Genomic DNA, 72,089 nt, shown 5'->3' with positions numbered 1-72,089 from the left:
GGTGGGGTAAAAACATTTAAAAAGGCTGTCTAAAAAGCTACACATCTACCTCTCAACAAAAACAGAAAATATCATATTTAAAATTTGTTTGCTAAGATAATATTTTAGTTAAATTTGTTTTAATGCGGATCCAGAATATGCGACAGTTTGATGCTATGTCTATCTAACATTCACATTGCATGATTAAATTATACCACTTGATAGCTAAATAATCAAAGAAATCACTACGTAGTGTGAAGATTGTTAAATATTGGATTAATACCGGGGAGGACCCTTTTTGTTAGATATTAGATATATATTATATTATAGAGTAGTGGGTAGCTTACACTTTTATCAAAAGTCTTATCGTGAATGTATGCTAATTTACCTTTTATTTCTACTATCACAGACTTCAGAGAGATCAAAGTTATAACATATAACTCTAATATTCGTTTTATTATATTTCTAACCCTTAAAATAGAAAATGTTGCGATCAGGAATCAAATATAAAATCTTAGCTTAAAATATAATTATGTCACATATATAATACGCTCTTCAAAACATAATTAATTAACTTCTAATTTTGTGTATATATCGGTATGTAAGTTGTGTGGACATCACAGTTTCAGCTTTTATTTCTATCGTTAGTGTAGTACGTATCAATTGGGAGATAGTGCAATTCCAATACATGGACGCATTGAGGCCCTTCGACTACAACTCGTGCCTACAAACTGCAGCTAAGTTAGGAATGGCTTATGTTCTCTTCTTGGTGAACAATTGACTAAATATTACTAAATGGCCCATGTACGTAAGTAACAATTATTTAAAAAAGCGAAATACTAACGGAATAGCCTAGCTATTCAATACAGAGAGTATTTATGGTACATTTCCTATAAGCATTGTGATGTTATGAATACTAAAGGTAAAAATGCATGAGTTTAGGTAGACCTTTGTTTGAAATTAATTTCATTTTTACATCATTACTTTTATCCTTGTTTATAAATATATTTTTTTAATTTAGTCACATTCAATTTTGATGGTTCAGGCTTAGCTATTTCATGACTATTACTTTATATACCTTTAAGAAGTTCCAGTGGCAATTGCAGCTATCATCAAATGTGAATTCTATTTTGTGATGCAGACTCTTTAGTCGGCAACTTCAACATGTCCGTGTCGTGAATATAAATTCGGAATGTTGCATTTTGAAAGTTGGAAAAAAAAAGTTCTTTTTTTTACTTTTGAATCTCTATATTTTCAATAATTTATACTTTAGATAGAGCCATGTTATACTCGCGATTTGTGCGACACTTTGTGTTAGTGTTCGTGCATTACTCCAAATAGAAGTTAACTATCAACCTCAATTTTTACGACGTTTTCACAGCTGTCATAGTCTAGCTAGACGTATAAATGATCTAAGCTTTATATTTATAAAATAAGGGAGTGTTTAGTATCAGTAAAATATCGTACCTACCAACATTTTGAGTGCCTTGCCTCTAGGTAGCATTAAGATTTCCAGGAAAGAATTATGTAGAGGATATAAATGGAAACCGCGGAAGTAGAATAATTTAATTGCTTTTGCTATTATTGTATACATTTGCTATTTTAACATGGATTTGCAAAAGTTTAAATTGGAATAAGTATCTCGGCAAGACTGTTTCGACACAGAACGAGATTACAGTGATAATATTATCTCGCGGCATGCACTTGTTTTTGTTAAGAACTCAGTAAATTAATTTATGACTCATCACATCATCTTAAGGAGTTGTTTTTCTAATTTGAAGCTAGTTATTTAAAAAAATTCTTTTAAACCAAATTTAGATTTTTTTTAATTCTACCAAAATTTATGGACGACGTTACTTGGGATACGCCCCAGCGCTCTAACCAACTCAACCAAAGATACGAATAACGCATGATACGTGGATCTTGGTATGTCTGTTCAACTCTCTAGTAGTGGCGACATCTACAGGATGTACTTACAGTTGATAAGCTTTCTAACCGATTATAGAATATTAAGAAATTCACTGGAGATGTCGCTCTTTTAAATTTGTTTTCTGACATTAAATTTACAAAAAAAATGTTTCAATATTTATGGACGGACCATAGCAATCTTCCTCGAAATACGATTCATATAACATGTTGGGAACGGAAGCAAAAACGGAACTGGAATAGAACATTAGCTAATCTTCAATTCCAAACTTGCTTATTATTTTTAAAACTCCTTTATCTACGTGGACGAAAACGCGGGCATCAGATAGTAATATATAGATTTTATAATATGATTATAAAATTGACGTTAGTAGGGCATGGATACTTTTATACCAAGCTCTGTAGTACCGATCGGTGGCAGATCACAGCCCTGGATCGATGAGTCAGTTAAAGCAGCATCTGACTGCAAAAAACAGGCGTATCGAACTTGGGTTGCGGCGCTGGGCTCAAAGGATCCGAACTGCAAAGTTCTAAAGAGGAAATATAACCGTGCCTCTAGATTTTTTAAGCGGCAAATCGCCCGTGCGAAATCAAAGCACGTCGTCAAAATTGGCGAGCGGCTTTCCAGTTACCCGACCGGAACACGCAAGTTCTGGTCGTTGTCGAAAGCTGCTCTTGGTAACTTCAACCAGCCGTCCATGCTGCCGTTGCAAACATGAGGAATGACACCCTGGCCCATACGGCAAAAGAGAAAGCCGATCTCCTGTCCACTTTTTTTGCTTCCAACTCGAATCTTGACGACAACGGAAAAACACCGCCGACTATCCCGCGGTGTCAGAGCTCCATGCCTGAAGTACAGAAAACTGTTAGGCGAGCTCTGTTTTCGTTGGACGTCAGGAAGTCGAGCGGGCCGGATGGCTTTCTCCAATCGTGCTTAGAACGTGTGCCCCTGAGTTGACGCCGGTGCTAAAGCGTTTATTCCGGCACTCTTATTCAAAAGGCGTAGTCCCTGATTCATGGAAATCAGCCCTTGTCCATACGATCCCAAAAAAAGGAGACTGTTCGGATCCGGCAAACTACAGGCCTATTGCTATTACCTCCCTACTCTCCAAAATCATGGAGAGCATAATTAACCGCCAGCTCTGGGTATACCTTGAGGGTCGCCAGTTGATCAACGAACGGCAGTAGGGCTTTCGCCATGGTCGGTCGACTGGCGATCTTCTGGTATACCTAACACATAGATGGGCGGCAGCTATTGAAAGCAAGGGGGAAGGCCTGGCAGTTAGCCTGGATATAGCGAAGGCCTTTGATCGTGTATGGCACAAAGCGCTCCTCGCAAAACTTCCATCATTTGGGCTTCCCGAGAGCTTGTGCAAGTGGACCTCCAGCTTCCTCACTGGGCGCAGCGTACAGATCGTTGTCGACGATTATTGCTCGAATCCCAAGCCCGTGAACGCTGGAGTGCCCCAAGGCTGTGTGCTATCTCCCACGCTATTTCTTCTGCATATCAATGATATGTTGGACACCGCTAACATGCATTGCTATGCAGACGACAGCACTGGTGATGCCGTAAACACGGTCCATGCAGGTCTCTCTCGGGAAAACGTCGACCAGTGCCGGCAGAAACTTGTGTCTTCTATCGAGTACTCTCTCGAGAAGGTCGCGGAATGGGGTAAGTTGAACCTTGTCAAATCCAAGAAGACTCAAGTTTGCGCGTTTACCACTAAAAAAACCCCATTTGCCGTATCACCGCTCTTCGTGAACACTTTCCTTAAAGCCTCGCTTAGTATCGGAATGCTGGGTCTCGATATCTCGAGCGTTACGTGGCCATCTGGAGGGCAAAGCCAAATTGGCTTCGAAGAAACTGGGCGTCATAAATAGAGCACGGCAATACTTCAAGCCGGCCCACATTCTAGCGCTCTACAAAGCGCAGGTCCGGCCTCACATGGAGTATTGCTGTCATCTCTGGTCTGGCGCACCCCAGTATCAGCTCGATTCATTTGACCGCGTGCAACGCAGAGCAGCTCGAATTGTCGGGGGCCTAGCGCTCTGTGAACGGCTGGATCATTTGGCGTTGCGTAGAGACGTCGCTTCACTTTGTGTCTTCTACCGCATTTATCACGGGGAGTGTTCCGAAGAGCTGTTCAACCTGATTCCTGCCGCCGAATTTCACCTTCGCGCGTCCCCACCATCTGGATGTGTGGCAGTCCTCCACAGTGCGGTTTTCAAGTAGCTTTCTTAGCTATGGAATGAGCTTCCTTGTGCGGTGTTTCCGGGACGATACGACATGGGTTCCTTTAGAAAAAGAGCGTACACCTTCCTTAAAGGCCGACAACGATCCTGTGATCCCTCTGGTGTTGCAAGAGTTTTCCTCCTATTCCATAAAAAAAATATATAATGTATACAGCCTTTGTCAACCATGAAGGTCCTACTCGTAACATAATATATATTAGTACGATACGTTTAATATTTTAAAAATATTTCTTGAACAACAAACATCAAATTTACTCATAAAACGTAACATTCATTAATCACTTAAATATACCAGCTGCTTTTAAAAGAAACTCAATATTTCATTTGGATTTTGTAAGCTAGAATTAGATTTAATATTTTCAAAAAGTACCAACTTTACTAATTTCACGACAAGCTATGAAACGCAAGAGTGTAATAACATTAACTAAAATCAGTCTCAATGGAAATAATTTCGTGTGGTAATTGTTGTGCTTCCACTTGTTTATGTCAACAAATACTTTTAATATTACTAAAAAATATTGTGTTTTGGACTGAAGGACGCCTTAGCTAGTGTAATAATTCGGCAAATAAGACTTAACATGTTATGTCTTTTGTTGACGAGTGGAATTGTAGTGCCGCTCAGAATTTTGTGTTTTTGAATAATCCTGAGTGGCATTGCATAGTAATGAGCAGGGCGTATCTATTACTATCAGCTGAACGTCCTGCTCGTCTCGTTCCTTATTGTCATAAAAAAACGTGACTTTTTATACAAGAGCAGGCAAGCATTACATTGAGACAAGTAGGTATCGATTGATTTTCCTAATCAAATTCAAATATTCTTATTCAAAGGGGGAGTTAATATGTCTTATAAAACGACACTAATATAGTAGGAAGACTTAAACGAACAAAATCATTTGAGTTTGTGTAATGCTAGTGAATGAATGTAAAACAGTATAAAAATATTGACCTCTTAAAAACCCACGAACAAAGTGCTTTCCCCTTAATTTCCTCTTAGATTAGTCTATCTAGCAGTTAAGTAACAGAAGAATTATTAATTTATTATTAAATATTATTCTAATGTACTATATAACAACTGAATCTTATTTACCTATATTTATAATTACAACATATTTATAAAAAACAACATTATCAATACAAATATAAAAAATAGAGTCCAACCGGCGTTAATTCACGACAATCCGCCGGTGCGTGGTTAGGGCGACAGACTGAGGAACTTCCGCCAGATAATTGCCGTTTCCAAAATTATACCTTATGTATCTGACATTGAATCCAGTTATAAAGCGAGAGCCTCTGGTCGATGCTCTGTGTTATAAGACCGTTTATGGAAACAACTATCGGGACAATTATTGTTGTGTCAACATCCACATGTCAGTAACCTCGTGTGGTAGGTCTTTAATTATTAGAATTATTGTTATGAATTATTACTTATTAGTAGCCTAAGTTAAGGCTAGATTGTAGTACAAGTGAGGCAACATTATAAAAATCATTGTATCATGTACCTACTCTAAGAGGAACAAAAACTTATAGGTAAGAAATCTACCACCCATTAGAAAATAACTCAGCGCTACTTTTTATGAAATTTCTTCGTTATATTAATATAAATACCAATAAGAAGCAATCATTACTTATCTGTTTACAGAATAAATAATATTATATATTTTATCTACAAATTATAATTATATCGGATAGAATCGAAATTCAAAACAGATTTTTCACAGATACGATCGCATGAGATCGCGTTCGTATCCGTGCGTGTATTGTATGCGAAATATTAATATTTAAAGAAAGTCGTACTGAATTAAAGCTGTCCAATAATAAGCTTCCTAGATATATGATATTATTATGTAATATTTGATTTTGTACTCTTCAAGTTTCATAACTTATACAATCATAATATTGTAGAACCTGATACAGACTTGAGAGAGTTTTATGTTGACATGTCAACATAAGACTGCAATATGTCTTTTATTAAATATTTTTCTTATAATAACATTGTTTGTGTACTTGTTAATTTAAATAGCTTCTTACTTAATAGGAGCAAGATTATTAGAATATGAAACAATGTCTTATACAGGACATGTTCACAGACCTTGACCGCTAAGGTAGGGGATTCGGGTTCAAATTTCGGTACTTGCAATCTTCCTTTTTGTAGGTTTGTTCATTATATTGTATGGGCTAAGAGAGCAGCAGATAAGGTTCTTTGCACATCCTTGCTACAGCATTTTACCTTTGGATAATTTATACATCTAGATAGAGTTTCTTGCTGTTAGACAACCGATGAAAGGAATGGAATATTAGTTTAGCGTGCATGACAAGCTACAACTTACACTCGCGATTTGTATGACACTTTGTGTTAGTGTGGGTGCATTGCTCAAAATAGAGGTTGGTTCTAAACTCCATTTTTTTCGACGGTTTGACAATCGTCTAAGATTTTACCACACCACTTCTATGGAACAGATGTGACTTGTAGAGGAGAGCCTAAGGGATTGTATAATAAATGTGAATTTTTGGTTTCAATTCATCGATTGTTTTTCATATTCTCGAGCCTCGTTCCAGAATTCGGCTATACCACATTTCCTGAAGATGCCTCGTATAAAGGCGAAACACAACATTGAATTGGTGAAAGACAAATCTTAGCAGAGTTAAAACTCAAGAAAACTCAACATTTGCATATGAATTAAACAAATAAATTTATCAATGCTAGTAGCTGCTATTGAGTTGAGTTTTTTTTTAAAGAAGGACAAACTAGCGTATGGGTCACCATATTTTAAGTTGTCACCACCGCTCCCATTTTCTTGCTACACCAGAGGAATTACAGGAGATGTACGTGCTTTTTTTGAAGGTACCCATGTCGTATCGTCCCGGAAACACCGCCACGTGGAAGAAAGCCCCTTGAAAACCACAATGTGGAGGACACACATCGCGATGGTGAGGATGATATTCTAATTTGTGGCATGTCGTGTAAAGATGGAAGTCGGCGGCAGGAATGAGTTTATATAAGAGTTGCCATAACGGAGAACAATGACTTTTTGCACAATGAATTTGGATAATTATGGATTTCCACAAAATATTGCCTTATTCAATAAACTTTCTATTCACTTCTTTTAAAATTCTACAAAGTTAAAACATTACGAAAAAATCAAAGTACGAAAGCTAAAACAGAAAGAAACGGGAAGAAATGCGAATTGAAGTGCAGTTTAAATTAAAGTTTAAGGCTATTTCTTTACGGAAAAACAGGTGATGGATGCGTCAGCTGTAGTAAAATTTATTCTTCATTTATGATCTCTCAATAGAAGTTCAGTGGGGTTAAATTTTCTTTGGACTGGTTTTTGGAGTTAAGTATTATATTATGATAGTTCACACGTCATATTATACTTAGACGAACAAAGCGTACAAGAGAGAGGAACATTTCTAACGGAGATTCAGCAAGATAGAAAAGGTGAGTGAATGATATTGTCACGAGAGTGGAGCAGGAAGTTGAGCTGATGGTAATTAATATGCCCTGCCCAATACATTGTGCAGTGCCACTCAGGATTATTGAAAAATCCGAAAATTCTGAGCGGCACTACGACTGCGCTCGTCATCTTGAGACATAAGATGTTAAGTCTCATTTGCCTAGTAATTTCACTAGCTACGGCGCTCTCCAGATTGAAATACAGTAATGCTTACACACACAGAAGAGTTTAAAGAGATCTTACACATTACTGCTTTATGGCAGAAAAATGCGCTGTTGTGGTACCTATAATCTAGCCGGCATCCTGTGCAAAGGAGCCTCCCACAGGTAAATCATCTTAAAGGAACAAGACTTTATTTGCGTTCATTTCCACGAACTTGCACTTCGCCGGTCCACCGCTGTTACTCTTCAGAAGGCGGTTCCTTCAGCAGATCACACCGCACAGACCACTCGTTCTCTTCTATCTTGCCACTGTTCATACTTTTCACTACTTCTTCTTCTCTTCCTTCTTTTCCCTTTCACTTTCGAGTCTGAACTTGAACTGCCGTAGGCCATGCTTAATACGGCTTATATACCCCGGGTCAGATGTGTTGATGATTCTCTTCCATCTTTAAATTTAAATTCTACTAGAAATTTAAATTATTTTGAAATTATCCATTCCTTGATTTTAAAAACTCTCATCATGTACGTCGAAGCGTTGCTTCGCTACAATATTTATCTTTTGTTATTGTAACTGATATTGACAGTCAGCTACGTTTGACATTAGTTACAAAGTATTTTGAATAGAAAACCACTAGATAATGCACACACTGACAAACCAAAATTGGTCATCGGTTATCTAGCTGTCAGGTGAGGTCAGCTAGTATATTCTAAGTCTATGGTTGGGCATGAATTCTAAATTTCAATAAATCCAAAATACTTTTATGTAGTTGAATTGAAATATATATTTGAAGCATAGCTTTAGCTTATGAGGAAGCTCATTGTCGCTCAGCGGGCAGTGGAGAGGGCTATGCTTGGAGAGATTTAAACAGAAATGAGGAGATCCGTAAGAGAACCAAAGTCACCGACATAGCCTGCGTGGTCGCGAAACTGAAGTGGCAGTGGCACATAGCTCGACGGACAGATGGTCGTTGGGGCAGTTAATTCCTCAAATGGCGACCACGTGGATACCAACATATTTGCGATGCTTGCTGACTTCGGCAGGCGAAGAACAGAAACAACTGACGTAACTTGGACATGTGAAGGAGCCAGAGTGTCGACGCATGTCACGTCCCACACCAGCGCCCTTCCCCGTACTCAATATATTATATTATTTGGGCAAAATTTACACCTATTAGAATTCATACTAGAATCCTTTAAATTAAAACAATTGTGTAAATGCTTATTATGTTAGTTTGAACAGCTGTAGTGCCAACAAATTTACACGAATAATATTAAAGTTACTTTAACTGAAGATCTTAATATTATGTCCTAATAAATTATTGATAATCATTTCTTCACAATAATATATTTACATTGTTATTTCCTTATAACTAAAATCGGGTCATTAGCAGAATATACAGAAATTATAAGTCGTCGTTATAATTATGATCTTAATTGATTCTTGGTACTGTCATGGAAATCTATTGTTCATTGTCATGTTCTTAATACTAAAGCGACTATTATATATAAAAGAATTACTAACACAGTAATAAATAACAGCAGTGCATATTCAATTAGTTGGGATATCTTATGGCTCTACCGAAACAGTGAAACGAAAACTATTTGCATGAATATATCATTGATTCAATAAAATAAATTAGTCTAATATTATGTCCAATGTAAGACGTTATACGTTACGCAGTAAAATTAATTGAAAAATATAATTTTGTTAATTTGTGGAAGGTATTCGTGTAAGATTTTATCATTACATAATTATGTAATTCAATTATTGTGATTACAAACAAGGTCCTTGAAATGATAAGAAATCACGATGTATTAAGAGAAGCGATTATATCTCGGAAAGAATGTTAAATAATAAAAGTTATTTATTGGTTTGATTTGATGCCATAAGAATCATTTAAATAGGGGCGAATTCTGTGATATTAACCAAATTGTAGGTAAGTAAAAATTTCGTAAACAAATGACAGGCACTTTAGCGAGCTGCTTTAATTCAACATAAAGTTTGGTCTATGGCAAATTAAGCACTATTCTCCATTCCATTCCATAGAGTCATAACAAGTATTTATGAATGCGACGATGATTTATACCCATTTGTAGTTCCTACTCTTTGCCAAAGCACCTACTACATAAGAGAAGTTCGATAAAATTCAGTTATTGCGATTCAGATATTTTTTGATTTATAGATGATTTTCTATGTCTTATTAATTATAGTGTATACAACAGACCTTTTGGACTAAGGTTGCGTAAATATAGATTTATGTTTAATTAAATTTTTAGATGCTCTTTACAGGCTATTTATCTCGGTCGTATAACTTGATATGATTGTTAAATTATTTGTTACAAGCGTGGCGTGACTACTCTTCGGTTTTCAGCTTTAGAAAACAAGGTGTTAAATAATTACTATTAATAGTTAATATCTCCTAAAAATAGAAAATCAATATGTAAATAATAGTAACGTATTAATATAGTTTTCACGCTATCATTTTCTTATATAGTGTCAAGAGTCATTGATCCAAATTGTTTGGTTATTCAATTATAAATTGTTAGCAAGACTACACAGTATTTGTCCTGTTCTGGTAAGTTCTAGATAATCCTTTCCTGAAATAGACCATCTCTTTATTTGTAGTATAGATTCTACTATTGTTTAAAAGTTTTCAAATACAAAACACCTTTGACAAACAGTTGTAGAAAAAACTAAACACGCTATAGATAAATATATAGATACCTAAAAAAATTAAGGAGTTGACTCAATTACTCCAGTATACCATATTCAGTTTTTTTAAAAGGAGCTAAGAACAACGCCAGTCTGTTATTATATTTTTCACGTTAACGTTAATAAGAATAGACACGATAACCTTTCATTGAAGTCGGTTGAAAATTGTAAGAAGAAATGCTTGTAGCATAACCTTATGATGGATAATATTCTTTTGTAAAAATTACGAATCATTGTAATTTCAAATTTAGCAGTAAATATCACCTTTCCTTTATCTTGAGCTCCAAAAAACGGGCTTTATCTTTGAGGTCAATTCGTAAAAAGCGTTCAGGCTTTCTTTACGCAATTAATAACAAGTTAATCGTACTTTTTTCTACCAATATTCTTTTAAATTATACACAAAATTATTTAATAACATCGTACCTAAAATGTGAAGCATGACAAATCATCTAATATGACTGTAATATGTAGCATTACCCCCAAAAAATTTACAAGAAATCTAATGGGTTGCAATTGAAATGCTTCTACAATGTTTAAATTAATAATTTACAACATCATAGTTATTACACGAAGCAATTCATATGTTATCTGCTTTCAAGCTTTCAACCGCATTGCACCGTTGCAATAGTTTAATTAATCCTAATATTTTATAACAAAACTTGAGCTGCAAGTAGGAAATATAATTAATATCCGAGAGATACGCGTTAGTGATACAAGAAGGTCGGATTGGAACAGGTTTTTTGAAAGGGCTAACTTACAAAGAAGCAGTAATAATATTGTATGATAATTTTAATTCTGATAACCATTCATAATCATAATACAAGTGAAAAATAATATAAAATGTAAATATAGTTATAAGATTTGTTTTGTTCGAATAAATGATAATATTTTTATACAAGTTTTACTTGGAGCGCTAATCTGTAAAGATATTCGAATTGTTTTATAATAACACAAATTTTGTATGGTGCCAGTGGAAGAAATTTTTGCATAGGACTCCAGGTACGAACAAAATTGGCACTTTTTTCTGCCGTGAATAAATTAATGTGCCAGCATTGAGATAAATTAAAAATACTATTTACAGCGTTACTTTGTTCTGTTTTACTCATGTTCTACTTAGTTTTCTCAAACTTAGGGCATTCAAACAAAAGAAATAACGGGTGGCACTCCGGGAGTATCGGCAGAAGAAAAATTTACGTTGTTTTTGAATATTTTGGAATGGTTAGGGAATGATTTCGCATTAATTGCTTTATTTATCAGTACACAATATTCATTTTTTGGGCTGTCGTACACAAAAATTACAATTATGTGTTTAAAAAAAATTGAACACTTCAGAACTACTACAATCATTTTACATAAAAACGTTTATCACTCAGAAAAACCAACTTTCATCCATATTTTAACGGCAGTCTTACGAATATTCGATCACGTGTCCTGACGCGAGCTTAACATTTTATACCAATAGCAGGAAAAGTGCTCAACACCACTAAAGAAGTCTTTACTTCAAAAACTACTTATTGCATCAAATTCCAATTATTTGATTTCACAGTATCATTTACATTTGCATTTTGAAAGGAGTCAATGAATTACTTTTCTTTGACAATTTTTCATACATAATTTTAAAAACATTGTTTAGTAGGAGACGAGGTAAATAAGATATTTTATGTGTACTTTATGGATGAAGATGAGTGGAAGTAGAGCACGTTCACTGTTCGTGAAGCAATGCCATTTTGTTTGTATTATATTATGTGAATAAGCAATGTTACACAAACGGCGTTAAAATACACGTTATTATGCAAATGTTACAATAACTTTTCGCTGCAAAATGAAAATAACTTATCATTTGGCATTGAATTTTCCTCTTTACTCAATTCATTTTATTTATTTATTGGGATATGCTGCTCGAATTGTCAGGGATTCAGTGCTATGTGAACGGTTTAATCATTTGGTGTTGCGTATAGACGTCGCCTCATTACATTTTCTGCTGCATTTATCACGGGGTGTGTTCTGAAGAGCTGTTTGACCAGACCTGCCGCCCAATTCCACCTTTTGTTATGAAAATAAGAGACGAGACGAGCAGGATGTTCAGCTGATGGTAATTGATACGTCCTACCCATTTCAATGCAGTGCCGCTCGAGATTATTTATAAACCCAAAAATTCTGAGCGGCACTACAAATGCGCTCGTCACCATGAGACATAAGATATAAAGTCTCATTTGCTCAGTATTTTTTTTTTTTATGGAATAGGAGGACAAACGAGCGTACGGGTCACCTGTTGTTAAGTGATCACCGCCGCCCATACTCTCTTGCAACACCAGAGGAATCACAGGAGCGTTGCCGGCCTTTAAGGAAGGTGTACGCGCTTTAATTTCACTAGCTACGTCGCCCTTCAGACCGAATCACAGTAATGCTTAAACATTACTGCTTCACCGCAAAAATAGGCGCCGTTGTGGTATCCATAACCTAGCCGGCATCCGGTGCAAAGGAGCCTCCCACTGGTATACCTTCGCAAGGCTCGCCACAAATTAGGATATCATACCTATCCTATGGATATGTGGAGGTCCTCTATAGTGCAGTTTTCAAGGAACTTTCTTCACGTATAGCCAAACTGTGGAATTAGCTTCCTAGTGCGGTGTTTCCGGGTTGATACGAAAAAGGTAACTTCAAAAAAAGCGCGATAGACGGTTCTAAAAGGCTGGCAACGCTCCATTGATTCCTCTGGTATTGCTAGATAATTTGGGCGGCGGTTATTGCTTACACCGCACACTAATTTGTCCTCCTGTTCCATGAAAATTGTCTTTTAATATTTCAGATATTTTTGTACGCTATTTCCAACCAGCCTAAAATTTAAAGCTAGCTGTACCATGTTATTATTAGAAATAAATACCACCATCATTTTAAGTACGTACTCCATAATTCTTCTAATCATACATTCTTTGTACACACCAATTTTCATCAAGAACGATCAAGCTGTTCTTTGTTATCAAAGTATACTATTAATACAACAGACCAAACCCACTTATTTATGTAGTGGCTACATTAATGGATACAATATTTTAAAAGACAAATTGCATAAAGATATCAGAATTTAAAGGATATCTAAGTAGATAGTAAGTACTAAAAATAAGTGTGTGTGTACTTATGTATGCACTCAAGAAGTTATACTTCTTTGGCCTATCGAAGCAAAAATCATTAAATGATTTATTCCTCGTGCTATTCTACGTTTTTAGAAAGAACAATTTAGTAAAAATCTTGCAAAGATGGCTTTGACAATTGCTTATTAAATATTGAATAGGACTGTATGGGATTGAACGCTTTGCCTATCCTAACAATGGACGAAGAAACAAAAAAAACGAATGTCGCAAACGTCTGAAAATTTTAGGAACCAACTTCAACCTATTACTTTTGTGTTACAGTGATCCGCGCGCATCTTAAAATTTCGCTCTCATAATTTTTTCATTCAACGCGGCTAAAGAAGTATATCTTCAAAAATATTTACTATAGCTAATAACATATTGGTTATCTGAATAATCTATTTCCTTATAAACGTCAATGAAAACTTGTCAATTAAAATATGATTACACTCATTCGTTTTGGGAACTTAAGAGTAAAATTATTTGAATTTGAGCAAAATCACACTAATCTGTTGATATTAATTAGATAACATCTGTTGCTCTCTAATAGCCAATATTTCAAATAAAAATGAGAATATATTTTAAATTCAATGACACAAATATGAAGGAAATACAGGGTGGTCCAAAAGTCCGTTAACATTTGAATCGGTTGCCACGTCTAGCAGTGGCGGCGGAGGGGAGTGGAAGGGTTACGCGTTGCAAGAGCGGCCAATGGGAATTTAGTACCATGGCGTCGTTTAGCGGTAGTCAACGTGCGGTTTGTTTACGCGAGTACTATCGAAACAACAATTTTGCGACCTTAGCTCAACGAAAGTTTTGCAATCATTACAAGATACGACACAAAAATCAAGCTCCATCAGCTGTGTTAATTAAAAAATGGGTGCAAGCTCAAGAAGACGGGTTCAACAATGGATTTACCTCGATGTGGAGGCCTAAAATACAAAGTAGTGATATATGATGTGGTAGTGATGAATTTTATATAGAATATAAAATAAAAATTCGAAATGTGTGCTGGGACACATAGTAGAAGTGAAACTTCAATGGAAAAGTTTATAAAAACAAATATTTCAAAGTTTCCCGTCGAAATTTTAAATCAAAAAATATTTTAAAGAAATATATTTGAAAAAATATTTCCAAAAAAAACATTCAACAAAAGGTACTTTAAAAATATTTAAAGAAGAAAAATAACGAATGGATTACGTACTTATTAATAAAATTTTTAATATAATGTGATTAAAAACCTTGGTCAGGGGCCTCGGGTTCAAACTTACTCTCCCTCTCGGACCAGAGCTTAAATCTGGCGCCTTAGACGACGCGGGCCAAACTGACTTGCAAGCAGTAGTTGAAATTGATTATACAACTTCATCCCGATTAATCCTCGGCCGATTGTAATAAAACATACGATATATATAGTATGTCATGCCCATAAGGGTGAAGAAATTTGAGGCGATGTAATAAAGTTTCACTTTAATAATACTCATTTAAATGAAATGACGGAATCCCATGAACATTTATTTTTTCATCAATAAATAAGTGTAACAGAGAACATCAAAAACTTGATATTGACTTGACCTGTAAAAGACGTAATTGTTTATTTTTAAAGAATAATATACACATAAAATATCATTTTCTGTAAAATACATAAAGTATCACTTGTAAAAATAATATAATTATAAAGGATTTTTTTATTCTAGGTATAGAAAATGCCAAAAATGCCGTCAGCGTAAAAAATAGCTGACAATTAATATAAATCCCAAATTTGGACATTATTAAGTTTAATTTCAATCGCGCGGAAAGATTTCACGCACACACTTTTCCTAATGAACGATGTATACAGAGTTTTTTGTACATAAGTATACTATCTGCTTAAAACATGTAGAGAGTTCGTAAAGTTGTGTTTAGAAGCATAACCGATGGTATTTTTTTTTATGGAATAGGAGGACAAACGAGCGTACGGGTCACCTGGTGTTAAGTGATCACCGCCGCCCACATTATCTTGCAACACCAGAGGAATCACAAGAGCGTTGCCGGCCCTTAAGGAAGGTGAACGCGCTTTTTTTGACGTTGTATCGTCCCGGAAACACCGCACAAGGAAGCTCATTCCACAGCTTTATAGTACGAGAAAGAAAGCTGCTTGAAAACCGCACTGTGGAGGACCGCCACACATCCAGATGGTGGGGATGATATCCTAACTCTTGGCGTGTCGTGCGAAGATGGAATTCGGCGGCAGGAATCAGGTTAAACAGCTCTTCGGAACACTCCCCGTGATAAATGCGGTTGAAGGCACACAATGAAGCGACGTCTCTACGCAACGCCAAGTGATCCAGTCGTTCACAGAGCACTAGGTCCCCGAAAATTCGAGCTGCTGTGCGTTGCACGCGGTCAAATGGATCGAGCTGGTACTGGAGTGCGCCAGACCAGAGATGACAGCAATACTCCATGTGTGGCCGGACCGGCTTTGTAGAGCGCTAGAATGTGGGCCGGCTTGAAGTATTGCCGTGCTCTATTAATGACAACCAGCTTCTTCGAAGCCAATTTGGCTTTGCCGTCCAGATGGCCACGGAATTGGCAATCGCTCGAGATTTCTGTATATATGTTGGAGGTGTCCAACACATCATTGATACGCAGAAGAAACAGCGTGGGAGCTAGCACACAGCCTTGGGGCACTCCAGCGTTCACGGGCTTGGGATTCAAGCAATAACCGTCGACAATGACCTGTATGCTGCGCCCCGTGAGGAAGCTGGAGGTTGGCTGGTTGCATAAGCTCTCGGGATGCCCAAATGATGGAAGTTTTGCGAGGAGCGCCTTGTGCCATACACGTTCAAAGGCCTTCGCTATATCCAGGCTAACTTCCAGGCCTTCTCCCTTGCTTTCAATAGCCGCCGCCCATCTATGTGTTAGGCATACCAGAAGATTCCCAGTCGACCGACCATGGCGATAGCCGTACTGCGGGTCGTTCATCAACTGGTGACACTTAAAGTATACCAAGAGCTGGCGGTTAATTTTGCTCTACATGATTTTGGAGAACAGGGAGGTAATAGCAATAGGCCTGTAGTTTGCCGGATCCGAACTGTCTCCTTTTTTTTGGATCGGATGGACATGGGCTGACTTCCATGAGTCAGGGACTATGCCATTTAAATAATAGCAAGCACGTCATTAAATGCCGCTTGAACGCAGCCTATGAGGTGATCCGTTTCTGCGTTATCACTATGGAATCTGTAGACACACGCATAGATGCGGACGCTGTCCTCTAAATCTAGAGTAGACAGGTCCCTACCCTCAAAATTGCCGAGACGGCGAGAGCAGATATCCTCCCTAACGTACACACATACCCCGGCATGAGCCATAAAATTATGCTCAATTTTGTACGTTAAATACGGGGTACGTTAAATATGACGTATCGCTAGGTCGAGATATCTGCGTCTCCGTAAGGAAACTGCGCCAACTGCGCCGTCTCAAGGTGGTGGTAGAAGACGTTTAAATTGGAGTGAATTCCCCTGATATTACATAAGCCCATATTAAGCGTGGTGTTACTGCCCTGTTTGTCCTATGAAATGCGCGGTACTGTACCCTCCCCAGAATACGAGGGGCAGCCCGAGCGCGAATGCTTCGGGGAGGGATTGTCCGGCTCTAGTAGAGCCGGTACCCCGCCTGGGGTAATATCTTTTGAAGGATCGCTCTCATATGTTGTTGGGGGTTTTGATGGAAACGGGGAGGTGGGGGTGGCCTCCGGTCCTCGACACTACCCTATGCGAATCATAGCGGCAGGCCGGTACTTCACGCCGGTATTCTGTGCGAGTGTGGTAAGTAACCCGGACGAGTCTGGCCCGATTGTGCTGACGTCATAAGACGGCAGCATGACTCTCCCACTTTCAAAAAGCCCGTAGTCGCCTCTTACGACACCCTTGGACCTGGGACAACCCTATTCTTTTTACGCCCCGGGGAAGCACAGGGCGAATAGTTTAGTGCAGTGTAGACCAATCCTTATTCTGAGCTTGTAATATATTATAATCTTTGGCATAAGGTATCCTTATTGCTTACATACCTTATTACAATAAATAATATCTATATTTCTTTGGTAAGTTGGGCTGACAAACAAAGATTCGAAGGGACTATTTTAGATTTATTAAATGATGTAAGTTATGGCACCAGCTGGTTATCTTTCGCGACTGTTTCGTCATTAGTTGCAACAGTTTCATCTTTTTCATCAATTTTATTTTCATCGAGCGAACTCTTAGACAGCTGACACAGGATACTCTCGAATATTTTTGGCGCGCTTTTCGTATTTGGAAGAGATACGTCAGTCTGTGTTGCTACACTCTCACATCTCTTTTCCTCTTTTACTTCCAGCGGTTGCGCTGTCTCCCTCAAGTTCAACGATAAATTTTTCTTCTTAAATCATTTTCAGTGTTGTTTTTGAGTTCCTTTATCTTCTCATTTTGATCCATTTCTTTCGATTGTCTGTCTATGACTTTAGTAAGCACATTGCCTAAAATGTGGGCACATTTCATTACGTTCTGTGTTTCCCGCGGCGTTAGACGTAAGCCATCGGTTCGCATTATATTGCTTATGTTCTTTAGATCTTCCGGAGAACGTTTTCTCGAACATTCGTTGGGTAATTCAAAGTCGATGGCGTCGAAGTCCCCAGATCGGTACGGTGTGGGACACTGGTCGTAGTAGCGAGTCTGTGTCTCCTGGCTCCGGTACTCGTACCAGAACCTTCCCCATTCCCCTTCACAGACGTCTGCCGGGTCCCGCCCACTGCAGGTTTGCCAGATACTCACGTTCATTCTGTCTAAGAAGTCCTGGCTATGTGGAGTCATGTAGGGCAGCGCGTCTCGGCCGGTGTCGCTAACGGAGGAAACAGCGCTGCTAGGAGACACTGAAGATATCTCATATAGACATCAGTGCACATGCAGTGTCTGAAAGGACTAGCGCTGGAGGACTGGTGCACACTTTTACTGTTAGTGGAGCTATCCTTGCTGATTCTGGACTCCAGGTACACGTTGTATCTATCAGTGTGGCCGGCCTGACGTTACGAACTTCCTGATGCCACATTTTGAGTTCTGTTCTTTAAAATCTCAAACCAGCGACAGTTCCAGAGACAGTTCTTCATCCATGTAGACGTCTCGACTCTTCGATAGCTGAGAGGAGAGTTTCCAGGGAGAGTCTAAGACTCTTTTTTTTTCAACAGAGAGTCACTGGAGGGTCGCCTGTGTGTGACGGGAAGAGATTGAGCTCTGTCACTTTTGTCAATCTGTCTTCCAGTGATGCGGAAGTCAAAATTCGGAGCCTTTTGTATCTTCTTGGGCGTCAAGCTCGCAGACGAAGACTCTTATTTTTGAACGCTATTCCTTCTCACCGGGGTGACAGAGTTGCTTCTAGAAGATGACTTTACTTCTGGTGTATCCTTTGTTTTTTGCTGCATCATTTCGCCGCTTCGGAAAAGATGAGGTTGACTGAGACTTAATAACTTACATAAGAAATCTAATTGCTTTATAAAAATGCAAAATATTTTATCCTTGGAACTGCAATACGATTGGAAAACTTTTAATGAAGCTATTATTTTGAACTTTAATACGAACTATTCAAACATTTATAACTGAAGCTTCTCTTCAATTAAACATTGCGGTTGTATAGTTTCAAATAGAGAGTTTATTTTATTTAGTTTCCTACATTTTTGTGATGTACACCATCTATTCAAATATATCCTATACCATCACCTAATAATTTCGTGTATTTAATGACCTATTTTGTAAAAATAAAAACAGTAAATATTTTTTTTAAATTAAAAAGTAGAACCTACGAAACGAAGACTTCGAAATCACTTCATTCATGTAGGTCACGGATATGAAACTTATGAATGTCAAAAAAAATAGATATTTTTTTCTTATTGAATCTACTGCTACTTCGTAAAGGGTTGAGGTAATGAGAAGAAGTAGCAAGAAACTCTTTTAAATCATGGTTAATATTCTCATCGATTTACAAATCATTTCAATTACAATATAATATGTAAAGTGATGCAACAAACGTCAAATAGCGTCAATGCCTTACACAATAAAGTTTTCTTAATTGAATATTTTAAACTTCTACATCAGATACAAGAATGTTCTAGACCAATAACTTCGGGGTTAAAAGCGCCCTTGAGGCAAAACAAAAACCATTTTGGTAGTACCAGTCTAAAAAGAAAAAGATTTTATATGAAGAACGTATTGTTCAGTATTATTTTAGATTTTGTCATTGTCTATCTAGGCGTATAAATTATCATTATTTATTATTATAAAATAAATTATTTCTATCATCTCAACCTGTTGTGGGGTTGAGGGTAATTTTTTAAATAACATATTTTTATCTGAAACACTGAGATAATTATATTCTGATTTTATTTAATATAGTCTGCTGTCAGATGCAGTTTCTCATTCATGTATATAAAAATATTAACAAAGTATCAATTCGACTTCACACCCCCCTTATTTGGCCTAACAAAGCAAATATTAATTCATTAGTAAAACTTACCTCCAACTAACACAATATGGTGCCGAAACATAATAAAGTCTGCCCATAGGGAAATAATTATATTAAGAAAACTGGCAGGTTATCTGAGAATATTTACGACGAAGTTTGCATATACCATCCGACAATGGCAATGAAGGGGTCACACCGGTAAAATAGAAGGTTCTAGAGTGTCAATCTCTAAGGGAGAACCATATAAAACTTGGAGGAATTTACCACTTTTGGTAATAAAATTGAGTGATTAATTATTCAGTAACTATGCGATATGTTTGTTTACCAGCTGAATAGTGACGGAGTTGTCACAGCAATGAAAGTTATCTTGGAAATATTTTATTTACCTGCTGACTTCATAGCCAATTGTTTATCCTTGTTAAAAAAATTACACTAATTATTTTAGATCGCAACTTTTTCTACTTTTTTTATGGAAAAGGAGGTAACACCTGATGTTAAGTGATCATCGCCGCCCACATTCTCTTGCAACACCAGAGGAATCACAAGAGGGTTGCTGGTCTTTTAAGTAGGTACGAGCTTTTTTAATTTAGTTATATTAAAATATAGTAATTAGGTATATAAAATTTAGTAATAATAGGTATCTTAAATGATTCTAATAAAAATATTCATATTTAATCTGAGTCTCGAAAACGGCTCTAACGATTTTCATAGTATACAGGGTATTTCGTGGGCGATAAATCGGTCAAGCTGGGTTTCAATTTAAAAAAATGTAGTCCGTGTTTTTATGAAAAACTGCTACAATTATATTATAATTCAAAGGTAATTTTCGCCACCAAGATTATATTCAGATGTGTCCCACTTTAGGCGATTCGGAAACCAGAAGAATGCAGATGTCTCCAGTCCTATTACTTTCCCGCTCTTTTTCAAGTTTTGTACCTTCTAAAAAAACTGAGCAAGGCTCGGTCGTCCAGGTACAGTTTATTTACGACATAACATTAGAAACCTCTAAAATTATATATATATATATACTATACGAGTATTATGCATGTAATATACATATAAACCTTCCTCTTGAATCGCTCTATCAATTAAAAAGAGAAAAAAAATCTGTTGCGTAGTTTTAAAGAACACAACATATATAGGGACAGAGAGACAGCGGGACGACTTTATTTTAAACTGTGAAGTGATAAAACTAGGATGGATTATCATATATTCACACAGTAATTAACATGGTTTTTATGCTAAGCCCATATAATATTACAATTATATCATGATTTATTGTGAAGAACTCATCGAAACCCGTTAGAAGTACAATCTACATTCGCAAAATAATATTTCGCTTGAATATTTACGCAATAAAAGAGAGAACAAGTCAACGTCAGAAGCATAAAGCGTAGATAAAGTGTCTGTTGAGTGCTAAAAGATTTATGGTATTGAAACGAGATGACTGAACATACTTTTAGATTTATTTAAGAAATTTTCTGAATATGCTGCATTATATTGTTTTATGTAACGGCTAGTTTTACACATTTAAGTGATAGCTGAACTTAAAAAAAATTAACATTATTTTTTTCTACATATTTATACAGTAGTATAAATGTTGAAAGGAGTTGAAGAAAAAATTAAAATCATGACGAGTAACTTTCTGATAAAATAATAATCGTATCGAATGCTTTGACTACATCTAATGTCCAAGAATTACAGCCGGTTTCTAGTCTAACTTTTAAAGTAAAATTAATTTCATACAAAATAAACATTTAAATGGGATTAAACTTCAATATTGAGGATAAGGACATGGTTATCCATATTGACGAAAAAAAATTGAGATCTAAATGAGTGACAGCAAATAGTTTTGAAATTAATAAGTTAGAAAATAGTAAAAGATAAAAAATACTCTAAGATAAATTACAAAATAAATTTCAACAATTTATTTTGTAAGCGAAAAGTTCCTCTGGCACACTGAGTTCTTTATTTTGTGGATATTGACAAAGCTTTCACACCCGGGTAACTACATGAACAGTCGTTCGGGTAGAATCGGCTCAAATTGACTAAGGGTATGCTATCAGTCTGAGCAAAATTTAACAGTGCAATTCATACATAATTAAACACAATTATAGTAAAAAAAAAAGTCGGTAGTGTATAAACATCGGGCCTCACAGAAGGAGTGAGTGGCACTGCATTGTAATGGGCAGGTTGCATCTACCATCAACTGAACGTACTTCAACCAGACCGCAGACTCATAAAGATATTAATTTATTAACCTTTCTTATTTGCTATTCCAACCCCATAAAACAATTCATTTTTAAGAATTAAATTAAACTTAAAGGCGATAAACTTGATTCGTGTTACAGCAAAACTCACGTGAGTTTGTGGTGAGTCCGGGATGTTTAATGAAATACCTGTTTCAAACGCCATGTTAAATTAGAATAGACGAAGACCCCGGTGAAATATTTAAGTTATCGTGGTTTTACAGGGATTCCAAGTAAATATAACATAGGTGCTTTCATAAAACAATATTGTATGTGTGTGTTTGATTCTTCGTGCCCTGAGACTACAGCGTTTAACAAATACCAGTATCATTCTGCAAATTATGAATTGCATATTTCAGCTGTCACACACCAGAACACCAAAAAACACTCGCAGTTGTAAATAATAAACCATGAACAAGAAACAAAAAAAGTGAACAGGTTTTTTATGTTACAGCAAGCATGCCATCCTCGACCTTTGCTTGCGAGACATAAGGTCGAGAGTCCCTTACTTATAAAATTTTATGATTCTCGCAAAAATTTAACGTGACTTATTAGTATATAATATAAACTTATACTAAGCTTTTACGTATTTTACTAAGCGATCGGCGCTCTCAGATCCGCGTGTGGCGCGCGGTACGGTGTAAAGCGGCGCGATTTTGGCGCTAGGGCAGTGTTCTGTCAATGCATATTATTTTACGTGTAGCAATCAATTGCTAATTATGATGATTTGAGTGAATGTATCTGAAAGCTATTGGCACAAGTTAGAAGACAATGCAAAGTAAACTATCTTATACACAAAATAAGAGTCAGAATATGGTGAGGGAAACAGTGCCGTACGGCACACTCAGTTTTGATATATCTGAAAAATCTAGTGCGTTGGGGTACTGCATATTTGGGTAGGTTGAAACTATAATAAACAAAAACTGGATGTAAATATTTGAAGTGAATATAGTCGGCTGTCTTGTTCTATTATGAGGAAACCTTTAAAAGTTTCCATAAATATTATCAAGGTCTTATGATTCTGATGTTCATTTTCTCGTCCTTTGTCGTTCTTTTTATTGCACAAAATATTTAAGAGATGAGAAACATTTTGTTGCTTGCGAATTATTTCTGTAAGTATAACAAAAGCTTTTAAAGTTAAATTAATAGTGTATCAATCTATATTATACCTACAAATTATATTCTTTAATTACTCTTGGAAGTTTAGGTTAGATTATACTTTTAAGTGTTTCGTAATCGGGTTACCAATGACAAACCTATTATTTAGTTTCGACTGACTGTCTGTACGCCCGTTATGCATTAATTAGCAACAAATAAAAATACTTACGTTAAGAGCAAATAAAAATAATAATAACTAGATGGCAAATTGTGAAATGATAATCATATAATTATACAATAAAAATATTAAAATACTACATAGTGGTATGTCGTGTAAGATTGTTATTAGCTAAAATAAAATATTCAGACCGCACAGAAATTATCATCATCAGCCGGAAGACGTCCACTGCTGGACAAAGGCCTCCCCCAAAGATACCTACAACGATCGGTTCTGCGCTTCCCTCATCAAACGTATTCCGGCGATCTTGACCAGATCGTCTGTCCATCTTGTGGAGGCCTACCAACAAGGCGTCTTCCGGTACGTGGTCGCCATTTGAGGACTTTGCTGCTTTTCTACCGGCCATCTGTCCATCGAAATAATGAACAATATTTATAAATATTAATATAATTTATTTGACATTAACCATTGCCTTATAATTAACTTTCAATACATTTTCTTCTTCAAAATGTAAATAAACACGGTTAACAATAGGCGTAACAAAATATTTACTGACACTTGACGTGGTCAAGTCTGGCTTTAATGATTTTCGCGCTAATGTAAACAGAAAATTGCTGTTTATTTTGATTGTCAGTTCAGTGACAGCTTTGTTATCTGTTGTATAAAGTCTGCGGCGTTTTGCCATGGTGAATGATATGGTGATTTTATGGTACTTATTCACCTTTAACGCAAACATTTAAAATAAATTTAATTAATGAAATTATGTTACACTTTTTGTGTATTTACTATACAATAAAATGAAAGTCTAGAAAACTGACCTTGATTTTGAATTAATTATATTTTTGTAAAGCAGCAAAAACGCCGTGCAAAGGCCTATTTTTGTGTTTTTATCAAGAAAATGTCTGCTCAGAGGCGGCGAAAGCTTGAAAAAAATAATTATGGTAGGAAATACCGATGGCAAAAGATCGCGGGGTCGTTCTCCAACAAGATGGAGTCTGACCAAATACATGAATCATCATCCAAATTCTCCACGGTGGTTAGAGACGCGCTGAATAGAATCCATTGGAGGCAGACTTAGATTAAGGAGAGGTCTCCGCTGCGATCCAACTAGATACCGCAGGAGTAGTCTCAAAGTGCGGAAATTATCACAACGCCCATGTGGGCGTACTTGAGCCAGTCTCGAACAATGTATGACGTTGACGTACCACGTGTTCTGTTTACTCTTGCTAATAATTGAAACAAAACGTTCGATTGCGTAGTAAAGGCTTTACAAATAAACTTGGTATAAAGTTATAACTGATGATAAACAAAGAAAATGCAAAATGTTTACAATTTCGCTGACAACACTGTCAATACGATTATAATTCGGAAGTTTTCTGAATGACAAGCTGCCATGCAAATAAACGCGAGAAACGTTATACGTCCGAACAAACCATTCGTAAGCAATTTTGCTTATGTCTATTTGCAAACAATTTACATATTCTTGTTTATGCTTAGTTATAACTTTATGCCAATTTTATTTTTAGGGCCGTAAGAGTTTTTAATAATAATACTACAAGAAATAAGAAAGACATTGGGATCATATATCATCAGTAAGTATTTTGTATTTTAAAAATTTCAATGTAAAATAACATTAAGCGTATCTTACAAATTTTAAAACCTGCCATTGAGTGTCAAGATACAACGCACACGAGCATCTAATAGTTGCCGTAACAAAAAAGCTATTGTTCTTAGGTAGTGCTGTCTAAGGGGGCAGATCATCCGCATCAGATGCAAACATAACTGTCAATGGTAAATAGATGTACATTTCTTTAACCTATTTATGTTATGTAACAATACTGTTTGTTTTCCTAATAAAATAAAATAAAATAAAGAAATGCCAACCAAAATCCTCAGAAATGAGGGACCGACCCCAGAAAGAGAGAGAGAGACGATATTATTATCTGTAAGCTCTTCGCACACTTCTAAGTAAGTCGCAGACATGTGGATATACGTGCAAGTAAAAAGATGTAGTACACACGATCGAAGTGAAAAAGTTCATCATGTTGAAGTTACTAAGAGAAATCAGAAAGTCTTTTTCTGTATTAAAAAAATTATTACATTTAGGTACTTCTCACAAATTAAATTTGCATTCAAAATTTATGAACGATGTGGGAAGCAATACAAAGCAATGTTTATTACAAGCAACCCCAATACAAAGCTTACATTGTAGAAGTGTCACAAAATATTATCATAACAATTTATAAGATGATCCGTGACCTAAATCTTTCCGTTTTCGGTTACAGCTCACACAAAGATTTTCTTCACCCTGTCCGCCATTATGAAGTTCTTTTCCTCAACAAGTCCATTGAAGTCTATATCTCAAATCATTTATTCTGTAATATCGGACTTTTCAGTCATACGTATAATAACATTCAACTTACTGTATTGCTTTTCATTTTTATCCGTTGCTACTTGAGAAATCAGAAATAATGACCAATTAATTACCAAAATAAAAGCCAAACAATACTTTTAACCAAAACTATCAACAACATTAATCATAATTATTATTATCTATATACAAAACTATGAATTCGTAGGTGTTAAATGTAGCTTCTTTTTGTATGAGTTTCAGTTTAAGAGAACACACATAATATGAGAATTTACTAAGAAGTGAGTCAGTACAAGATAGCTGGCTCTAAACATTTGAAATGCTTAGAGCATTTGAGTCATTTAATTAAAGAGATACCAAGAAGTCACCACAAACTTATTGCACCTCGTAATAAGATTCTGTCACGATACACACATGCTTACAAGTGGGGCCACAAAGCTACCGTATCATTTTTCCTTGGTAAAGTGAAAAATCGTTTAAAATAGTTTCCAAGAGGTGATATTTTGCTAAAAAAACAATATTTATGTAACTTTTAAATTTGATTTCTATCAATTACTTCATAGTAAAATATGGGAGTGTACCCTTTCAAATTAATGAAGGAGATATATATTTACAATAACAAAAATATATTTTAAATCGGTGCTCCTCCTTTTTTTCAAGTCTGGTTAAAATTTTAAAAGATTTGGGAACAGATATGTATTTTGGCTTCAGAACTTTGAAGTTTTCATCAAGCGAATAAAAAATTATAATGAATTTAAATTAAAATAATATTGCTACAAATTTTAAATAACACTACATAATTTAACCTCCCATGACTTCACAACATATTTTCATCGCCACCTTTCGACGTTTATTCTCAACCACCTTCAACAACACATCACAACATACAATCATCAATTAGGCGGGAAACGTACATGTTTTTTCTGATGTTGAAAAACAGCATGAGCAGCGTTTATAACTACCATCAAGACACCCATACACTCGTTTATCATTTGTGATATAAAAACTAAACCTTCATTTGTAAATAAATAAGAAGCATATCAAACATAAGAACATAAATTTAAAAGTCCGCTATTTTACTGGCCCCTCTGCAAGTAAAATTAATACAAACCACATGGACTTAGTACTGTACGCAAAAACTTTCGCACGTATCGGGTTAGAACTGTAACCTTTTAATGCTGAATGCATGATGAAATTTTAAGATTCATGGCTGTATGTGAAAGTAAAGGTTGAATCGTAGAGACTATATCGTTAATGACTTTCTTAAGGATACCAGAGATTGGGAACTGAGTGACAACTCTCGGGCTATTTAATAATTAATTATTTTATTAGAATGTAGTCTGATAATATTAATTAATTAATAAATAAAAAAAACTTCATTCAAAAAAACTGACTTCAAAAACTGAAAAGTTTCAAATAACTAAAAATTTTATTTAATACACCTTTACCTTTAATTTTAATAAAATACTATTATTTATATGTGCTACATATTGATAGGTTTTAAGTTGGTGCCAAGCCCTAAACAAAATAAAATTTAATATTATAAACAGCTTACTTACTGTAATTATTAAGGTTGTCTGGCCACGCGTGTCTGTCCGCTTGGGTTGTTTTGTTCTAGACTTCGTCTATCCCGCTCAAAGACACGCGTAGCGAGTATAGGTACTTACTATTACATTTGGCTTGGCACCGACTTCAAAGCTATCAATATGTAGCACATACAAATAATAGTATTTTATTAATATTAAAGGTAAAGGTGTATTAAATTAAATTTTTAGCTATTTGATACTTTTCCGTTTTTGAAGTCGGTTGTTTTAAACGAAGTTTTTTTTTTACTTTTTAGTGTCAGTTAATAATTATAATATATAATCGACCTGAATAAAAACTCCTAAAAAGCCGTACACAAAAAACATCATGAAGGTAAACAAAAATTTTTATATAAAATGTTCATAAAATGAAAACTACTGGGCCAAACTATCTTAAATTTTTATGGCACCAAATGGCATCTATTCTGCATCGAACTAAAAATTACGTAAATCGGATCATAAATCTCAGAGTAATCGGTGTAGACACAAAAAAATACCGATCGAATTGATAACCTCCTCCATTTGGAAGTCGGTTAAAAATACTTATTATTAAACGATATTATATTGTAATGAAATTTAAAAAAAAGGGCTCTTAGTCTTGCGCCCGTTCTTCTCAATTATGAGGCATGCTTTTTCGAATGCGTATTTTATGATAATCAATAAATAATTTTAAATCCCATTTTCAACAAAAATATTAAAATTTGAAAAATTTTAAGAGTTTATAAAAATAATTAATTCTAATGTTGTGACAAGGATTTGCAAAATACTGTGATTTGAATAACTACGACTTTCAGAAAATCTGGCAAATCGTCGTTTATATTTCTGTGCCAACAGATAACCTTAAAAATTTGATGCAAAGTTTTAAGATTGATGAACCATTTCATTTTTTTACTGTGCAAGCCATCAATCAAAATAATATCTGCTAGACTCGAAGTTAGTTTAGGTCTAAAGAGAAGTAGGAACGTATAGAGTCTAATTGGCTTAATTGACTAACGAACCTCGGTTAGCAAACAGAAAGCTTCGCAGCTTACTAACTAGAAGGTACTAATAATAACTGAAAGTTATACCTTTATTATCTTATCTTCATCGGTGGGAGGCTTCTTTGCACAGGATTTTGGGAAGTTGGGTACCTTTTGTGACTTCTAGCAAATTCAAATATGCAAGAATTATTGTGTTTCGGTTTGAAAGGCGCCGTTGCTGGTGAAATTACTGGGCAAATGAGACGAACTTCTGATATGCCAACACGTCCCGCGTGCCCGCTGTAGCTCAGCTGTTTTGGCGCCAAACCCGGCAGGGCCACTTGAGATGCCATAGCTACTTGTGCTTACAATAGTCGAGATATCATTATGTGGTTTATGTTACGTGCTGCTAGATAAACAAGATAAACAAACATATTGTAGAACAAAAAACGTGATTTATGAAAGATTCGTGCTGTGATATCACCGCTTTTTCAGAGGTGTACGGAAATTGTGACTATTTTGCTAAATATATCATAATAAAAATAACGAATTGAATTCTTTGTATTTTTAACTGTAGTGGACACGTTTATGATCTTATGATTTCTTTTAAAAATATTTTTTTTACAAAAAAAAAACAATTCCACACAATAATGTTCCCGTTTTATACTAAACAAAAATGGGCACCGCCAGCTAAAGCCAAAGAAATACTAATACATTTTGGCGTATCTTGTTTTTGAAGGTGACGAGCGCAATTTAGAAGCCAATCGGTATTTTGGGTTCAATGAAGAATCCTGAACGGTATTACGTTGTAATGGGTAGGACCTGTTACTTATCATCAGGTATGTGCATAATTCAAGTAATAAGTAATAAGCAAAATGTATTTTATAACGATAAAATATAAAAGCTGTAAATCCGTTAAAGAAAAATTTTTGCTTATATAAAAATAAAAATTATTTCAAATCCTGGAAATTTGCCAGCAATAGTTGAGCCTTAGCTACGCATTGCAGTTAGTCAGCTCATTTCCAATAGTAGAATTTTCTGGAATGGCTTATATAATAAAAAATAAGTGTAACTTTTAACGTAGGGTTCAATAGAGAAGCATCAACTAACGAGGCACTTACAAGAATTTATTGAAGTTGTACTTTGCAAAAAAGCATCCTTAAAGTAGTTACTGAATTCATTGAAATAATTGCTTTATAGGTTATTATTTATTAAATGTTTTTTGAGTAAACTAGCTTTTTATCCACGAACTCGACCGCGTGAAATTGTAACAATTTCAATTCAATTGGGCACCAGATTTATTTTTTAGAAAACTTTGCAAATAATATACATACAGACTGTTGTGACTAACTGGTAATTGCTAAGTTTAATATATTTTTGTTACCTAATTCATTTTGTTTTTCGTTACTTACTACGTTATTTTGTTTACACCACATAAACTTTCCCATGCGAAAAATATTTTTTTCTTAAAGTACTCCTGTTTTACTTGTACTTTTAAGCGTTCTATTTTTTACTTCCGACCCTTATTTCAATCCTACCCAAATCGAAATTTCAAAAATGCTTTAATACATATTTATTTATTTCTTATCAAGTAGGCACCTAAATACAGTTTCATGGAGTAGCATCTATGATAATGACGAACTTCCAATCAAACCTCCACCTCCTATTTCAACCCCTCCAAACCTCTTATTCAAGATAAAAGGTAGCGTATGTCCTTTTCCAAGTTCTAGTCGATCTCTGTACTAAATATCATCACAATCGTTTCAGTGGTTTAGACGTGAAAGCGTAATAAACAAACTTAAATTCACATAAATGTTTATAATATTAGTAGGGATTACGTATTACTTATATATGTCGTAGGCAAATGATAATAACATAGATTTGGTCAATTCCCTAAGTGATTTGTTCAAATCACGGAGTATGCTTAACAAAAACCACGATTTTATCATTTCTCTAAACAAATCTAGCGATTTGATCAAATGTCAGGGTTGGTTCCGTGAAATGACAATGAGTGACGCGTCTAGAAGAACTTAGGATGTAAAAGCGAGCGAAGCGAGCATCAGACTTGAGTCGTACACCGACCCGGACAGGTTAAAGAAGAAGATAAAGAGAAACGATAAAACCGTGATGTTATTTTAACATCTTCCGAGATTTGACCAAATCACTGTTTTTATCATATCCCTGCGAAATATATAGAATTCAGAGAATCGTATTCTCGTAAATTATGATACTGCTTTCCAGATAGTATCTAACACCGCGATCCTTGCTTTTTTTGAACATCAGAATTTATTACAAGAACAATTTCAACTTAATTAAGCATAAAATAAACGCATATCTGAAATGCTGAGTAAGAATCGAACCGGGGGCATCGTGTAAAGAGTCAAGTCCACCAACGCTTATATTTTTAACTAGTGTTACAAATTGTATTTTTTTTGCTATGAAAATAAGGGGCGAGACGAGGAGGATGTTCAGCTGATGGTAATTGATACGCCCTACCCATTAAATGCAGTGCCGTTCAGGATTCTTGAAAAGCCCAAAAATTCTGAGTGGCACTACAAGTATTGCGCTCGTGACGTCGAGACATAAGATGTTAAGTCTCATTTGTCCAGTAATTTCACTAGCTACGGCGCCCTTCAGACCGAAACATAGTAATGTTAACACACTACTGCTTCACGGCAGAAATAGGCGCCGTAGTGGTATCCATAATCTAGTCAGCTTCATTCTTCCTGTGCAAAGGAGCCTCCCACTGGTATATTGTATCGAACAGATTTGTTTATTTTTTATACAAAATTAAAACGTTCCTTCCTTTTGGGTCCTGCAACAGATACTGATTAGATTAAACCAAAACAAATCGAAATGAACAGCAAACAAACTTTTGCGCCATGCGACAGTAATGAGTGGATATTAATCACTAGCAAGACAGCTCAAGAAGATCCTCAGACTTAAACGTGGTTAAGACCACCTCATCAATGCCGTCTAACAGATGGAACAAGAGTGGGGCTAAATTTAACTTCTATTGCGAGAAGGTGGTAACATAAATTGAAGTATCGATTCGCCTTACCAAACATACCAAGTCTTTTATAGGCCACCCTCACATGAAATGCATAAAAGACATTCATAAACACCTATATCTCAGAAACAACTATTCACATTCATTGTAACAATGTTTGCATCTACTAGGATTCACATACCTATTATATATATCGAACTATCAAAGAAATGAAATAAATGGTATTATGAATAAATATGTATATTTAGCTCAGGTTTACTAATTAGGAACGCGATAACAAATAGAATTAGAGATGATGTTATATTATTCATAAAAGTAATCTACCATTATACAATCCTTTAAAAATTTTCCGACTGCGACACAATATTAGAAGCATCTTATTAAAATATGATTGCAAACGGACAAAGAGTTCAGTACTTTATATATAGGTAATATTCATTGATGTGAAATGCTTTCTCGATGACCCTTATTTGATTTTACTACAGAATTGTAAGAGACCTTTTCTAGAAATAGAACTTTATGTCAAGCGTTTCGATTATTTCCCGTTCCTTCATAAATGAGTCATACCCTTTTAAGTACTTAGAGAAGTACAATTTCAAAAGTGATTAGACTTTTGATGTCAAGGCAGAAAAAAATCGAAAGGATTGGTGGGAGTGGTATTAGTTATCCAACGATCTGACGGGGGTTCACGGGGGAGATTGCTTGAAGAATAAATATTCGCGTATTTTCTTTAATCTTACAAATGATTTATCATAAATTTTGAACATAAATCTATTTAGAGATCAAGTTGTCTTCACACAAGATAGGCCTTCTTTACCTCTCTCGATTTTCTTCGATCCGGTGACACTCTCCTCCAACTTTTGAGCAAATCATCTTTCCATCTGCATACTTTTCTTCTTCTGTGCCTTTCCTATTCATTGCAGATGGGGATACTGTATTTTTTTTATTATCAACTTCTCATTATATGCCTGTCCATTTATATTTCATTTTTCTTACATTCACCTTTACTTAATATATTGTAATCTTTGCTACATATCTCATATTTGCCACTCTCCACTTGTATTTTATGTCAACTTCATTATAATTCTCTTTGACATGTACTGTGTTTGTTTTCAATATTTATTTATATGCTCATAGTAATGTGGGTATTGGTGTAATTACAGGCATGAGAAAAAAAAAACCTCTTAAGTCTCAATGTAACAAACATTATGCTACGCTCTAAGTCATTCTGTAAAATTCACTTTCTTTCGTCGTACTTTCAGGTCAACATGAAATGTACCTTCAAACAAATGAGTATGGACAGCTGTGGTCACTTCCATCAGGTGCTCTGAACGATCGTTGCACCTCCAATTCCAAATATAAATTCAAAGTGTAATGTTTATAGGAAAATATAAAACTACTATGAGATGGATTGCAAAATATTAAATCGCTTGTTTACTATTGAGAAACCTTTATGTGAAAATTGGTGGTCACTAAACAAATAAAAATTATGAGTTTTCAAATACCAGAAAGGGAACGGATCGTTCGAAACACATATAAATTAAAACAATTGGAATTCACTCCAACTTTAGAAACAAAACTTTCAAAATGAAATAAATTTGAATCGAGTTAATCCCACACTTCGAGCTATATAATATATCTCCCACGGCACACTAGTGGAATGAAGCCAAAATTAAACTTTATTTTATCGCTGGTTTTGCAGGCATCACGTGACATCTGTCCACTACCAGCTTATATCCCATTTTAAAACATAAATATATACATAAACCGTAGATATTAAATATTTTTATGTTTGTTTGTAATGGAAAACCTCAAAATTTTACTTTATCAAAAAAATCACATAGGTTTTGCTTGAAAGTTTAAATAATAAGCGTGTAATATGTGTATTAAAATGGGAGAGAGAGAAAAAAAGAGAGCACATATTCTCTGCCATCATAACTGATGCAAGCAAATGGTATGCACTAGATGTGATGATGTTGAACACTGCCTCATTTTTTTAAAGAATAGAGATTCCAATAAAAAATTTAATTATACAGTACACGATATAACTACTAACTGGACGGGCGCTGCAAAAGGCATTATTAAAGATTAGTAATAGTGTAGTGATTAAATGAGAACTGGAATAGCGACGAGGAAATTAAGACCAGAATTGAAGTGGTTCAAAGCACCTTTTGTAAAATGAAAAAAGTACTTTACAACCGTGCTCTTGTGATTTCATTCGTGAGGCGTGGACTATTAAAGAAGACTTCAGGAAACGTATAGAAGATTTTGAAATGTGGTCATATAGAGGTATGTTGGTCTTTATGATTGGAAAAATTGTCGGAAAAAGAGGCGTCGGACGCAGAAAAATTCTTGGCTGCGGGACATCCGAGAGTGGACAGGAATCGCGAATGCGGCATAACTATTTTACCTTGAGTATAACAAAGTTGAATTTTCTTAGTCTGAGAGGCACGTGATGAAGAATAAAAGACACCAGTGGGAGGCTACTTTGCACAGAAAGCCGGCTAGATTATGGGTACCACAATGGCGCCTATTTCTGCCGTGAAGCAGTAAGGTGTGTTAGGTAACAATACTGTGTTTCGGTCTAAAGGGCACCGTAGCTAGTGAAATTACTGGGCAAATGAGACTTAAGATCTTATGTCTCAAGGTGACGAGCGTAATTGTAGTGTCGCAAGTACTAGGTAGGGCGTATCAATTACCATCAGCTGAACGTTCTGCTCGTCTCGTCCCTTATTTTCATAAAAAAAGTCTAGTTTTTTATTTCGATAGCCGAAGCAAAAATCCAGTTAGGCAGGTCAGGTCAGGGAAAACTCGTCAAATCCAACTGGTATGGCCAGCATTTTTTTTATGGAATAGGAGGACAAACGATCGTACGGGTCACCTGGTGTTAAGTGATCACCGCCGCCCACATTCTCTTGCAACACCAGAGGAATCACAAGAGCGTTGCCGGCCTTTAAGGAATGTGTACGCGCTTTTTTGGAAGATACCCATGTCGTATCGTCCCGGCAACACCGCACAAGGAAGCTCATTCCACAGCTTTGTAGTACGAGGAAGAAAGCTCCTTGAAAACCGCACTGTGGAGGACCGCAACACATCCAGCATTCGGCAAGCTCCGTAAAATCTTACGATAGTTCGACCGATCGTTGTTGAGAACTTTGGGAAGGCCTTTGTCTTTTTCCGGCTCATAATATTATGAACGCAATATTTTGATTCTAAATTATTAAGTTTGAATTTTTGATTGTACCGAAAGTATTATTTCAAATAATAATTGAATAATTAGATATAGAGCGTTTAGGAAGATTACTTCATGACGCTTTTGACTTGCTATCTTGTTGACTGCCCTTAATTAGTCAAGTGCTACAAGACTGCGTTTCTTATACATTTTAACCGAACAAAAAGTAGGAGGGTAGGAGGAAAAAAGTTCTCAATAATTCGTTCATGATTTTTTATATTTGTTACCTCAGAACTTTCGGCTGGTACTTCCCGTGTGGTTCCATTGCAATTTGGTCCAAAACATACAATGGCATTCATGAGAAAACCATAAAAGTATTAAATTTGCTATATGCATATGCACGATAATTTAACGAATAACCATTTCGATGATTCCTTTTTTATTGTAAAGGATATATTTCAAAGGTGGTTTGGGGGGACACCGATTCCATAAATAACAATAAACGTAACTAGAATTAGATTAATTAATTAGTTTATTAATACTTTTTAGTGCATATTATATCTTTTGTTTTGGAATAGTGTTCTTGAAGTCGGTTAATTTTTTGTTATGTTTACGTAGCCTGAATGCGGAATACATTTTTCACCCAGCTATTTGTCTAGTTTACAGTACTTTTGATAAAGATAGTTATGTTTACTAGTGTTAGTAGAATTGGTTAAGTTTATCCGTCACGTGAGGGATATCCGTTGATCACAAACGAACAAAGGATTTAACTGATATATAAAATCTGTTTCGCATCACAGCTCACTTGTTGTATGAACGCTACATCGTTCATTGATCTGGAATGCTTCTTAAGATTTCTAAAGGATTCACATGTGACTCAACTTTTGTTTTTTGTTCAGACAATTTCGTGAAACAAAACCATTTCCTGTTTATTTTTAACAATCACTTATAATTTGAATCTTATATTATAAGTTTTTAAAACTGGAGGTCATAACTAATCATACTTCACAAATGAAAATAAACAGTTATCATACACCATACTAAAAGTAAGCATACTATCGGTACGTAGTGCACGGCTTGACAGGGCGAGAAGCGCGGGGTGCTCTGGTCGTGATGATGAGCACGGTATTACTGACACTATTGTGTCACTATTGGTGTTCACTACGAGCACAAGTCCGCAGTAAGAGACGGGACTTTATTGTGAACCGACGTCACTCACCCTGATGAAGGACCTCCGAATGGTCCGAAACTAGTCGGAATCCACACCGATAAAACGTAAGTAAAGCCGTGTTAAATAAATAAAGCTCTTGTCTCACGTCTCACAAAAGTTTTAATTATTTACATTCAATTTATTTTAAAATTCTTAGTGTACAATAAAAAGCCTTAGATCATTAATTCTACGTCTAGATAGACTACGACAGCTGTGAAAACGTCGAAATTTATTGATTTTAGAACTAACCTCTATTTTGAGCAATTCACGCACAATAACATAAGGTGTCATACAAATCGCGAGTGTAAGACGTAGCTTGTCATGCACACTAAACTAAAATTCATGGCCTGTTTTTATCGGTTGTCTAACAGCAAAATACTCTATCTATACATATAAGTTATCTAATAAAAACGCAATTACTGAAAGTAAGTGAAACATCGCAATAATTGAAATACTCTTGAAATACAACACTTTGATTACATTCTTGAAACAGTTAACAAAAGGCACTCTCGATGAGTTATGAATCAAAGGAAATTGTTATCTTTATTACTACCAGTTCAATCAAACATAGTTTATAATCAAGGTCTTAATACTTAAGACAAAATCTTAATACTTAATAAACATCTGAACTATTTTTGTTAAGCGATCTAAAAAAAATTTAACAAAAAAAAACAACCGACTTCAAACAAACTATTTTAAAACAATAGATATAATATGCACTAAAAAGTAAAAAAATAATTGCGTATCTTATACAATCAAATTAATCAATATTGTTATTTTTGGAATCGGTGTCCTCCCGCCGCGGCCCCGCTCTTGCCTACTCACGCCGCGCGTGCGCAAATAGCGCGTATAGCAAATTAAGACTTTTGTGGTTTTCTCATGAATACCACTGTCAGATCTGGACCAAATTGCAATGGAACCACACGGGAAGCACCAGCTTTCAAATAAAAGAAGAATTATCAAACTCAGTTCACCCAGTCCAAAATACTGAGGGACCAAACATAAAAAAAAGATACCGACGAATTGCAAACCTCCTCCTCTTTTGAAGTCGGTTCAAAAGTATGCGTGAAAAATTTTTGGATAACGCTTCGAACACTCTTTGTGGCAAACTCGTAACTTGGAGGTCCGTGCCACATTGGGAATTAATACGACCGGGGTCTAACGATGACGAAGTTAGCACTTTGAACGAGGCAATAACGTACGTCTCTAGCAGATGCTACTGACACTCGATAACTCTCCACCAGCTACAGGGATTCTCGCGTGGTCGATTAGATGTTGGAAGAGATGCGCGCGCGACGATTTCGTATCAACAGTTCGTTTTCAAGTCGTGTTGACAGACTGGAGGTGCCACGTCGGAGTGCGTTCTCTCTGACATCCGTCAAGAACGTCATGCATGACAGCTAGATTTATCTGCGTGTTCCAACCATCGTTAATCGGTGGCGCGAAATATAAAAGTGTTGCATTAACGGAACACTTATAACAATAGCTATTATACTTCCCAGCAGCACATTATTCCATCTTTGAACAAAATAATAAGCTTCTAAAAGTGTATTGAGAATTTTAGGCTGGGTACTTGAATATTTTTATGGAAGATCACGACATATGAGCAAGGTAAGTGATCACCGCAGCCCAACCTTCTAATAACACCAGAGGATTCAAAAAAACGTTGCCGACCTTAAAAAGCGTCAAAAAAACGTACATATGAATTTGAAAATCGAAATCACATTGGAACGTGATGGGCGAAATCGCATCGATTCGCTGAAGTGCGAACTTAATTCTCCATTATACTTCATTAAATTACAAAATTAATACTAAATCTTGCCACATGCTCATATGAAATGGCAATTATTAATATTTATATGGCACATTGTTTGTTTATCTGTCACGATCATTATTCTTATGAAGGTATCAATAAGGTATTTGATCTGTTCTATATGTACAGGAACGTAAGAGTCTATGAAATAAACTATAATTAAATAGGAATTCTTCGTTATCTTTGAATGATGGAATGTCGTGACGGGATACCTATCGTTTCTCAGGTTCAGCTTCCTTGCTTGTAGAAATCTTGATTTTCTATAAAATTAGTCTGCAAATCCGACCATCAAAACCGTCTTCATTTTCCTCAAGAAATTAGTGAAATGACTGAAGAGTAATACTTATACTTGGCGATATTGTGAGAATAAAATTCAGAAGAATTTAATTATAAATTATTCAAATATTTAAACCAACAAAGTATAAAATTCTGGACCCGTTTACACAAGATAGTGTAATATTATCTATATTAAACATGATATATCTTTAAAAAAGTTTTATAATCATACTCAATCTTCATCTCAGTGAGAGTTACATCATGGTGTGACACTTGGCCCGTGGGGCCCAAAGGCGTGGGTACTACACTGGCCTGCAAAAGTAAGTATCACACTTTTCAAATTAATTTTTTTTCTTAACTATAGAAGGTTAAAGAGATTTAAGATTAAAAACGTTTTGTTGCAAATTTTATAGGCTTTAATTCTTAGAAACTAAAATTATACATTAGTAACATTTTTAACTTAAAAAAGATAAAACAATGAAAATAGACATTTTATTTTAGTGTAAAAAAATTCAACTAAAATGTATTACATATTATTTAATTTTTAATAACTGGTATTGCCTCCTCGAGCTCTGATTACAGCTTGGAGCCGGTTTGGCATACTGAACACTAGGTTTCGTAGCCGAAGTTGGGGAATATTCTCCTATTCTTCTACCAGGGCCTGCCTTAGTGCCCTGAGTGTAGTAGGTGGTGGTCTGCGATTTCTGACTAGCCTCCTAAGCTTATCCCAGGCGTGTTCAATCGGGTTGAGATCAGGACTTCTTGATGGCCAAGCCATCACGCTGATACAGACCTCCTAAATATACTCTTGTACGATATGAGACGTGTGTGGCCGGGCAGTATCATGCATCAGCATCGATCCATCACCCATATTTGCTAAATACGGCCCTGCATACTCATTGAGAATCTCTTGAGCATATCTTTGCCCAGTGAGGGTGCCATTTTCTATGGCTACTAGCTCTGTGCGACCTTTTGAAGATATGCCAGCCCATACATGTACACTGCCTCCACCGTATTGGACTCTTTCTGAGATGCAGGCTTGAAGGTATCGCTCACCAGGTCGCCTGTAAACATTTCGCCTTCCATCAGAAGTGTAAAGGGAGAATCGAGACTCATCTGCAAACAAAATTCTTGACCATTCTTCTTCATCCCACTGCATGTGTTCACGGGCGTATCGCAGTCTCGCTACTCGATGCTGTCTTTCGAGTTTTGGGCCACTCGCTGGTCTTCGGGGTTTCAAATTTGCTTCAGCAAGTCTTCTTCTCACTGTACTGTCACTAATATAGTCCCTCCGGGTCTGAAGTAGCTGTTGCTGGACTTCAACTGCATTTTGGTGGCGATTTCTTAACACAGTGGAAATAATATAACGATCTTCTCGGGCACTGGTACACCTGGGTCTGCCATTACAAGGTCTCCTCAGATGGTGTCCAGTCTCTTCGTACCTTCGCTTTACCTTCTGGACCGTTCGTACCGTCACACCCACCATTCTTGCAGTGCGACGCATACTGATGCCTAGTTCCAGAAAAGCCATGATCCTAGCACATTCTTCAACTGAAAGAGGCATGATAAATAAATGTTATGTGCTTTTTAGCATTAATTTTAAAACAAGACCCATCGATCTTGAAGAAATTTAAAACAGAAATAAAAATGTGAATGGTTAAATTGTAATTCGGAAATGTCCACTTTGAAAAAGGAATGGTTTTGTTTTTGAAGATTTTTTTCAGCCAATTCTTAAAAGAAGGTTACCGACTATAAAGTTTTTATGTACAAAATTAAATTCTCTTTGGAGTCCTTTTTATTTCGAAAGTATATCATGTGAACTTAAAATGTTATCCCAATTTTAAAAGTGTGATACTTACTTTTGAAGGCCAGTGTATATTGTACACGCCTCAATAGGAATACTGTAAACCCAAGCTCTGGCATCTATTTCGGTCAACGGATCAGCTGCCAGCATTCTTGGCACACTTTCCTGTAATGATAGTATTAATTTAACGTAATAATTGTATTGTAAATATAATTTTTTTTTACATGAAAAAATACAGGTAACAGCTATACTATATATTGCCTATCTCAATTAACTTACAAAATAGTGCCAACTTTACCGTAACATTAATCTCGCATTTTTATCTCTCCATTTAGACCTTTAGTAATGTCGCTCACAAAGCCGCGGCAAATTTAGAAAATCCCTTCGTCTTTCCCGTTTTAAGTCGAGAGTCGAGATTTTTTCAAAGCTTATTATAGCAAAAGGGCTGAACAGAGGGTCTATTTAGGTCATGCTTAAGTATTATCAGAGGTATTATAGTGTGCTGGACAGAGTGACTCAATTGTTGCAAAGCCTCGTTCTCGTGTATGTACAGTTTTGATTAAAGCCCTTGTTTGGATAATAGATTTTATGTAAGTATACTATGACGTGGACGCAGACGTGGTCGCTAACTATGGGCCTTATAAGGAAGCTTATTGTCGCTCAGAGGGTGATGGAGAGGGCTATGCTTAAAGTTTCGCTGCGAGATCGAATCAGAACCAAAGTCACCGACATATCCCAAATGATTGCGGATTTTATTTTAATTTTTTTTTGAGATGAGGAAATACTGTTACGTATTTACGCCCCGGAACGGGGCGTAATATGTCGGACTCGTGTGTCCGCGTAAGCGGACACCCCATGCCGACTAAAACCTCCTCTGTGCTGTTAGCAGCCCTGGCTTTCACAGCGAAGTAGGACGTGGGCCGTGGAGGCCGCAAAGACTACGCAACGTCTCCTAAGGAGACTCGAACCTCAGACCGGCTGTGTGCTTGTGTGAAGGAGAGAGAATGAAAATGAAAGATGAAAAGGTGATAAGAACACACTCGCCGGCGAGTGTGGTGATGTTTTTGTGTAATGTATGTAAGTGTGTATGTATGTGTTTATGATTGTATGTATGTGTGTTTGTATGTATGTAAGTAGTGTAAATGTTTGTGTCTGTTTGTGGAGTGTGTTTGTGATTGTGTAAGTGGTGTATGTCAGTCCGTCAGTCAGTCCGTGTGTGAGTGAGTGTAGTGAAGCGATTACAGGACGAGGACTAACGTCTCGTCGGGTATCAAAACAATGTGTGGTGTATCTAGGGTGCGGGCCGCTGGCCATCTTCAGAGCGACGAGTGCCAGTGGTTTGCGGTGGTTGACCGCGCCTACGCCTGCGAAGGCGGTGTGTGCGTGTCTGTGTCGGTGTTTGTGTGGGTGTCGCGTTCGCGATGGTGATGTCGTCATCCGGGTCTACCGTTACGTGTCTGGGACGTCTTATTGGGTTGAGACTATGGTGAAGGGTGGTGTACCCGCATGCCTTCCTAACCAAGATGTTGGGATGGTTAGGCGCCTTGTCAAAGAAGCGTCGAGAGATCTCTTTAAAGTGTTGAGCTATCGTCGGAAGCTCTAGGTCGCGGTGAAGGTCAACGTTTCGAATGAACCACGGGGCTCCGGTTGCCATGCGCGTGAATTTATTTTGAACTACTTGCAAACGACGTAAGTAGCTCGGTCGGGTGTGCGCGAAAACGACGCTTGCGTATGACAGTATGGGCCGTACGATGGTTTTGTACAGCGTCACTTTGTGTTTGAGCGGAAGTTTGCTTCGCCCACACACAAGTGGATAAAGGCGACTGAGGACAAATCGGGCTCTATTGCATACCGTATCAATATGTTTCTTGAAGTTCATATTGCTGTTGAACGTGACTCCTAAGTATTTGTAATCCTTCACCCACGGTATGGGTGTTTCGTACAGTTTAATAACGTCGGTCGGTTGTTTTTTAGCGCGGATGCTATTCGCGTTGCCGAAGAGTACCGCTGCACTCTTGGCGGGGTTCACTTCAATCCGCCATTTTCTGAACCAGTTGCCTAGTTCATCGACGGCGGCTTGAAGCACTTTAATGTTCTTGCTCAAGGTTGAGCGGCTGGAGCCAAAGTAAAGTGCCGTGTCGTCAGCGTACTGAGCGAGCTGCACACTCGGAAACTTGGGAATGTCGCTCGTGAAGAGCGAGAAAAGAGCGGGAGAGAGGACCGAACCCTGTGGCACGCCAGACCTGATGGGTCTGGGTGAGGATAGGGTGCCCTCTACTCGATATCGGAAGGAGCGATCAGTAAGGTAGGCTCGAATGATGCGCACGAGCCTGTCTGGCACTCCCAGTTGATACAGCTTGAATACTAAGCCGTTGTGCCATACCTTGTCGAATGCCTTCGCTACATCGAAAAACACGGCTGCCGTGGTAGCGTGAAATTGACGCCGTATGAGGATGTACTCGGTGAGTCGGTGAGCCTGCTGGGGACACGAGTGAGCGGTTCTGAATCCGAACTGTATGTCGGGTATCAGGTTAAGCTCCGCGATGTAATGATTAAGACGCGCGAGAATTAATCTTTCGTAATGTTTCCCGATCGAGTTAATTAAGCTAATAGGCCTATAGCTACTCGGATTAGCTTTAGGTTTATTGGGTTTTGGGATACCGATAACAATGGAATCCTTCCATTGTTCGGGGAACGCGCTATTAGACTATAGAATATTAAAAATGGTAACCAATAAAGTAATAAGAGTCGAGGATAGGATTTTAAGAACCCTATTGTTTATAGTGTCGGGCCCCGGGGCCTTCTTGGAGTGAAGCTCCTTAATGATTACCTTCACCTCTTCGTAAGAGGTGGGTTTTATTACATCGCCTGAAGGGCTCAGAGCGGAGCGACGTTCAACTTCACGATCAACTTCGTCAACGTGTGTCGGGTCTACTGCTGCATTTGAAGAGCACTGACTCTCGAGACTATCGGCGAGGCATTCAGCCTTCTCATCGTCATCGAGCGCCGGCTGCAGTCCCGGTCTGTCCAAAGGAGGCATGACAGTGGGCGGCTCCTGTTTGAACGCGCGAGGCAGCTTCCAGAAAGCCACATGTGATGGCTTAAGGTTGCCGAGTAAGCTGTCCCAACGTTCGCCGCGGAGTTCCGCGATACGTTCCCGTACCACCCGCTGTAGGTAGCGCAGGTGGCGCATATTCTCGACCGACGGATACCTATCGTAAAGTCTAGTGGCTCTGTGCTTCTGTGTGAGTAAGTTCCTGACCTCTGTAGGCAGGTTTAGGCGATGCGGTTGCATCGTCGGAACCTGCCTGGAGCAGGCCTTGATCCTATTCTGTATATGTGACGTCACATGAGAGATAGCACTGTGAGCCGTGTCGACCGAGTCGATGACGTCCGGTATACGGTCAAGGTCGTCGGATTTGATAGACTCGAGATCCTTTTCCAGCCGTTGCCAGTCGATCACTGTTTTCGTCGGTGGTTGAAAGTTAACCGGTGGGCCTAGATTTAGGACGACAGGCCGGTGGTCTGATTCTAATTCGTGAAAAACCTCGATTGAAATTACATTGAGCGTTACGTTTTTAAGTAACGCAACGTCTAGAATGTCGGGTCGGTGCGCGACGTTATCCGGATAACGTGTTGGTTCGTCGGGTGCTATTACTGAAAAGTTCAGCGTGTCTGTGAGAGAATCTAATAAAATTCCGTTTCTATTTGTGGCTCTACTGTTCCAGCTGGAGTGTTTGGCGTTAAGATCGCCGCCCACTATGACTGCGGCCCCGTGGCCGAGTAATGCTTCTATATCTGTGTCTAATATTTGTTTGTTCGGCGGAAGATAAGCTGAAATAACAGTGATCGGCTGGTGATTCGCCATACTGACCCGGATGGCAGAGGCCTCGATGTTAGTGAGGACCGGAGGATCTATAGGTATACAGTGTAGAGACCTTTTAAAATAAATGAGGGTGCCGCCCATACGGGTGGTGCGATCATTCCTGATTAAGTTATAATTAGCGATACGCGGATCGCGTATACGTGGTTTTAGAAATGTCTCTTGTACTAAGAATAGGTCTTATTGATGTTCGTGAGCGAACTCCTTCACCAAGTCTAGTTGAGGCTTGGCGTTAAAATACGCTATACGGAGCGTATGTGGTTTAACCCGTCCGCTTACGTAATTAGGCATCGCGATATATCGGTGAGGGCACGGAATATTTTGCCGTTGTCTGCCATAACTTGCAGGAGCGACGGCGCGTCGTCCCGGACAGCCTCGAGCCTGCTGGCCAGGGCTGTGATTTCATCTATGTCGAACAGCTCTGACAGTTCGAACATGAAGGCAAAGGTGCTGCTGCCTTGGTTACCTGTTGCCGCGGACGCGGTCGCCGGTGGCCTCGGTCGCGGGACCGACGCCGCCGGGCGGAGTGAACTCCACCTTCTCTGCTCTGCCTTGCGGCTGGCGGCGCCCTGGGTGATGCTTGTGTTTGGGTTCCTTGGGACACCCCCGATAGCTCGCGGGGTGCCCCTTCTCCCCGCACAAGACGCAGGCCGGGGGCTCCGCGCATTGCGCTGGTCGAGGGCACTCCGGCGTGCCATGTTTACCGAGGCACTTCACACACCTCGGGGTGTGTTCACAGTTGCGTGCCGAGTGTCCGTATAATTGGCATCTGTGACACTGACCGGGCCCCCCGCAGTTGCGAGGAGCTTCGGCCCGGATGCCTTGAAGGGAGCAAACCGATTTTATGTTGAAAATTTCCTTTCCCTCTTGCGTGAGATCGAGGACGACGAGAACCATGTTAAATGGTTGTTTGTTGGTGGTGCCGCGCATACGGTGCACCTCGTGTGCAGGGTAACCTTGCTCTTTGAGGTCCGACAGAATGTCGGCCTCGTCTATCTCTCTCGGTACGTTCCTTATAACGACCCTCAGACGCTTCTCCTCAGGCAGGGCGTACGTGTGGAAACCCACACTCAGCTCTCTAAGAAGAGATGTCAAGGCGCGGTGGTCCGCTACCTCTCTGGTCTCTAATTTGATGAGAGATTGGTACGCCCTCGCCTGGAAGGAGAGCGTCTTCGTGTTCCTATTTTTGATAACCAACCAGCGGCCTCGGTCTCCTATAAAAATAGGAGGCGGGCGCTTGGTCGGAGGCGGTACGCGGGCTTTAGCGGGCGCGGGCGCGGACGCGGGAGTGGAGCCAGTCGTGGCCGCGGCTTTCTTGGCGGGTGTGCCATCAAGAGAAGACGATTCGCGACCGCGCTTCTTCTTGCGACTGACGGTGATGAAGCCGTCAGTATCCGACGCGACACTCTCCGCTCTCGACGGTAGAGCGGTTTCCGGCTGGGCCGGTGAAGCACTGAAAGCCTGAGGGGCTTCCGTGCAGTCAGGACTGACCTGGTGGTGACCTTAGGGGTCGCCTGCGCGTCAAAGTACGCCTGAAGAACAGGCGGACGGGCTGATCGGGTGATCACTTTCCTTGGTTTGACCGTAGCTACGGTGCTTGCGTCGGAGTCATTACCTAGTTCCATTTCGGATTCCCCGTCGGAACCCGAAACGTCTTTCGCTACGGATTTCGCTTTAATAGCGGCATCCACTGTCTCGTTGATTGTTACTTTCATTAGCGGAGCGATCTTCTCCGTATGGAACCTATCAAGTAGAGCGCTGAAAAAGCCCTCGTCGACAACCATTGGTGAAGCCATGGTTGTAATATTTAGCTAAGTTGAGCGGGTGACAACCCCCGCTGCCCGAGTCAAGCAGAGGGGTAATATAATAATTAAGTGGACAACTATAGTTAAGTTGTACGCTTGCACATTAATAAATAATATTAATAATAATAGAATATGCAAAAATTAAAAGAAAATAATAATAATAATTAAGCCTAAGACTTAGCTTTGCTGGATGTAGACTGGCTGGGCCGGAACCCCGATGCACGTTGTGCAGGCCCCCGCGGAGAAGACACACACGGCACGAACTGCAACTCACAAACACACACGATTAGCGTCCAGAATCGCGAAACACAGCACAGGTGCTAACTAACACGATCGTAAAACCGAGTAATTAACACAGATAATAACTAAGCTACGTTCCGCGAAGGAACGTAACAGATGCGAGACTCAAAGAGTCCCGAACAATAGCGCGCGATAACAATAGCTAGCCCAGGTGGCCTGAGCAGATAGTGCGATAACGCAGGTAATAAAAATATTCGAAGGAGGACAGATAACGCGGCACGTGTGCTCCCGTTGCCTGCCTGAATCGAACTCTCAATGATTGCGGAACTGAACTGGCAGTGGGTAGGGCACAAAGTTCAACGGATAGCCGGTGGGGTAGAAAAGTCCTCAAATGGTGACGACGTACCGGAAGACGCAGTGTTGGTAGGCCCCCCCCACAAGATGGACCGATGATCAGGTCAAGATCACCGGAATACGTTGGACGAGGGCAGCGCAGGACCGGTCGCCATGGAGATCTTTGGGGGAGGCCTTTGTCCAGCAGTGGACGACTTCCAACTGATGATGATAATAATGATACTATGATAGTTTCGTAATAGGATAATTAATAAAATTTAATATTTGTAATAAGTTTAACAACGTGTATTGCGTAAAGCAGTGAACAATACAACAAGTGAAGATACTAGAGAATGAGCATAGATTATGTTCATAAGTAACTTATGGCTATAAATCACAATAGACAGAGATTATGGATACCTGATTTATTCAATAAAGATTAAGTCATAAAGTAATTAAACTTTTTTTTCTTTATTTTTTTCTTTTTGACTTCTTACTCGTGTTAGGCATAGAGTATTTGATGTTTGAGTGTTTTTGTTGCATTACTTTACAATATATCTCGGTATTGAAATGATTTGTGCAACGATGAAGCTGTGATTTAAAAGAGTGGCAATGTGTTTCTTGTCACTTTTTGTCATTAAAGTTCAACCATTTCCGAAGTGGAGGTAGATGTAAAAAGAAAAGAAACCTTTTAACATTCATAAGTGTAATTTTCTTGACCTAAATAAATAAAGTGATATTGATTTGATTTGATTTTGATATGCACGTGGATAGGAGAATATTATAATATTCGACCTCAAGATATTGTGTGTAAAAGTACGTTTGAGCCACATCAAAAGCATCCACAGTTTTCCTGACTGATAATTGAACTGATAACTGAATTATGGTAAAGTTTACACTAAAATTATCTTATAATATAAAGTCCAAACTGAAAATTTTTGCTTAAAATGAAAAATGTAAGAACGCATCCACTGAATCAATTACAACGATTTTATCTTAAGAACGCTTAGATTTTAAAAGAACTGCATTAGAAAAAGTCACAGAGGAAAAATTAAGATAAATTCACGTGAATATTTGTCACTACCGGTACGTACGAATGGGTCAAGCGTAGCTTCCTAATGTCAACTCCAGATTGGTAAGATATGTTACGAGCACTTTGATATTATTAATGCTTCGTTGGTTATCGACACTAAATCTTACATTTTTGATAAAATGTGAATAAAACATTCATAATAAACATACACACCTACACAATATTCATATTTCTTACATTTTGACAATATATGAGTTGAGAAAAATTAAAAATCAACATATTGTGTGCAATTCACACGTGGTAGAAGTGAAACCTTCAAACCACTATGCCTTGGTAAACACGAGTGGAGAGGGTACGAAGCAGAGCACAAAGAGAACCACGAACAACAACAGCTGGTCAGTCCATGTATAATAGTTTTCAGATGTGCATTTGCATGAATCTCTAAGCTGCATATGAGGTCTGACATGATTTCTACCGCTTTGAAAGACATTTCTTATTCCGCTACCATATTTATGCTTTCCTGGTGTCTGTAGTAATACGTCGTGCGCATGATGTCAGAATATATTAAGGTATACTCGCATCATACATAAGACAATCTCTGCTACTACTATGATCGCCTGGTACCAAAACACTGTATAATGCTTCCTATCTCTTTTTCTGCTACTTTACATCTTATGAAATTATGTGTGTGTCTCTTTTTACTGTCGCTTTTTCTGTTCATCGACTTTCAAATCACAACACAAGCAAACAACAGTAAAAAATAATTTGATGTGTCATCAAGTAAACATATTAAAGGGCCTAAATGTCAAACATAAGTGGAACAAGTTTGTGTATCACTTGTGACTGTGAAAATGAATATTTTCATATATTTACGTTCATTCAAAACATACATTAATTATTATGAAATCTAATCAAATATTATGAAAAATATTATGAACTGGATCACGCTTTTCACTCGAAAATGTAATTTCTTACGAATTAAGAACACAATGCATAAAATGTGATTGGCCATTTGCTTAGCTAATTTAATTTCGAGCAAAGGATACTTCGTTATAAGTCATAATAACTTGATTTAATTATAATTAATTAAAAAACTTATCTCTGTTTAATTTCTTTATTATTGAAATTTAATAATTGTGTGTATTACAATAATATTATAACCATAGATAACAACTACTATTGTTTCTTTATTTAGTCTGTAACAACTAATTTGTTTATTATTTTTTCATGCAATTTTAATTTAAAAAATAAATATTTGAAGTTTTTAAGTTGTAACAATATTTATAATCAGACTAATTATACTGTGTATATTTAAATAAGAATAGAATTCATCGAGAAAATCGAGGCAGCATTGTCAGTAATATTATAATATTAATTAGTTGATGTGTTAACAAGCGCTACCAACGTCATGAACTGCCATAAGATATCCCAATTAATAATGACATTTATTTAACTAACTAACTGTGTTAGTAATGTTATTTTATATAATTATCACTATAATTATTAACAACTATAATAGTATATAATATTCAGATCTTTAGTTAACTTGATTCGTGTAAGTTAGTTGGCGCTACAGCAGTGCCAACTAACAGTTGGTAGTAATGGCAGTAGACGGTCGTGCCCTATATAAGCACTAAGTTCGAGTATGTATTACTTATTGTGAAATGTTAGAAAACTATGCCCTAACGGTGATTGTCAGTGATTATTATAATTCTAAGTAAACTAAGGAAACCTTAACATATAAATACCAATTTTATTACGTGCGTTTAAATTACCAACTCCTCCTACATTATATTTTTAATATAATTTGTGATTTTAAAACTTGCTTTTTGATACACAAATATCACACTACCTTTAATATGAAAATTACAGTCTATTACAGTCACACTCTATAACTGAATAAACAATGTTTTGGTACACTATACGTAAACATTCAAATTGCAAATGAACTGTAACACTGGATTAAAGTGACACCAGTGCTCAATTCAATAGTTCAGTCACATTATTAATCTAAACAACATGGTACAGAGGAATATTAGCTTTATTGCCAGTAGTAAAATGGATAGATTTACTTAAAATATTCACTCCATATTAGTTTGCATTATTTGCTCTTGTTAATTGGGTTGAGGTATTATCTATATTATAAATGAAATCCTGTGTTAAATGTGGGCTCAATGTTCAATTTCAACTCAACTCGATTTGATTGATTGAAAAAAAAAATGTGTATAATAAACACATTAAGAGTTTAGTTTGTATAGTGGAAATATGTTATTATCCTTGACGACTATTTCTGCCGTGAAGCCGTAATGTGTAAACATTACTGTGTTTCGGTCTGAAGGGCGCCGTAGCTAGTGAAATTACTGGGCAAATGAGACTTAACATCTTATGTCTCAAGTTGACGAGCGAAATTGTAGAGCCGCTTAGGATTTTTGGGTTTTACAAGAATCCTGAGCGGCACTGCATTGTAATGGGTAGAGCGTATCAATTACCATCAGCTGAACGTCCTACTCGTCTTGTCCCTTATTTACATTAAAAAAATCCTATTTCATACAATTCCAAATTTAAAAAGTGTAATTTGGGTTTTAGGTCACGAGTAGAGTCATATTTCACAGTCTCTTAAACTGAATTTGTCAATTACCAGGAGAAAGCACATTGGCCATTAGTTTGTAATCAGCACAAAAAGCAGCCGATACAAATATTTTTTCAGTCATAAGATTACGTTTTTACTGATATATCGTAGCCAGATCTTAGAATTGATTACTTTTTTGTGACCATTAAAAAAATGATTGTAATAGAATGATTGCGAAACTGAAGTGGCAGTGGGCAGGACATAGTTCGGCTGTTGGGGCGGTAAAGTCTTCGAATGGTGACTACGAACCAAAAGACGTAGTGTTGGTAGGCCCCCCACAAGATGGACCGTCGATCTGGTCAAGATCGCCGGAATACGTTGGATGATGGCAGCGCAGTGCCGATCGTCGTGGAAATCTTTGGGGAAGGCCATTTTCCAGCAGTGGACGTCTTCCGGCTGATGATGACATCAATAGATTGATAGACCCAAAGTTTGACGATATGAACAACTAAACGCATTGCTACTTCATGATATGCGCAAACATCAGTGATGACATCATTGTTACGCTATCCACGGTTAGAGCTCTGAAATCGTTTTAATTTTGTGATGCATTATGGCGAAACTTATAAACAATAAAGGTCAATGGACTATTATTGTAAGATTTAAAATCACACCCAATAAAATGACATTGAGACCAGAAGCTAACCTAAATATCCTACTGAGTAAAAAAAATGAAACCGGTACCAATATCGTATGTAAGAGGTACGTCATGACAGCATTCCAAAATGTATACATATACCCAAATGTAGCAAATAAACACCAAAAAGCGTTTGCTCGTATTAAATTCTCATTACGATAGGAATAAAAATGGGACGTGAATGATATTAAAAACAAATACTCTCTCTGCCGGAAAAATTATTCCCCGAGAAGTATGCTAATCTTCTATAAAATTCTCGCCTTATATATAAAATTTTCGTATCCCGGTGTTTGTTACCAAACTCCTCCGTAACGGCAAAACCAATTTATTTGAAAATTTGTGTGTATATCGGGTACGTCTGAAGATCGGGCGTCATCTAAATCAAATTAAATCAAAATCACTTTATTCGAGTAGGTCGCGGAAATGACACTTTTGAATGTCAAAAAAATAGATATTATACCCCAAAAATTTTAATTATTGAATTTCTTTTATTACTTTATATGGCAATACAACGTTTGCTGGGTCAGCTAGTATATTATAAGAATCGGTTAGAATCGGATTTAGCCAAAAAGAATCAATTCATAACTATCTATAATCTTATAGATAATCACGAATATTTAATATAAATTGTGGTATAAACCCAAATAATTCTATAAATACAAATTCAACTGGACCATTTCTTACAACCGCTCGCAACGAGCTAGTACATATCTTCTCCAGATTTAATTCAGATATGGATCACAGTGTCAGTTGAGTTTTAGATCAAGCGAAATTCGTGAGGTATGAATAAACCGACCGCATATAGCACTGACGGATCCATCCATTGAATCTATCTTTTTAAGTAACACCCAATCTATTTGGCACACACGGAGAACTGGGTGAAAAACGATCACATTTTTTTACTGTTACTTGGTACACGTAGCAGTATGACCTGTTTCAATAACTTTATTTTTATTCACTCTAGTGTAAGTAATCATTTTCGAAGTGATTAGGAAAATTCTTATCTTGTATCTTTTTCGTAGGGGAGCGAGGGGCTTGTTGTAACAGGGGTAAGTAGTAACAGGGTGTTTTCACTAGGATCTTAAACGCTATTAACGACGACCTGTATGGCCGAGTGGTTGGCGATCCTACCTACTAAGCTAGAGGTCCCGGGTTCGAATCCCGGTTGGTGCAAGCAATTCATATGATGACTATGGATGTTTCTATCCGATTCATGTGTATTTATGTATTTTTATATTTATGTTTAAGTAAGTATATTGTATTAAATATATCGTTGTCTTGCAACCCATAACACAGGCTATATATGCCTGATGTGGGGCAAGATAATTTGTGTAAAAACTGTGTCAATTTTAATTTTTTTGACTCGATTTAACCTATAAACCGCGCCGCATCATGTTGACATAGACAGTGTCCAGCCCATAGATAATACGCTATATATTTGAAATGTGTGTAACACCTATAATAAAGCCAACACTTATTACTTACAACAATTTATTATTTATTGTAATAATATTATTATACTTTTCTTAGTGTTTGTCTTATTGGTGTTAGATAAATAAAAAAATAAATACCAGAGATAGATGTGCCAATGATGTTTTTATTATGTAAAATCAGTGTACCCAGACTAAGAGATGGCGCTGCGTTATATTTAGTAAAAATATTTCACGCCCGTAGAGTACCGACTACCATCGCTAGATGGCGCTCATTATGTTTAACTTTATCTATTGTTGTAGACCGTATTAATACTGATTGCATATTGCGATATTGATTAATATTGTAATTTGTTCTTTATTTGGGGATGGAAATTGTTAATCTCTTTATAGTGTACGTGTTCTGCGTTTTTTCTAGTATTTTATATTACTTTATTTACCACACGGTAGTCAAATCTTGTTTCAATAAGTAACTTAAGTAAGTTTTTTACTATCACTAGCTCCATCTATCCATCCTTCATTTATGCAAAATGATCAACATCGTGACGAATTTGCAGCGTACCTAATAGAATAGATGGTAGCACTTTCAATGCAAATTTTTATCATGTGCCAAAGTAGGGAAGTTGCACCACCCTGGTCCAGCCGGCCAGCAGTGGGTGAAAGTGTGCACGCGCTTCATTTCTGCCAGGTAATATAAAATTGTACTGTCGTAAAATTTCGGTTTGCGTTTTTAATATCGACTAATTTAATTAATGATAATGTATTTGTATGATTGCTAAATTGTTTAAATAGTTATCTTGATAAATGTTAAAAATCATACCATAGGGTTAGTTGTAACAAAATCCCGGGGCTTGTTTTAGAATGAGGGTGTATTAAAGAAAGTCAGAGCGGGCAACACAAAGCCATGTACGAGTTATCGACAGCTGAAATTTTAGAAAAAAAATACAGTATTCGGACACGGACGAGTAAAAAAAGAAGGACTCCACACCGTGATATTAGCAAGTGAAGCACCTTTATGCTAGTGTGTGTGCGGTTAAGGGGGATACTAGTTACACAATTCTTTCGCCCTTAAATAATCATATATTGCCACAAATACTTTTATAGTATCGTTTTGCCACTTTTTAACAACGCACGACGGCATTTTTAAAATATTTTATTGTGCCGCAAACTGATCTGTCACAGACGATGGCAAATCTCATAATGGCGGCCGATCATCTTGTTTTAGTGTGTGTGCGTGGGGTATTTACACGTTTAACGGCTTGTTTTGGTGCTTCACTGTTATGTAAGGTGACACGGAGTTCTTCTTTTTTTACTCGTCTGTGTATTCGGAAAGGAATGAAGACTTTCGGATTATGTCACGTCTCTCTTTATGTATACATAAACATTCTCATCTTGTATCTATTTACATTCAATCATTTCAGAGAACGTTTATATTATGATAAACATAGTAAATTCATTTAACAAGTCATCTAGTGTTTTGCATGAGTTTTTTTTGGACAATCTCATTACACCCAATTAAATTGTTTGTTAATAATAGGCTGAGTCTATTAATACGGATAGTGTACGAACAATTTATAATTATTTAAACGGGTACCGAACAAACAATTTATTATTATTTAATTTGTTTTCGGGACCTACTAGTGAACTTCTCTGCTGCCACCTGTTTTAATGTTGCCACGCTTCAAAAAGAAGGGCTTATTCTGACATGATATACCTTTAAAAAGTTATGAATTCACTTACTCTTCTTGACTTCTATCTAAGATTAACCTTAAATGAGCGAGGCTCTTTGAACTCAACGTTTTCTCGAGCCTTTTATATTATATATATTAGTTTATATTATTATTTCTTGTAATAATATGTGGAACCTAGGTCCATTTGTAATACTTTCTAAAGACTGTATGATTCCCAAATAAATAAAAAAAATTATAAGTTTGCGATCGCACGTCATGTCTACAATGAAAAAAATATATATATTTTATTGTAAAAAAAGGACGAATTATTATTTTAATAATATCTTAAAAAGCACCCCACGCTTTTTTTTACAATAAAATATATTTTTTACACTATTTTAAATTTAAATTTATTTTCTATTTTTTAGTTGAATTTTATATAAAGCGTGCTTTATAGTTTTTTTTAACTATTATTTTTCATTTTTTAGTCAAATTGGTGTCCTCGGTCCTCGATAAATCTACAAAGTTTGAACGAAATCCAGTCGTTTAAAGTGGGTCAAAATCGCGCCCAAAGAAGTCGGTTACAAACATACAAACATACAGGTGAAGCTAATATAAAGCGTATAAAAATTCACAATATTTCTTCGATAATGTAAGAAGAATATCGAAATAATTACAATTTAACTTTAATTTTTATATAACTTCAAAAACATATTTTTGATGATATACTTTTTTTAAATCCGTTCACTGCTTAGATATCGAGGTAACAAAAAATGTTACTGCATTATTATATCGAATTTCGACCCCTTGTGATAAATGTGATTGTAAGTTTGTTTGTTGCGCTTTCACGCCTATATTACTGAACCGTTTTGGATGAAATTTGATACAGAGATAGACAAGAGCTTGGGATAGGACATAGGCTATCTTTTATCGCGAATAAAAGGCTTGGAGTGGTTGAAAAAGGGGGTGGAAGTTTGTATCGAAGTTCGTCATTATCGAAGATAGCACCATGAAAATTTGTATTTAGGCACATGATAAGAAATAAATAAATATTTGTTCTAGCGTTTTAAGAATTACGACCTATGTGGGGTGAAAAAGGGGGAAGAAATTTCTATAGTTCTTTAGTTATAGGTACCTTATAAAAATGAGTTAACTATAGCACTTTGTAGTGTATTATTTGCGAATATATAAAAAAATATTTATTATTTAAAAAATGCTGCCCAAAGTAACCATTGCGACCCACACGAAGTCTTGGGTAAAAGCTAGTATTAAATAAATCTGAGATGACAAAAATGAATGAACGAAATGTATCGGTGCCGGTAAGATATTTCAAACCAAATGCCAAATGATATTGAACCTATCGCTAAAAATAAGTTTTGATAAAATGGATATTACGATACTCACTTAGAACAACTATAAGATGAGGTAATTGAACTGCATATACATAACTTATTACAGTATTCTTCTAATATTTCTTACAAAAGCAAAATTAAAATCTAATACGATATTAAATTGCAAATTCTGATCGTTTTTACTCATTAACCATTTTGTTTCTACCTGCCCTGAGGCTTCTCGTTTCGTTGAAGAGTTTTTGCTTATAAACCTTTTCGTCCATTTGTACACTGAACAGTTCATCGCCTGAGGATATTCTTTTACTTCACATATTTAGGAAATATCTCTGTTAACATTATTTTAATTTCTAAATATCCCAATGTTGTTTGAGTTTATTCGTTTCTATTTAGAACCAGTGGTTTGGAATGTTATCCAATAGGATTATATCAATTATCAATCTTCCTTCAACCTTCCCAAATTGGCAGTGCCCCAAGGCAATAGATTTTTCAGATACACCAAACCCGAGTGTGCCGTACAGCAGCCTACTCCCTCACCAATTTAGATCCTTATGCCTTCCCTCTATGCTAACACACTTGAAATAACTTTTTCCTAAATTAAATTCCTTTCACAGAAAACTCATCATCCTGCATACCTAAGAATTTTTGTTCTTCTGTAAGAAGAATTCTGAAGTAGATTGGGTCAATAGGTAGGATGCTCAAGTTTTTCCAAGCCAGTATCTTGAATTGCAGCAATAAGCAATGTCGAACCTAAGTGTGAGCTCGGGCATTATTTTGATGGAAGAAAATAATTTTTGCTTGTTGCTTCGCTATTTCTCACAAACTTCGTAACGCATTTTTTTAATTTGTTCTAGATGTAAAGAACCAAATAACAGTAGTTCCAAGGTAAAGATATTCAATAATGACCATCTCTTTAGTATAAGAAAAAAGAGAGCCAATGACCTTTCCGAGCGAACGACTCGGTGATGATAGTCAGGATGATTCCAGTTCAGAGTGTAAAATTGTGTTTTAACTAATGAGGTGAAGCCACGTTTCATTTACTATATAGTTCGAGCTAATAAATGTTTAGAAACTTATCGTAACAGTCAATCTTATCAAAAGAAGCTCCGGTAATGTTCAGTCTCATTTGTTTTTGTGCATCGGTAACCCAGTACGCGGGAAGCTTATTCATTTCTAAGCGCTCGTGTTTAATGCTATTCCCAATGCCATTAAAAATTTTAAATGCTTACTTCGGCTATAAAACTTACTGTGACTCGACAAGTTTACCAGTGGGAGGCTCCTTTGCACAGGATGCCGGTTAGATTATGGATAAATAAATAAATGGTTAAAGAAAATTGTTTTTTTTTTTTTTTTATATGAAAATAAAGGGATGAGACGAGCAGCACGTTCAGCTGATGGTAATTGATACGTCCTGCCCATTACAATGCAGTTCAGGATTATTGAAAGCCCCCAAAAATTCTGAGCGACACTAAAATTGCGCCCGTCACCATAAGATGTTGTCTCATGTGCCCAGTAATATCACTAGCTACGACGCCCTTCAGACCGAAACACAATAATGCTTACACATTACTACTTCGCGGCAGAAATAGGCACCGTTGTGGTACCCATAATCTAAGCGGCATCCTGTGCAAAGGAGCCTCTCACTGGTAAATATCTCGTTCTCACTATTTTTTGAACGGCCTTTTGCAAAAAGGACAATATATTCGAATGTTACTAAGTCAAAGCTTTGCATAGATCAATTATTCCAAGTTAACAACTCGTATGAAATCAAATAGAAACTTATTTTTGCAACTTAAGCCCTTCTATTATATTTCAACAAACTTCAGTGAGTGGATAATATTGAGAAGGGTCTGACGGGATGTTACGACAGTTACGTCATTCATATCCGGATCTTCTTAAAATTTACTCATTGCCCAAAATTTGCCTGAATTTACTATATAAATAATGATTGGTAGTTTTTATTATCATTAAAATAACAGTCTTTGTGGTCTTTATAAAATTTATTTATTAAAATAACATATAAAATTTGAAAAACAAAATTTTATGAACGATGCGGGATATGAACCCACGACCTCCAGCGTTCCGTGCCGGTGCTCTTAACAACTGAGCTAACCGTTCGAGTACCGCCTCGTTATAAAATTCTGTTTGCTTTGTTCAACTCTCAGGTTGTGGTTTCATCTACAGGATCTACTTTACAGTTGATAACCTGCTCAACCCCAATATTTGCATATTAGGAAATTGACTTGAGATGTCGCTCTTCTAATTAAAACTAGAAGTGAGGGTTGTCACTTAAAAAAAACAAAACGTATTGGTTATCAAAATAATTTAAAAGAAACACACTAAAACACAACCCTAAACGACTTTTGGAATGTTTTCTAATGAGCAAATCCATTTGATGTTGAAAAAAATTGCCTACTTTGTAAAGCTGATATTGTTTACTTAACATGAACTGTTTCAATTTAATTTTGGATACTTAGTAGTTAGAGACCACGCTAAATGTTCTGTAAAGTAGAAATAAATTATCAAACTTATTCATTATATCTTACCTGCCGAACCATAACTTTTAGAAATCCGAGATTGACTGCCTGGGACACCTACAGGGAGAACCATTAAGTATTAAAGGACGTTTAAACGTAGCATCTCTTTGGGACCAATTGTTCAACCACTTGAAATACGTCAGCTCACTGCAAAAGATAATAGAAATAATCTGAGCATTGAGTAAAGTAGCATAGTAAAGAGTGTCTATCACAAAAGATCACACTGGCCGCAGTGAAAGATCCCTGATCCCTAAAGATGCTTTACCACTATAACCATAACCATAATCATATACCGCCACTTCAGACAAGTAGCGCATTTATGAAAAGAAACAACAAGAAATGCATTGCCCCTTCTTTAACTCAGTATTGAAAGCTTTAACATTTTACAAAAGTTGCAATGTAAAAAAATACTCCAAAGAATTATTAGAACAGTATGCACATCAATACTGTGGTTATATAAAGGAATTATGCGAATACCTTTCTAAATGTAATATGAAATAAATTTTATGTACTATTCACCAATAAACTAATCTGCTGGTGCCTGTAAGTGTTTTGAAAACTGCACCAAAATCAAAACACAGGATAAACCTAAAAGTATCTTAAAAATAAACGCTTTCCGTTTGTAAATAAGTTAATATGTAATAGTATTACATTATTAAAATGTAACTTTAATGTAATAGGCATTTATATAATTATTTTTCCAGTTACTCTAACTATAATCTTAATTGAAATCCATGCAAATATAAATTTATGCGAGCTTTTTCTTTGCTAAAGCATTATATCTGCAAAGGAAATAGATACGATTGAAGGAAATAAACAGAAAAACGAATTCTTCCGAGTAACTATGCTATAAGTTTATATCGCTGCAAATTTTTTAATTATTGGAGCTTAGCCACGAATACAACATTAACTTTTGATACGCTGGAAATATAATACCGCTAATTAGATATGATTTAGAATGAAACTGAATGCGAGTAAGACCGTCATTTATTTATTTCTATAGATTGTATGATGTGGTGTGACATAGGTTAAATATGAGAGTTCGTATTTCATATTTTATTAAAAAGCCGAGTAAGTTCAACGCCAAGGATTCACCCATTCTCGATTTTTTCTAAGTAAGGCGAAGCAGTACTTTACTACAAGCCACCACCAGCAAATATATAAAGTGAAAATTGGGCCTTACATGGAGTACTGTTTTCACCTCTAGGCGGAACCTCCCCATTACAAGCTTGTTCAATATGACGGCATATAACGATGAGCTGCTCGAATAATCGACGAACAAATAATTTCCGATGGGCTTAATTCCCTCTGCAACGGCAGCGTAACGACGTCCCAGAGAGATCCGTACCGTACGACAGCTCCAGCACGAGTGCCTCGAGTGTTTGTTTCATGCAGAGTAGGAAAATACATTTTCATTACTCATACTCGGAAAGTAATGTTGTTTTGATCTGATTATTGGGTGGAAAATGCTGCTTCCGGAGGGAAAAGAGGGAGGGCTTCCCTCTCTATGGAGCTCCCTCCATAGAGAGGGAAAAACTCATACAAATTACTTCCCACTGGGTATGTAAGGGCCGGAATGAACTTTAAAAATAGAACTGCTGTGAAGAGTTTTATGTAAAAAAGAACTAATAAAAAAATGCTGCGGCCATGTGACCTTCTAAACAGCCAGTGTGAACTTAGCGCAAACTTCTTTGAGCGGAATAAACCACAACAATTACGCGGTAAGTTCCATATTTGAACAACTAGTTTTATTTTCCTCATATTCAAAATGAAAAGTAGAGTGCTTAACTCGGGTAAAAGTATGAATTCCTACTCGGACTAAAGCCGACCTCGCTGCGCTCGGAAGTCTAAATACCTCGGGAATTGATTCCTTCGACCCTCGGTTAACAATCTACTATTCCGTATTGAAAACCCCGAAACGGGGCCCATATGTGGAACTCAGGTGTCCGCATATTATACCAGCAATCGAATTCCACCACCGGACATTACGTCATCCGAGTTAACGTCTGGCATTTTAAGCCTCGTAACCCATCACGTGAGCATCTTGTCCAATTGCGTTTGTATAAAAAAGCGGAAGTATTTTATTTGAAGTTACAATTTTTATATATTTAAAAGATTTAAATCTTGAATACACCAACATCAAACTTGTAACAAAATATTGTACCACAGGTCTGTGAGCTCTGATAACGTAGCAATTTTCGCGATCGCTATCCCGTACAAGACATAGTACGACTAATCATACGGCGAAAAGGGTAACCCGATCCGGCATGTGATACTTATCTGGTCCCAGATTTAAGTGTCAGTGTTTAAATCGTAACATCAATTATTCACACATTAACACAAGTGCTATCAGATATGCTCACTGATTCCACACACCTTCACTCAACAGCAAAAGTAAAATCTTGATTGCGAAAATTGGAGTCTGACTGTAATTTTACAACTGACGCACAAATTGTTTTTAATCACTCTCACTTTTATTGTTCCACTATGACCAATTGAAATCAAAATGAAAAGAAGCGCATAATAGTGCTGACGCAGTAAGCAGATGCACGCACTACATATTTTATTATAGATGAGAGAAAGAGAGTGATTTATTCGCTTATATTCTTCTCCAACACCGGTAGAAGCCCAGGACCATTGGCAGTCTTTTTGGAAGTGTAAGCGCTTTTTTGTAGGTATCTATGTCGTAACGTTCTGGACACACCGCATAAAGAAGCTCATTCCATAATTTGGTTAGACGTGCAAGAAAGTTACTTGTAAACAGCTCCGTGGAGGAGCATCACACATTCAGGTGGAACGCCCTCGATCACCAATGTTGTAATTTGCGTTAATGAAGTTTATCAACCAGCGTGCAATTACGGTGTAGATTATTTTTTTCGCATGAGATAAGTTCTGGTTAGGTTAAGCGATAACAACCGTAGGAAAAATCTTCAAAATTATTTGATTTTTTCCTTAAGGATCAAATCGAACAGAAAAAAAAGGATGGAAAATGCTGCTTACACAGCAGGATAAAAATAGTAAAAAGAAATTTCTAGTACAATTTAAATTTAAAAATGGAATGGGAGAATCATTTTGAAAATAGAACAGATCCGGGGGTATATGAGCCGTACTAAGCGTGGCCTACAGCAGTTCTAGTTCAAACTAAAAAGGAAAAAGAAGAAGATAGAAGAGAACTAGTGTTGGGTGCGGTGTGATCTGCTGAAGGTAGCGCCATCGACAAGAGGAAACAGCAGCAAACCATTGCAGTACAAGTTTTAAAAGTGAACGCAAATAAAGACTCGTTCCTAAGTGGAGTATTAATTCCTATCCCGGACCCACTCTCTTGTCAATAAAATATTTCTGTATCACTGCCTTCAAAGGTACAACCCGTTGAACAGTAGTCTCTAGGGCGGAAAACACCGATCTAGAGTTTCTCAGTTCGGAGTATTCAAACTTTGTTACTTAAATAACTCAAACACAGCTCTTATGTAATGTTTAACTATCTCAAGTTTTGAACTTACTTGCTTGCTATTTTCTGGGATTCTCTGATCCTACATCATAGTATTTTTATACCTTATATTTTTGCTTATATTAAGTCTCACCTGTATATTTAAAGAGAAGTGTGAGGAGCTGCATAGTGTCCTTAAGGCGACAACCCAATTAGTCTGGCTTGCCCGAGGAAGTGACACTTTTTACATAAAACTGACGTGAAGCAGCAGCTTAGCTATTATTAATGCATTACAAGACGTCCACGATCCATGTGTGATATGATGGATGACAGAGAGACTTGCTGCCTCTTTCAGCACATCCACATGGCTACAGATTCTATATTAGAGCAGTACAAACAGCAGAGATGGTGATTCTGTATTTCAACGCCCACCACGTCGGATGGCTTAGCTCAAGCACCGCCGATCATGCCAGAAGTGAGTTGTCCCATAACTACAAAAATCGTGGAAGAACACTGTCACACAAGGTGCGTTGACACATTTGTCACGGGGAGCGATCCGTAGAGCTAATTCACCTGATTCCTGCCGCCAAATAGCACCTTCGCACGACATGCCACAAGTTAGGATATCATATGGATGTGTGGCAATCCTCCACAGTGTGGTTTTCAAGGAGTTTTCTACCACGTACTTGCAAAGCTGTGGGATGAATTCCTTGTGCAGTGTTTCCGGGACGATACGACACGGGTACCTTCAAAAAAAGCGCCTACACCTTCCTTAAAGGCCGGAAACGCCTCTGTGATTCCAGAATGTGGACGGCGGTGTTCACTTAACACTAGGTGACCCGTACGTTCGTTTGTCCTCCTTTTCAATTAGAAAACGAATATGATGTCTTGTAATTCGGTTCCTTTCTTTTACAAACATTAGATATCAGCCTACCTAAAGGTCAAACAATAGGAAAGACGAGACTTAGAGTGGTATAGATGGTACAATGCGCAACTTTTCCTCAGCGTGATTTCTTGCACGATTTGAAATAAAATGTGATTTTGATATGGAAGGTGTGGAAAGTTTTCACTAGGGTTTGCCTTACACTAACTAGTAAACTAATATGGCAATATGAAACAAAAAAATATGTAGTAATTGATTTCAATTAATTCATTATTTATATCGTGGATGAATGATGGACCTTGACAATGACTTTGAATCAAATTATATAATCTACTTATAAACGTTAACATTAAAATATAATTTGAGACACGGACTGATACTTTCAATATGCTTTTCAATAACGTCGTTGGCGTCTGCAGCAGCATCTTTTTCTGCCCCCAAGCAGTAATGGGTAAGAACTATTTGTGTTTCGGCTTAAAGAGCGTTGAATATAGCAATCTTACTTAGCTAAAACTAAAGACTGTAACGGCTGGAAGCTAAATTTTGGGCGGTTCTCTTGTGGACTGTATGGTGTCTAAAATATAGTTTCCTTATTACTTAACTACTTTCTCTTTAAGAAATTCGTATGTTTGTTTTGTTTCATCTTGAAGGAGCCCTAAAGTGTTTTGCTGATTTGTTTGGGATCTTAGCAATAAATTCATATATGACGACTCTTCCTTGAATATGGTAAACATGGCTGTGGACCAAGGGACGTGGTTTATTGTATGAGTCTCAAGAAAATGTGTGGGATCGACCGAGAGTTGCCTTTTCAAACCCAAATATTTTTGCAGGATTAAGCCGAATGCCATAATAGCTGTCTGTTATTTCTGTAACTGAGATTGACAGGACCACGTTTAATTTATGCAAGACCAGTTATAAATAGTCATTTCCCATGGTGCTTCATCGCATCGCAAGTTTGTGGCTGGGCTAAGCTCTGCTGCACTAAAAATATACTTGCAATAGTAGACAATCCTGCTACCAGCATTTTCATGAGTTAAATAAGTTTCAAGGAACTTTCCCCCACGTACTACAAAGCTGTGGAATGAGCTTCCTTTGAGAAAAGCGAGGTCACAGAATAATTTTGTTTACGGATGAGAATTTTTTTACAAATGAGCAACATTTTAACAAACAAGAGGACCGTATTTATGCTCAATTAGTCGACAGAGTGCAACTTGGGCACAATTCAGTGATGGTTTGGTGGGGAAGCTATGAAGGAGTGACTGAGCCATACTATTGTGATAAAGGTACCAAACATCGGCACAAGTCTATCAAGATACCATTCTTGAGAAGGTTGTGAAGCTCTATAACAACGCCATGTTCAACAACCAAGAATGGTCCTTCCAGCAAGACTCGGTGCCGGGTCATAAGGCTCGGTCTACGCAGTCTTGGTTTGAAACGAGCGTTTCTGACTTCATCAGAGCTGAAGACTGGCCGTCGTCTAGTCTAGATCTTAATCCCCGGTGGATTATAATTTTTGGTCAGTTTTTGAGAGTACGGCTTGCTCTAAACGCCATCATCATTTGGAGTCCACAACAATCCGTACGATTAGCAGTGTATAATTTTCCCATGGAAAGAGTGGGTATTTCTATTGATAACTGGCCTCAAAGTTTTAAGGACTGTATTGCAGCCCATGGAGACCACTTAGAATAAGCTTTTTATATTTTAAATTGTTTTACATTTATGTATTAAACTAACACACTGTACAAATAATAAATGGTATTTGCAATAGATTTTTTTTTATTTGTTTTAGTATTTATGGTAAGACTAGGTATAAATGGAACAAAATAAATAAAATTAAATCTTTGTCAACATTACTAGTCCTCATTTTTCACCCATTATAACAACAATTATAATAATATTCAAAAGCGGATGCTGGTTTTTGGTTTTAATTAAGGAAAAGAACAATATTATGATTCAGCTTACGAAGTCTTGTCAAATGCGTAATGGAGTAAGGATGGCACAGAGAGATGATTGACATATTTTAAATGCAAAAATTAATATAAATAAAAAAAATTTGGACTGCGGCACGAGTTTCCAAAATTGCTCAAAGAAGTTTTCACTTCAAAAATCACATGGGTTATGTGTGCCTGTTCAATGGGACAGGCACGTTGTTGAAAGGGAATGCATATTTTATATTCTGTCCTTGATGGAATGAAGCCATAAAATTTTTAGTAGGCCCTCGACTGAATATACCGTGGTCCATCGCAATTAATTATTTATTATTTGGCACTACGAGGCGAGTAAATTAATTGCTTTGCGAAAACCTGATGGAATTTTAACGATTCTCCTATAATGAAATTGAACATTTCAGACGTAGAAAATTCTTAGAATACCTCAAATTTTCACAGGTCTTTATTTCAGGACCTTTGAATTGATTTGTAAAATTATCTATAACAATATAATTTATTAAGTCTTCACAGATCAAATATCTTTAGCTCTAAGTAAATTCTGATAATTTCCACTTTACTTCTATAGACTTTAAACGGAGTTCAACTCATTTTACTAAAAATGTGATTATTTTTGAGTCATACTATAGTAGGGGTTAAATTATGGAATTGTCGTTTTGTTGTGAAAACATTTGTTTTGTACACAGAACAGGTAAAATACATTAAACTATTCTGTGCTTTTGTAACGCAATTTAAAATATTGCACAGCAAATTGATTTGTTTCTTTTTTAATTACTAGGGAAACAATTTATATTGTTTGGGTCCAGGTCTGACGAGTACAGAGAATGTCGTAGGTATTCTAAACGTAGGTCCTATAGAATTAAGAAAACCTTTTTTGAGAGCTTTCTCCAGCCATGTGAGTCATCAGTTGTTAGTTGATAACTTTTGTTTTGTATTAATTTACATTTACTTTTTTGACTTACTCGTGTAAGGCATTGACTATTTGACGTTTGAGTATGTTTGTTGGCTCACTTTACATATTTTATTGTAATTGAAATCATTTGTAAAACATTGAAAATGTAAATATTGATTTAAAAGAGTGACAATGAGTTTCTTGCTACTTCTTCTCATTAGCTCGACCCTTTACGAAGTAGCGGTAGATTCAATAATAATTAATATTTTTTTTGATACTCATAATTAGTGTCATTTCCGTGAAGTAATGTTATTTTGATTTGATTTAATTTAACAGAAATTGAATTACCTAGAATGGTTGTGATGTTAAGAAATTCAATTGAATGGGTATCATCTTGATACGACATACTTTTTATACTATTATTTGTTTATCTGACAACGAATAGGAGTAATAAGAAAGTTGTGTAGTCGAGGCATATTGTGTCCTGAGAAAATATACAAATAAATGTAAAAACTTGAGAGATACTTGGAAAGCAACGTAAGAATTATTGCTTCTTATTTTTAATGTCGCAAGTCCCTATAGAATAATGCTTCTCACAGTCAGCTGCTGACTGTGAGAAGCAGCAGATGTTAATTAATTAATTAATTTACAATTGTCCGCGTTTTTAATAAAAAATGGCCTACTGGTTGCGATTCTGTTATTATTTTAGATAATTCTCATAATAATACCTAATAAATTGTTTTTTGTTTTTGTCGCCTCCGGAATGAATATATCGTCAAATATTCTACTGACCCAATTTCAATCAAAAGCTATGATCATAAGGTACATTAAAACCATATTGTACGAATAATAAAATTAAAAATAATTTTAAATAAAAGAAACAACTTAAATAAAAAAAATATGAATAATATTTCTTTATCTACTATTATTGTTGTTCTGTATCTAAACATCGCCTAATCAAAACAAGAACCAGAACTGACCTTTTGGTATTATTTTATTTATAAAATGTTGATGTGAAAATAAAGAGGAAATTATTAAAATTTGAGTAAGTTTTTAGTGCCTATATCTTATTGTGCAAATCATGACCCTTAGCAGATAGCACACAAAATAAAATTTTTGATAGGGATATCTACAAGCGAAATTAAGATTTTCAAGCTAACTAAATTGTAAATTGTTTGTCGTTGACGTATCTACAAGTATAAATGAAATATATTTTTTATTTAAAATTTTTTTTGTAATTACACAAACTGTTTATGAAATTGAACTAATAAGTAATAATATATTGATTTTAGATAACATTATAATATTATAAAGTAAACTAAATTTAGAAATACTTGTTATATTGTACGTTAATATAATAATTATTATAATTAATAATTATTAAAATAAATTATTAGTTTTATTAATTATAATTAATAAAACCCCTATTATGAAGTTATAAAAGCCCTCGCACCAATTCACATGTCAAAATTATATTTTTTTTATTTAAGTTAATTGTCTTTGGTACTTTGGTCTTGTATATTACTTCAAAAAACTAGCTACCCGTGGTGCATATGACATACCTATTATATTTTCTCCTGATAATAGGTTCACGCTCTGCTAATTTATAAGTCAAAACCTAAAAATATATTAGAATTAACCACCGATGGAATTAGCATAAGTAATGAATAAGTACTTGAAACCTATTAGATTACACTCTTGTATTTTAAGCCTTAAAAACAGATTTATTGAATGCTGGAATATCTGTCCTTGAGTCACATTTCACTTCACCCGAAGTTTAATACGAGGATTTATTTTATTTTAACGACACCCTTGAGGGTATGATGTGTTATAGAAACTTAAACATATTCACCAGAATTTATTTTGTAAACATCATACCCCAGCATATGAACGAAAAATAATTCATACAAAACTCGCACGACTCCCTTCACTCCCAACTTTATAACGAACTCAATATATCAACCTTATTCGGTCCGAATTGCGCTTATATTTTGTTAAGGCACAATAAATTCCAGTACTTTTTCATCGGGAATATGATTTTATTTGTAGACAGTTCCCTTATTTATGTACTTAACAGCTTCTATAGAATAGTATAAATCACGATTTGAATGTAATATTAGGCCATCAAAAACATAACTTGTAAAAAAAGGTCTCACAACTCATTACATCTACCGTTAAAAGTTGTGAGATCCAAGTCGGTCAATTTATACAGTCCCGACCTTAAGTATCCTTCTGTCAAGTTATTTCGTAATTAGCTAACTTAACAACATCTTATGACCATATCAATATTAATAATACTTAAAATAAACTTAAAAACACGCATTTATAGTTTTTTTTTTGTTTCGTTTATTTATAAAAGCGTTTGTTTAGTTTTCTAAACTTGCACTTAATTTGCATTATTGAATTGAAAATTCTCTTTGGTATTCGAAAATTTCCTAGTATATCGGTAAGAGATAATGGTTGAAATTTAAAATTAACATCGATTCCTGCCATATATACGATACGAAAATTATATAAATTAACAAAAATCTTGAAAATTGGAATAATTTTATCAAGTTAATGTATTGTCATCAGTTCTCGATAAATCTATGAAGTTTGATTGAAAACTGGCTGTCTAAAGTGGGTCAAAATCGTGCCTAAATGTGTCGGTTATAAACAATAGTTATTTATGCAACTGTTGTGTAATAAGGGGTATTAAAACGCGAATGTGGGTTTATCACATGAGTGTTTTAATACCTAATTATCAACAGTTGCATACAAGACTTTATCAACACCCAGAATATGAATCCTCTAAAAGATTCTGAAACAGATACCTTACTGCTAACTTTAAAACAGTCAGTCCTAGTAGTAACCTAATATCATTCATTACTGATTATATACAAATAAACTAAAGAATTATTTATTTTAGTAGTAATTTACATTTTGTATAGTGCAATTATTAAAATTCACTTGAATATTATGTTCTCTTGCAGCGTTTAAAATATCCGGCGGTGTGCTGTCTAAACTTAAATCGCTCATTTTTTCAAGAAAAATGGCGGGGCTTCGGTTTACTTTTTTTACGGTGCGCCACGTTCTGGTAGTAACGCGCGAAAACGAAAATGTTCTTTTTTTGAAATTCATACAGATACCACGCATCGAGCAATAAGAATGTAGCTGTCTGTTGAAACTCTTTGCGCATGAAGGGATCGAAAAAAAAGCCAAGGAGTGTGGTTATGAAATTCAGTACAACATTACAACACTCGTTTGGATGATGTAATGGTTATTACGACATTGGGTGTTTTAATGTTGGTAATAAGCTAACTGTTTCACAATCTTTAATAGAGGATTTAAAGCATGGGAGAAGATAAACATACATATCGGTAAGCTAATAAACAGCGTGTAAAAATATTATATGTTTTTAATAAATTGATTGACTAGGCGCTCGGATGATTAAATGTATCTTTTTTTTAAATTGTAATACAATGTATCTCACAAGTGATACATAATAAATTAAATAAATTTGTTAAGTGCGATGGTAATTTTAGTGTGATGATAAGGTATTAATAGGAAGAGAACGGACTTTTATTAAGTGCAGCCAAGTCATACCAAATCAAATCAAAATCACTATATTCAAGTAGGTCACGGAAATGACACTTAGGAATGTCACAAAAATTATTTTTTCATTTGTAATTCTCGGAAAGTAATGTTGTCTTGATCTGATTATTGTGTGGAAAATGCTGCTTCCCTCCATAGAGAGGGAAAAACTCATACAAATTACTTCCCACCTAAGGGCCGGAATGAACTTCAAAAATAGAACCTGTGAAGAGTTTTATGTAAAAAACAACTAATTAAAAAAATGCTGCGGCCGTGTGACTTTCTAAACAAACAGTGTGAACTTAGCATAAACTTCTTTGAGTGGAATAAGCCGCAACAATTACGCTGTGAGTTCCATATTTAAAATTTAAAAAGTCGACATAAATTATTATTGTCCTAATTTGACAATTAATTTTAAATAGGTACTACTAGGTAATATTATGATTTATTATCAATAAATAGTTTAGATAAACAACTAGTTTTATTTTCCTCATATTCGAAATGAAAAGGAAAGTGTTTGACACGGTAAAACAATCAATTCCTACTCGGACAATAGGAGCCCTTGCTGCGCTCGGGCGTCTAAATACATCGAGAATTGATTCTTGCGACCCTTGGTTAACAATCTACTATTTCTTATTGAATCTACCGCTACTTCGTAAAGGGTTGAGCTAATGAGAATCGGTAGCAAGACACTCATTGCCACTCTTTTAAATCAACATATAAATTTTCATTGTTTTACAAATTATTTCCATTACAATATATTAAGTAAAGTGATGCTGCAAAAATTACGTAAGTAAGTCAAAGAAGAAAATGTAAATTAATTCAAAACAAAATTTATTGAGTACAGTATCTGCATCATCCACACATACCTTAAATAAATAATTAATTCGAGTTGGAAACATGTTCAAAAGCAGAAAGAAATTATACAAACAATCACAATACTGCGAGCTCTAGTTTGACCTTTCCTTAGTAATTGAGTCTTGCTAGAGTGGCCTTTCTGATGGGGCTGCACTCATCGCGATGTTTTTTATATCTGTCGGTTGGAGCATTGCAAGAACACTCGACGATAGGACTCTCAATGACGATTTCAATCAGACCATTCCTCCGTGTAGATGACCGCTATTCGATACAATAGGTCGGGGACAAAAGCCTTTATAAAATCTTTTTTACTTTGATTAACGCGAGTGTTACAAATTTAAATAAAACACTTTTAGAATATTAAAACGCCTGTAATTGTAACTGTTTTTACATTAGATTTTTGCGTAAGAGTTACATTTTTATTTTAGTCAACCCGACGTTTCAAGACCTTTCCAGATCTCGTTTTCAGGGGAAGGGATCAGTCCCCCTGAAACTAACTTTTTCGCAAAAATCTAATGCAAAAACAGTTACAATTACACGCGTCTTAATCCTGTAAAAGTGTTTTATTTAAATAAAATCTCTTTTGCTATTTATTCTATTCGTATCAGACTACATTTGATGAAAAATGTTCCATTTCAAAATAAGACTGTACAGTTTAGTGAACTCTCACTTATTAAAATACTCAATTTCAGTTCCGAGAAAACAGCTTTTTTTACATGTCCAGAGAAGAGCGACGCTTTGCTTATGAGAAGTGCAATCGTTAAAATATGTTGATTCGAGCATTTTTTTATTTCTTTTCTTTCAGTCAAAATGTTTTTCATTAGCATAGTTAAGCCTTTGTATTAAATTACTTTGTGTGTACAAGAGAATTAAATGTTATTTAAGTGCTGCCTTCCCATGTGCCATTAAGTCACCCATATTGTTACGGTTTGTTACGATAATAATACTATGAAATAATGGGTCTGCTGATGGTTTTGTTAACAGCGTCTAAATATTCATGACGGTCAAGGGCTCTTAGTTTTTGTATCTAACCGAACCCATTCGTCAAATGAATAGACAAAATAGTAAAAATTTTGGGCAGCTAATAAAAAATTAACAACTGAATACCTTGTGATGTCTTTACATTTGTGAGGTTTTTTTTTTCATAAAGATTAAAATGTTGTTATTGTCAGGGACTAAGATATTGACAGTAAGAACACCACTTATTCCACATTTTGCATTCCTGACTTTAAATAATAATAACAGTTACAAAATAACTTTGTACGATATCTACTATTTAAATAAAAAAACACATTTCAGTTTGAGCACTCAAAAATATCTAACCAAAAATTTCATCTCGACGCGGAGGTCGACCTTAAAACGAATATCGTCGGAATTCTTGTCATTCGTTACTCGTGCAAGACTACTGAGATACTCTAATTCTAATTCAATGAAAAATATATTCTGATAAGTTTTATGAGAAAATTATTATCAGATATAAATCATTTATTATCATATATTCGGGTTAGCTAAGGTATTGAATGAAATTTAATCGAAGGTTCATTGCACGTTTCGGCCATAGTTACTGAAACTCCCCAGTACTCAAAATTAAAAACAAAACTTGGTTGACGGCGTTTTATTTATTACGTAATACAGGGTTGATATTATTTTGCTTATTTACTTGTTCTTCTCTTTTTATAAGATATAAAATTTATGAACAGTTAAAAAAAATTGCGTTCTACACACAACAGTACTCGAGTACTAACCATTTCATTGAAAAATTAAAAATATACTACACGGAGTGGAATTTTTCGGCATTGCGAATAGAGTTTTGAATTTTTTGTAGGTTTTTAATGCTGTTGCGGCCTCGCAAGAAGTCAAACTAGTTGTTGGAAAATAAAACAATGCGGGATCAAATATTTTTCCAAAGAAAAATAATCGTCGTGCATTATTTACGACGATGGTCGATTTCATAAAAATTATCTACATCTAATTCTATGTTAACATGTCTACTTCTGAAATAAAATAATATTTTTTTTATTTTTTCCGATAGAGGACCCATGTCATAAACAGTGTCGTCTAAATAAAGGTATAAGAAACAATTAATGCAGTCGTTTCATTAAAATCAGTTAAAGCGACGTTTCTATCTATATAGAAAGAGATTTCAAAATGCATAGATAGTCATGCCTATGACGCTGCCGTTTTGTTATTATGTACACTTTGTTTAATATTTGTTAGTGCGTTATGTTTCTTCGTATACTACGCGTCTATTCGTATTTTGGTAATCTGACCTCCCTTTTGAATAAACTCGGCTTGTTTAGCCAAGTCAGTTCACAAAATACGCAGAATCGTTTGATGATTAACTTTATCAAAAGCTTTGCTGAAGTCGGACACAAGCCACAAAAATTTTCTCGTCAAAATTTCTGAATGCAAGCTGTTCAAAAAGTAATGAAGATGATTTTAGAAGGAAATTGAGAAGTAAATAAAACGATTACAAAAAATCTATATCTATTGTAGTACACATTTTCCCCAATTTACCGTGGTTTTAATTTACGTACTATGCACGAAAACTTTTATTCCGTATAAAGTACTTTTAAGTCCTCTTCGTTTAACTAACCATATGAACTAGCTGTTACAGCTAGTTCATGTAGTCTTAAAATATTGGATTCCAACGACTAAAATTCAAAGTAGAAACTACATAAATTAGAAATATTTTGATAGAGCTCCATCATATCCAATTATCCTACTTCCACATCTTTCAATTGAAAAATACTACGAAATAACGTAATAAATCAAAATAAGTAAATATTAATAAAACTCGATTAACAGCGAATTTAAACTTGAGTTGGAGAAACTACACGAGTGGTTGGTTCTGTTCTAACTTTCATCCTGAGACTCAACATGCACTTAAGTAGGCATAATCGTTTGAAAAGCTCCTCGACGTGCAAGTGACGTAAAAGATTGATAGGCTTCACACCAATCCTAGTTACTGGATGTGAATTTAAATTTTTACCAAGAAAATGATATAGATACAGATACAAAACATGATAGATTTTGACTTCAGTTTGTAAATGATTTGCTTTTAATACCAATCATAAAAGTATTACTGAAGTGGGTGAATTTATATCTTAAGCATAGGATATCCAATCCATGGAGATGTTTTATTATTTTTTTGACGT

Source organism: Leptidea sinapis, chromosome 37 (genome assembly GCF_905404315.1).
Source record: "Leptidea sinapis chromosome 37, ilLepSina1.1, whole genome shotgun sequence".
NCBI lineage: Eukaryota > Metazoa > Arthropoda > Insecta > Lepidoptera > Pieridae > Leptidea > Leptidea sinapis.
The sequence above is the reverse complement of the archived record's forward strand: the minus strand, read 5'-3'. Positions refer to the sequence as shown.